We start from the raw sequence: 62,888 nt of genomic DNA on the forward strand, positions 1-62,888 counted from the left end.
TTGAGTAGGTATGTGGCCTACTCTGCTTCTGAAGGGTTGCTGTTTTGAAATTTTGTTGGTTTGATTGGTTTTGGGTTTTTCTTTTTATAGTTTGTTTTTGTTTTTGTTTTGTTTGTTTGTTTTTGTCGGAGATAACTGAAACAGCTTGGGGTGGAATGAGCTCAGGCAGTGGTGTGTGTGTGTGGGGGGGGGGGGAGATCAACTCTCTTTGTCTGTAAAGTTCCTGCAACAAAATACCACAGGAGGCTTACAAACAGTAGAACAGTAGAACCTCACTTTTCGATGCTCTGGAGACGAGGAAGTCCAAAATCAAGGCACTGTCAGATTTTATGTCTGCATCATTTGACTCTGTGTGAAGCTCTTCACGTAGCAGAAGGGGAGAGGCAGCTTCTGGGATCTCTTTTTTTAAACTTTCATTTTAAAGACATAGCCTCACTATGGGGCTCTGGCTGGCCTTGAACTCACTGTATAGACCAGGTTGGCTTTGAACTCACAGAGATTCACCTGCCTCAGTCTCCTGAGCGCTGGGATTAAAGGCAGAGATCCTTGGGATCTCTTTTATGTGGATAGCACTCCTTTATAATCTGCCCCCTTACCTGGCCATGAAGCTTCCTGTCACCATTGGCTATACCAGGAGGATGCAGACACTCAGATTAGAGCAGCGGCCCCTGGTCTTGGCCACGGGTTGATGGGAACTACACACTTTGGGTGTACCAGCTACTCTCCCACCACCTGTTTCACAGAACTGTTTCGTTCAGCATCAGATTTCCACTCTGTCAGCGCCAGGCATAGCAAGACCAGCTCTGGGAGCATTAGAAGCATGTGGGGTGCCTCAGTGTTCCTGTGCTAGACCCTAGCTCTGCAGCACGACTGAAGTCCCTTGAGTCAGACTGTATTGTTTAAATAGTGCCTCAAGGGTGCAAAAATTGACAAAAGTGAACCCTTTGAAAAAAAATTCTGTATCCCAAGCTGAGGAGATGGTTCAGTCTCTGAAGTGTTTGTTGTACAAACATGAGGATCTGTGTTCAGGCCACCAGTATGCACTCAGGTTAAAAAGCCTGACGTGGGGCTGGGGATTTAGTTCAGTGGTAGAACTAAGTTCCTGGGTTCGGTCTTCAGCTCAGCAGGGGCGGGGGGGAGCCTGACGTGACTGGATGGTGTTGGCACACACCTTTAATCCTAGCACTCAGGAGGCAGAGGCAGTGGATCTCTGAGTTCAAGGCTAGCCTGATCTACAGAGTGAGTTGCGGTGCAGCCAAAGCTATACAGAGAAACCTGTCTTGAAAAACAACAAACAAGCAAGCAAAACCTGATGTAGCAGAACACGCCTGTGATCCCAGCACTGGGAAGACGGCAGGAGGATCCCTGGGGACTTGCTGGTCTATCAAACTAGTTGCATTGCTGAGCTCCAGACTCAACAGGAAACCTTGTATCTGAGTTTGCTTCTCTGTTGCTGCAATAAAACATTGACTGAAAGCGAAAGCAATCCAATCCGGGAGGAAAGGGTTTATTCATTTCATTTTATAGCTTACAGTCAATCACTGAGGGAAGCCAGGGCAAGAACTTAAGGCAAGAGCTAAAGCAGAGCCCACAGAGAAATGTTGCTTCCTGGCTTGCTCAGCTTGCTTTCTTATGTTGACCAGGACTACATACCCGGGGATGGAACGACCCATAGTTGGTTGGGCTTTCCCACATAAATGAGTAATCAAGAAAATCAAGATATGCTCACAGGCTAATCTGATAGAGGCGGTTTCTAAGTTGAGATTCCCTCGACCTATGTTTGTCTAGATTTAAGTCAAAGTGACAAAACTTTGATGCCTTGTCTCAGAAAAGAAAAAAGAAAAAAAAAAGAGAGTTGGAAAGTACTTAGGAAGACAATCTGTCTATCCCTGACCTCCACGTGTCTTCTTTCCCACAAACCCTTGCCTTTTTCCCCCTTTCTTTCAAGACATTTTTGTTGTGTCTGGTGGTGGTGCACGCCTTTAGTCCCATGACTGGAGAGGCAGAGACTGGTGGATCTCTATGAGTTCAGGGCCAGCCTGATCTACAAAATGAGCTCTAGGACATCTAGCTAGAACTAGGAAAACCCTGTCTCAAAAAAATGTTTAGCTCTTTGTTCTTCTCTGCTCTGCTCTTCCCTGTCCCTTCTCTCCTCATCCCCCGGCCCCTTCCCTCCACATGCCCATGGCCGCCTTTCCTCTCCTCTTCTACTCTTCTTCTCTCATTAAACCTCTCCATGTGGAAAAAAAAGTGTTTAAAAAATTTTTATTTGGGGGCTGGAGGGATGGCTCAGCGGTTATGAGCATTGACTGCTCTCCCAGAGGTCCTGAGTTCAATTCCCAGCAACCACATGGTGGCTCACAACCATCTGTCATGGGATTCAATGCTGTCTTCTGGTGTGTCTGAAGACAGCTACAGTGTACTCACATACATGAAGTAAATAAATAAATCTTTAAAAAAATTTTTTATTTGTATAAATGTTTTGCCGTACATGTAGGCATTGCCGGTAGAGGTCGGAAGAGGATGTAGGAGTCCCTGGAACAGGAGTAAAGATGTTGTACAACCAGCATGTGATTGCTAGGAATCAAATCCGGAACCTCTAGAACAGTGGTTCTCAACCTGTGGGCCTCAACCCTTTGGTGGTTGACTGACCCTTTCACAGGGGTCACCTAAGACCATTGGAAAATGCAGACATGCACACAATGATTCATAACAGCAGCAAACTCAGAGTAGCAACCAAAATAACTTTATGGTTGGAGGGTCACCACAGCATATGAGGAACTATGTTAAAGGATTGCAGCATCCGGAAGGCTGAGAACCACTGTTCTGAAAGAACAGTCATTGCTCAGCCGCTGTTTCAGCCCCAAGGTACTTATACTTAAGAATTCTGGCCACCATTTCCTGCCAAGTTTCTTAATTGTGATTTTTTTTTCTGCCCTATTCACCCCGTGTCAACCTGTGCTGATAAAATACTTGATAGACAGCTTAAGGGAGGAAAGACTTATTTTAGCCTACAGTTCTAGAAGTCTCAGTTCATCGTAGCAGGGACATTGGGGAAGAACAGAGAAGCTCAGAGCATGGTTGCCAGGAAGCAGGGCAGAAAGGGGAGGGACCAGGAATCACCTTCAAGGGCATGCCTCCGGTGACCTGTTTCCTCTATCTAGGACCAACATCCCAAAGGTTCCAGAATGTTCCAAATGGTGCCACCATCTGTGGGCAAGATATTCAATACTTAAGCCAATGAGGAAATTTCACATTCAAAATACAGCATCCCACACCCTTAGCCTCCAAAAACTCATTACCATTTCATGGTGTAAAATGCGTGTAGCATATTCTGAAGAGTCTTCATAACTAAACAGTCTTATCAGACTCATCAGCGACTTTTCTACTGCTGTGTTAAAAACACTATAACCAAGGAAAGTTACTTATGAAAGAAAATCTTTGGAAGAGTTCACTGCTTAGAGAGTCAGAGTCCTTGATGGCAGAGGAAAGGATTCGGGCCTGTATTGAATAGCAGAGAGCTCACACCTCAAAATCCAAGCATAAAATAGGGAGCCCACTGAGGTCAGAGGGAGGCTTTTGAAACCTCAAAGCTGGCCCCAGTGATACACTTCCTCCCACAAGACCCCAGCTCCTAATCCTTTCCAAAAGATTCTACCACCTGGGGACTCAGTGTTCAAATATATGAGTCAATGAGGGCCATTCTCGTTCAAATCACCATAACAGAGTTCTAATATTTTTCTAGTGTTAGGGACTCAAGTCTTCTCTGAGACTTGAGGAAAACCCTTAGTTGTGAACCCCTACAAAATAAGAAAAGTTATGTTTATTCTGTGCCCTCATGTCTTGGCTGGATATTTCTACTACTGGAGAAAGAAACAGAACAGCCAGGAAAACAGACGAGCCTAGCAGGGTGAATAATAGACTCTATAGACCATGTCTGGCATTTAGCAGAGTATGTGATATTATGAGATGGGCTCCAATGGGTGAGGTAGTCCTGTGCATTACCATTTTTTTATCCACATAGTCTCTCTCTTGGCCCCATAGTTTCCTCAGCTTACCTCTGCAGATAGATATTCCGTACACCTGACATCTCCTCCTTCCTGGAGTCTTTGTGGAAGCTTAGGTTTCACCTTCAAAGCTTTATGCACTGTCTTCTCAAAGAGTACCTGCAGGCACCTTGACCCTGCCACACATTTCCTGTCCTCTTGAGCTTTCTTTGAAATTTGTGCGGAAGCCTCTGTGATCTGATCACTCTTGGTTTCTAAACACCTATAAAACCAGGGTCAGCCATTAGCTTGAATAAAACGTTTTGGACCATGATTACCACAGCCTTTGAATGCCCAGGTACATGCACACAGTGAAATGAAGCCCAGAGGAACAATGTGAGCAGCTCTGTGTGAGCTGAGAATCCCAAGGCCCTCTCTGCTCAAGGGAAAGACTTCCAATGAACCTGCACTAAATGAGGTCTGGCCGATTCCTGAGACAGACACTCTCTTGGCAGTCTTCTGTTGTCCCAGTGCAATTGTCCAAATTGGCTTTTCTTAGTTAATCTTTTCAGAAATTATGTCTTGCCAGGTCCCAACTTGATGCTGCTGTTCTGACTGAGCTGCAAGTTTTCTTGGCTTGTTGGTTTGCTTGCTTTCAGCTCTCTGCTCTGCACTTTGCTTCTAATGCACACTGTAAACCTGTCTGCAAGCAGCTAGCAATAGCCATGCTACACGTTGAGTGCTAGACCGCCATGAAATTTTACAGCTGATTAGCCTTTAAACTCACCTTCCCACAGTCTCAGGACGTGGATGAGTGGCCTCTCATCCAGTGTCCAGTAGAGTCCTCACTTCCACCCGAAGCCTCATGAGTACTGTCTTCTCTGTCCGTATTACTGTTACTCTGGTATTCTGAGCACCTATCAGAATATCCCGTCAAGCTCCTCTTTCAGTAGCCTAGGGCTTCCCTGAACTTTTTTGACTCTCCCTGAAAACCAGTTCTAAAAGCTTCTGAACTCAGTGGTAATGCCACAGCTAACAGCTCTACCTCCGGGATACCAGTTCTCTGTATAGATGAGACTTCCTATTGCTGTAACATACTGGCTGAGTGAACCAACATTAGAGAAGACATTTTAATTTCAATTCATAGTTTCAATTCACAGTGGGAAAGGTGTGGTGGAGCAAAGCAGCTTGCATTTTAGAAGCCAAAAAGCAGAATAGAAAGAAGACAAGGTCCCACTTCTAAAGTTTTAGAACCTCCCCAAACAGTACTGATAGCCAGAGACCAAGCATTAAACACATGGGCCTGTAGGGAAATCTCCTATTTAAACCATTATACAGTCCTGCAGGTGGAGAGGTTTTATGACAGGCCTCCTGTGCTATACCCAAAGTTTCTACTCCTTGATGCTTCCCCCTCGTATCTAGCTAAGGGCTAGGTAGATGGCCTGAGGTGGAGAACTTCATCTAAATCTCCACACATGGGATATCTGGACTATACATCTAGGAGCCCACCTGTTACCTGCCCTGAGCCCTACTCACAGGTCTCCTTTGAATCTCTCTATACACACCCCATCCCTCTTGATCTAACAAGAGATTTCCAGCTGCAAACCTCAGTACCCCTCACCCGGAACTCCCTGAGGAGTTATGCTAAAATCCAGGAAGCCCCGTGCCAGGCTGGTGTCTAGACAAGCAGATCTTCGTGGTGTTTCTGTATTGGGAGGATTAAAAGGATATTAGGGAGAGGACATATCTCAGATTGTCCTATTGATAGTCCAGCTCACAGAACTGAGGCCAATAGAAACTTGGCCTTCATGTGAAGTCCTTCATGACAACATGCTACATGATGAAAATCCAGGGGCCCAAAAGAGTCACTAGGCCATGGACAGAAGTGGTTACTCCATGGTCAGACTCCAGCAATAGCATCCCAGTGAAGTCAGCTGAACAGAGTCTGTACCTGGGAGGTGGCAGGCTCATACCATGTCAGTAGGACAGCTGTGGGACTTCGATGGGCTATTCAGTTAGAACGGGCATGGACCAGGGAGGAGCAGAGAGTAAATCTCGCAACTACAGAGAGCTTTGAGGCACATGTATAGATGATGATGCCAATACATGCCTCACCTTCTCGGCCAGTGGGGTCAAAGTGTCCCTGAAAAGTGGGACTAGAATCACGCATAGATAACGTATTAATACTGGGTATCTGCCGGGTGCAGCAGCCTGCTCTGAACAGACAGACAGAATTCTGGCTAGAGGTGTACAGGCTCACTCTCCTCTAAAGACAGGTATGGCCGTGCTGAAAGAGGCTCTGGTGCTCCATCCTGCTGCTTCTGTCCTCCCAAAGGGTCCATATCTGAACTCCCGCATCTACATCTCTGGCTGGGCTCTTTAGGGATTCCTAGACTGCATTAGAGCAGGTCCTTGACTAGGATGAGGACAAGAAAGAAAGCTGCCTCTAACCAGAACCTAATGGACTGGGGCCACCAGCTCCCTACCTGAGCATTCCACTGAACCGCTCTCAGGTCAGAGTACTTGAAGGTTAAAGGTGTCAGGGCTGTACTTGGTCATAAGTAACAGAAGTGACTTCAACGGGCATCAAGTAAAATAGGAATTTATTAAGCTTGCTATCAAAGAACGCCATAGGCTGGTTTCTCAACAATAAATCTTTATAGGCTTGTTGTTTCTAGAGACTAGGAAGTCCGTTAACTGAGGGGTGGTGTCTGGCATGGATCTTCCTGTTGTATGATCCTACGGGAAGGCACCCTCCACCAAGAGGATGTGAGAGGCTATACTCAAAGTTTCGTGAGCCCTTTTAATTAGCATCTATTCATTGGTGGGGGTGCATCCCTCATGGCCTAACCGATTTTCGGAGGTCCCACCTGGTGACTTTAAATCGTTGACAATTGTGTTACAGCACTTGCTTTGGGGACATGTTTAAACCACAGAACTGCAGACTGAAAAAATGTCCATGAACAGTCTGGGGCTCTGGAAATGTGTAGCTTTGCTCACCTAAGGATCCAGTTTGCTCTGGATCACTTCACTCCTGGACACCCTCTCTCTCATCCCAAAGGTGATCACAAACTCCCCAGCAGCCCCAAACTATCCTTCTTAGAGCTGTACCAAGAGGATCTGTCCTCTTGTCTGTCTCCACCCTCAGCATGGGGCACTGTAACCCCTGAACCAATCCTAGAGCTAGGTGAGTGCGGTGGCTACACATCTGACAGGCCATGACTCTCGCAAAGGGCTCCCAGGCCTAGCGGTCCCAAAAGCAGAGGATGCCTCCACAGGGTCATGGCAGTCACCCCTGCCATTTTTCACATGGAGACACAAACTTACAAGAGCAATGGAGGACAGATCTGCACTGTGCTAGGACACAGAGATCCTGGTATCTTGGTGCCAGTAGAAGGCCTGCTTCTTGCCCCTTTCTGTGTAGTTTTGCCTGGCCCAGGCCCTTCTCTACAAAGATGTCCAATTTCCTATGTGACCACTAGCTTAGTGTCTGCCCTGTCCATTGCTTTGTAAGAGCCAGGAAACTGGCCGTGTCTGTCCTCATTCATTAAGTCCCTATCACCCAGAGTGCGGGCTTGGGAATGAATGATGAGCCAGTGAATTAATGAATGAGTGTCTGCCTGCATAGCTGAGGGTAAGGAACAATGTTGCTCTTGAGTCAGCTTTGGGTATCCGGTGGTTCAGCCAAACCTTCTCTGTCACTACCATCGAACTTCAGACTCCTCGCTGGGAACAACACCTCCATCCCTAGGGGGCTGCAAAGCTAAGAAAAAAAAAAACCCTCCAGACACAAGATTTAAGCTAGTTTTTCTTTTTAAAAATTACAATTGGGGAATACCATAGATTTAGATTTCAAGGTTTTATTTTATTTTTTAAGTTAAACCATACACGCACAGATGGCTTCAAAGTGAGCAAATATTGGGCCAGATCTCGTGACCTTCCTCAAGAGATGCGGGGCCTGGAGAGCAGTGGGGAGGAGGAGGAGACAGTCGGGAACTAGGGCGGGGGAAAGCCAGGCTCGTGACTCATCGCAGGGTCGAACCGAGGCTCCAGGTCACAGTGGGGCGGTGGAGCCCCTGGCTTGGATGCAGGCTCACTGCTTGCCAGACGGGTCTGCCAGCGCATCTCCATTATGGGGCGGTTTCCGGGGCTGTCCAGCTTGCCTTCTGACCTGGGGAATCCCGACCCCCATGAGCTATCAGGTTCAGGCTCAGGCACATCTTGGTCAATATCTTATATCTTTCCAAGGAGCTTCAATTTTCTCCTTTTTCAGCCAAGCTCAGTTCGCTCCTGGCAGGGTTGGAACAAGTTCACAAGCCTAGTGTGCGCGACTTTTTTCTTACTCTGAAAGGAGGTTTGGAATAGAGGGGCGTGTGTGCGTGCGTGTGTGTGTGTGTGTGTGTGTGTGTGTGTGTGTGTGTGTGTGTGTGTGAGAGAGAGAGAGAGAGAGAGAGAGAGAGAGACAGAGAAAGAGACAGAGACAGAGACAGAGACAGAGAAGAGATTGTGTTCTGTGCCTACACAATCTGTCTGGCCTTAACATCAGGAGGATCTAAGACGTACATTTTATTATTATCACATTTTACAAATGAAGAAACTGAGGCACAGAGCGATCCATCCTCCTGGCTAAAGTTTCACGTCTAATAGACTGACTCAAAAGTCCGAACTCAAGGTGTTTGCCTCCGATTGGGCCTCCTCCCTCCTCTTACTGTAGAGCCTGGAGCTTGGGAGCCGCCCCTCACCCCTTTCTTTGAGTCTTGGGGGCCCCCGCCGTTGTTACGACAACCAGGGACCAATAAGGAGCAAGCAGGCGGCAGGAGTCCCCGCCCCAGCCCCACCCCTCTCAGAGGGCTACTGGCTGGCTATAAGGGCAGGAGGCCGAGCGGCGGGAGCCTGAGCCAGGGAGCGCGAGGCGCAGCGAGTCGTCCGGGCGTCTGGAGCTATCGGAGCCACCATGTGCGGTGAGTGCACGGCGGCCTCCTCCCTCAGAGCCTTTCAGAGCCCAGACCAGAGAGCCAGGCGCTGGGGACCTGCTAGGGGCGGCGATCGTGGGGCTTTCCTTAGCCAGGCCTTCCTTCCCCGCTCGCGGACCAGGAGTAACGACTCGGGGACATGGGGGCGTGGGGATGGGGGCGTCTAAACTCCGAGTAAGAAGAACCAAGCCGGGACCGCACAGAGCAGGGGCAGCAAGGCGGGTCCCAGGAAAGGAGCCCCGCAACACAGAGGTGTTTCCACTCCATATACCGGGAGGGCGCTTCCTCTACTTGGCCCACAAAGGCCGCCACTAGCAAGCTCAATCATCCTGGGCGCGGAGTGGTGGTCCTATGTCCCAGTCTGCCGCGCCCACCAAGGACAGGCGACCTCACCTGTGCGGTGTCAGTAGCCCGCCCCGGGGCGTCCCAAACAGTTCCTGGTGCGCTCGGAAGGGTTTGCCCGTCTTGCTTGCGACGCAAAACGAATCTCCTGTCCCTAGAAGGGTGGGAAGTGTGGTAAAGCTTTGCTGGAACGAGCTCTTGGCGACACGATAGATAGTGACTTACCCCGAAGCCTTAGCCCAAAGCTAGGAGCGGGAGCCCTGGACCGGATAGCGGCGCAGCCCCGGGCGACGCCGAGGTGTCCAGCCGGGCTTTGGGAGCATAAGGGAGGCGGCCGCCCTGGGCGCACATCTGCAATTCCTTACGCTCCTGGCTGGCTGGGCCGCCTCCGCTGGCTGGCTGGCCGGGGAAAGCCGGGAACTTTTGGGACAAAAGGTCACTGTGCGCTTTTTTTCTGCCTTGAGTAGGATTCAGTTACCCACTCCAGCCCCCTGCGGCTGGAGAACCTGGTGGAACTTTTGAAGCCATGAAAGGCGCCTCTCTGACTTTGCTGAAGGCTTGTGGGGTGGGGTGTGCCAGTTGGTGAGTCCAAAGCCAAGGTCTGTGCAGGCCTTGTTTCATGAGCCAGGAGACCAGGGGAAAAGAACCACAGAGCAAGGATTAGGCAGGAACCTTGGGGACACAGCCTCATCCAGAGAGAGCCAGGGTCAGTTTAAATTCCTGAATCCGCAGACAGAATCTTAGGACTCCTAGGCATCCTTTGGCAACATGTATATAAGGTTGCCTCTGGGGTTTCTGGACACAGAAATGAAACAATGCACAAGTTTTGTCAGATTCAAAAGCCTCCCAGGTTTAAGTTCTCGCAGACCTTTAGCCACAGGTGGCTTTAGAACCAGACTTACGCAAGAGACCTCAACTACTTGATCTAGAACCAGACTTAGGCAAGAGACCTCAAACTACTTGATCTATTCCGCTTTCCTTGCTGTGCCTCTCAGATGGTCCTGCGTCCCCACCATCAACCACCTCAGTCTTCCACCCTGCTTCCTCCTGGCGTCTGCCTTCTTTTGTGTCTTTCCAAGCTACGGAGAACTGTCTCCTCCAACCCTTTGGAAGAGATGGGGTTTGGGTTATAACCAACCCGTCTCCTTTCTAGACTTTTGGTATTTGTGACTGAGTATGAGAAGTGCTTTGAGGTCACCAAAGAATATCTAGGATGTAGTAGAAGTCTTGGTTCAGCTGTGCTCCTATTCAGAACCAAACTCAAAGGAGCCAGGCGAGCTGGGCTAGGAGGCCTCCTCAAACTTAGGTTTCTTTGAGGCCGTCCTTGGTGATGTCTGACCCAGCCCCCTGTCTTCATCCAGGAGTCCTGTAACATCCTAACTAAAGCAAAGCACACTGTGTTTTTAGTTCTCTCTGTCTTTGCCCATGGGCATCTGTCCCTGGTTCAGAGCTCACAGCCCAGCTGCCTAGAATTGGACATACTTGTCTGATGCCCTTCGTGGTCCGTATGTGTTCCGCTCCAGATACTGGCTTTCCTTTTATGGTTGTTTTCACTTGCAATTTAGTGAATTTTACAGAAAAAAATGATAACAATCGTGTTTTGGGCACAAGAATACAACAGATATTGAGTCAGTTTCTCACTCTATATCTGGGGAAACTGAGGACCAGGTGAGGCCTGTCTGAACAGGAACTTTAAGATCATTTCAGTTTCTTGGGCCATGTCTGCTGCTTTCATTCAAAGCAGCCTCAGGTTTCAGGGGTCAAGACCAAAGGCCTTATTGGATGGTCAGATGATTAAAAGATGACCATGTTCTAATGATGTTTCAATCCACAGAAAGCTGGGCCCAACAGGAACCAACCCTCAAACAAAAACCTTTAGTGTGCAGAGAAGCTGACCCTTAAATGCTGTCTTAGTTAACTCCTTTCCTATTTCCTAGAGAAAATATCCTAACAGAAGCAACTTGTGAGAGAACACGTTTATTCCAAGTTGCAGCCCATCATTGTGGGGGAATCCAGGTTGCAGGAATGTGAGGCACCCAGATAGGTTAAATCCACAGTCGTGAGCAGAGAACAGGAATGAATGAAAGCGTGCAGTGCCTAGCGATCTGTCTTCCCTATCAACCAACATGCCTTCTTTCATCCAGCCTAGCACCCAGCCCACGAAATGGTCCCACCTAGACTAATATACATCAAAATATCTACTACAAGCATGCCCACAGGCCAACTTAAATCCACCTTTATTGAGACTCCCTTCCCAGGTGATTCTAGAAAGATTCACTCTTAAGCCAACCCTCACAGGTCCCCACGTGCAGTTTTATTGACATCAGAGTTCCCTGCCTTCTGTTGACTTCCTGCCAATGGAAAGGTTTTGTTCTTTCTCCCCGCCGCCTTTGCGGTCTTCCTTTCCTTCCTTCTTTTCCTTTTCATGCAATCACCACAAGTGATTGCGTAAGAAGAGGAAGGCTCTATGTCTTCTGCACTCTGAGGTTCTAAAGGTCATGAGGCTGAGCCACCCATTACCTCTAAGAAGGGACAGGTGAAGAAAATGGCCATTCTGTGAGCCAGTCATTCTCCAGCAACAAGAAAACCCCAGCCTGAGAATGCTGCCACGCAAAAGATACCTCAGACATAGGCTACACCCTGGCACTACCAGGCAGACAGACAGCTTTTTGTTCAGTGCACGGGGTTTAGTTACCAGATCACAAAAGTAAGAGAGCTCATATGAAGTTTTTTTTATAAAGATATATTTATTTATTTTATGTATTTGAGTTCACTGCAGCTGTCTTCAGACACAAGAAGAGGACATCGGATTACATTACAGCTGGTTGTGAGCCACCATGTGGTTGCTGGGAATTGAACTCAGGACCTCTGGTAGAGCAGTCAGTGCTCTTAACCGCTGAGCCATCTCTCCAGCCCCTGAGGTTTTTTTTTTTTTTTTTTAATCTTAAAAAGTATTCAAAGATGAGCCACCTCCAGTCCATGTTTCTGAGGAGCATTCTCTTCGAATGGGCACCAGCTGTCTCCTGACTCACTGGTTGAAACATCGCAGAGCTAGCTAGCTACCTGTTGACTCTCAGAAGTTTGGGACAGAATAGAGCACAGCATAGAGTACCAGAGAACTAACTAGCAAGAGGACTGAGAGAAGCCTGTGGTAGGATCTCCAGGCTCAAGTGTGAGCTCTGCAGAGATAGGAGTTCACAGGCATGCCAGGCTAGGGGCATAGCATCACTCCATTCTTGTCACATGACCTCCTCCTCTTCCATGGACAGTCTCCCTCTACCTCCTTCTTAAAAGGACACATGTGATGATTCTTCAGGGGCTCCCGGATTATCTGGGACAGTTTGAAACCCCTTTGTTCACATCTGTACAGACTTTCCTCATATATAAAGCAATTCTGACAGATTCTGTTCAAATGTTTAGAATCCTGAATTCTCAAGTCCTGCCCTTGAGGGCCTAATTCAGAGATTTCATAAACAGGCTTCCTGGACTCCCATACACCCAAGCACCCTTGTCCTAACACTCTCAGACTGGACCCATCACTCTCAGAAGGCGAGTGAAAAGATCATTTGAATACCTCCAGTTTCATGGGCATGGTGCCACATACCTAGTTGGACCAAACAGACTTGCTCATTTATTTAAAGGTTAGTTGCTGGGTCATATAATAAGGCATTCACAGCATCTCTTGACTTACACATGGTACACACTCTGCCTGTTTATCATGTCTCCGGGAGAAGCAGCCATGGGTTTTATTTCTCTAGATTTGTCCAGAATTGACACATATGCATGTGTGCATGCACGTACCAGAATCTGCTTGTGTATTGCTGTTTTTGGGGAGAATTGCCTTCCATTTAAGCTGGAGGGTGAGTCTTCTCTGTCAGTTGCTTAGTGTCCATCCAGGGGGATTAGAAGACTTCTGACAAAATCAAATCATCTGTAACACTCATTTCATCTGTGACACTTCAGTTCATAGCTTCGTAAGGAAGCGATGTCTTTTGAGAAGTGGAGTTGGTGAGGACATAGACAGACTCGGGGGGGGGGGGGCTCAGTTGCTTGACTTAATCTCTCCAAGCCTTGTTGGTGAAAATGGGCAAAGCAGAGATCTTCTACCCAGTGATATGCTATAGTATATTGCTTTCTGGATTGCCATTTAAAAAATGAATTACATTTATGTGTGTTGGGGATTATGTTCATGTGAGTGCAGATACTCATAGAGACCAAAAGAGGTGTGTCCACATCTCAAGCTGGAGTTTCAGGCAGTTGTGAACAATCTGACGTGGGTGTTGGGAATGGAACTTGGTCCTCTGCGAGAGCAGCACTCACTTTTGCCCACCGAGCCATCTCTTGAGCCCCTACTTTGTTAATTTCTATGATATACATACTCTCACCAGAGACAGTTTCGGGAGAGGGTCATGGGAAGTCCCTGAATGAGTAATTGGGAAAAGAAGCACCCAGCTGGTTCCTGGAAGCCATCAGGGGCACTCACAGCACACCTACACACACCTCTTGGTCTGATGTTGGCACTCCTGGGAACTGAGCTTGAGTCATTTGGAAGAACAGTATGCACCCTTATCTACCGAGCCATTTCTCCAGTCCTGTGGTTGAACATTTGGATTCAGCAAGTTTTCACAGAGCAGGATTCCCTCCATGCTGTCTGTCCCCTTCTCTGTGCCTTCCTACCTTGCGCTCCTTCATGTATTAGTCTTCCTTACCTAATTCCTGGATCCAGAAAATTTGATGAAATGTATGTATAGGCATTAGGGCATTAGAAAACAGCCCTTAAAAAAAAAGTCTCATGTAGCCCAGGCTAACCTCAATTTGCTCTATGATTAAAGAAGACCTTGAGCTTCCAGTCCTCTGACCTCCATACCTCCTGAGAGCTATGATTACAAGTGTCTGTGGTCTGTTAGAATTCATCAAGGGGACCACATATTACACGGTGTGTTTTCTTCTACTCTCCCCTTAAAGGAGGCCACAGGAATTGTCATTCGCACGTCAATAATTTGGTCTGTCCCAGTCTACACGAGTGACAGCCAGTCAGAGAAAGCACAGCCTCATCTCCTTGGCTCAGTGTGGCTTACCACACCTGTGAGCCTTGCTCAAAAAAGTAGACCTGCCTCATCTTCCTGCACACAAACGCACGTAAACATAGGAAAATGTGATGAGCATTTCCTTGAGAGCGAGAAACAAGCAAACAAACAAAATAAGACAACCAATTTCATTTAAATTAGACTCCCAGTCCCTTTGACTCTGATGAAGAATGGTGGTCAGTAGGAGGACCCCAGCCTGCGTGGGTGGTGATATGGCTTCTGTAGTGCAAAGCCCTTCTCTGTGTGGGTTCGGGCTGGGTCTCTCTGGATGGAGTTGATCAGGCTGAGCGTTGTTTTCATTAGGAAACAGACTATCAGCAGGACCAAAGGAGTCCAGGCTGCCCTTTTTGAAACTGACTGTTTCCACTTACCCTGTAGATCCCTCTTCAGTAGTCCCGCCCCCACCCCAACTACTCTAGGGACTTCAGGTAAATTCTAAGTGTTCAGTGCTGGCCAGGTATTCAGAGGAAGTCAAGCCCCTGACATGACCACTGTCGTTATCTGTCCCTTGGAGGCTGAACTCATGAGCTCTGAACTTGTCTCTGTGACTTCTGTGGAGCCTGAGTCCCTGAGCGATCTCTTAAGGCTATGCAGATGGGAGATGAGTTCTAATAAACAGACCTACCTCTGCCTAGCTGAGTGTGACGAGTGGCTGTGTCAGGCTCAGTTCTGAGGCCGCTCACCTCTGGTTATCTCTGTTTGCTTCTTTATTCATGCGTGCGTTCATCCAACAGCTGTTTATTGTGTACCTACCATGCACCTTATGTGGTCAGGATGCTCTGACAGATAAGACGACGTAGAGGTGGTTCCTAGTCTTATGAAGACTATATATAGTAGGGAGTCAAACAAAAGGTCGAGGAAGCAGATATAGGAAACGAATAGTTCTGTGGCCTCTAAAGTGGGAGTTAGAGAACTCAGTAGATCTCATGAGGACCCTGCCAGCCGATACAGAATGAAAAGATGACAGTCTTATAAAGAGCCAGCCCTGGGAGATAAGGAATGCTCCCCCACCCCCAGGCTATGTCCTCACTCTCAGCCCTTAGTCCCTCTGCCTGCAAATCCCACCTATGGGGACCCCTGTGCCTCTGTGACCTCCTTTGCCTCACGCTCATCCGTACATCTCACTGATTCGTAACAGTGACAAGGCCCCACAGAGTAGGGATATGTTTATGGGCTGAATTAAACTTTGTCCAAATCACAACCAGACTAGCTTTGGCTTAACCATCATTTTCCCAGGCAGAGGGTGAAGAAAAAGAAATAATGAGATGGTAGTATTCCCCTGTACCCTGACTTTGACAGTCACTTCTTAAGGACTTAGTCATTGTGGCAGGAGAGCACGCATTTGCATCAGTGGCATCCTTGAAGTGAGAGCACCTCGGCTATGCGACAGGCAGTGCAGTGCCGGCTTTCTGAAGGAAGACGTTCTGAACCGTTAGAACCACTCTGTTAAGTGGATGCTGCCATCGCCGATGTTTTCACAGAGAAAATCAAGTTTCCAAGGTCCATTGACTTGTCGAGGCCACACAGAAAGCACAGGACCGGGATGGAATCTGGGATTGGGCATCTGGCCCTGGCTGTGGGCTTCAGGCCTCACCTTCTGGGTTCCTTGCTGTCACAGAGCCAGAAGTAAATGGCAGGGAGGGGATAGCTCCACGCCTGCTCTTTTATGGATCTGGGGGAGAGATAGATGTGAGATAGATGTGTTTCTTTCTTTCTTTTTTTTTCTTTTCTTTTTTTCAGAGCTGGGGACCGAACCCATGTTCGGGTCTTTCTTATCCCTCTTGTGGCTACTGTTCTTCCAGGTAATCATGGCCTGGGAGCCACAGTGAAGTCAGACTGGCTCAGCTCAGAAGGAGGTAGAGAGGCAGGAAGGGGGCGAGGCACTGGCAACTGAGACATCAAGGCAAGGGCATATGACATGGCTGACCCAAGGGGAGGCTTGGAACAAACCAAAGTAGCATCTGAGAGCTGAGCAGGGCTTTGGTCAGGTGTCTCTGTCACTGGATCTGCCCTTGAGAATCTCAGCCCTCCTTACTGGCATGACTGTGCCACAGGAAATCAGGATTAACCAGGTCTGTGACTTCCCAAACAGTTCAAACTTGTCAGCTTTTGTTCCTTGGCTAGGATGTCCCCCCTTAGGATGACACGGGAGATTTGCCTCTCTCTTTTATTTTTACTTTTAACTTTAAGTTTGCATTTATTTTATTTATTTCATGTGCATCGTATGTGGATGTGTGTGCACATGCTTACGCCGTGGCATTCATGTGGAGGTCAGTTTTCTTCTTTCACCACATGACCTCCAAGGAGCAGACTCAGGTCATCAGGCTTGGTGGCCAGCAGCTTTACCAGCTGAGCCATCTTGTCGACCTTTGACATTGTCTTATTACATATTTTCTAGGGTTGGGACTGTACTATAGCTTAGTCGTGGAGTGCTTACCCAGCCTGCACGTGGCTCTGGGAGAGGGATGGGAGAGAGGAAAGCAAGGGACAGTAGAGAGACGTGTAGACAGGTTATGAATGATTCCACCCTTGTATCGAACACCAGGCTGTCTCTAGTCTGTGGAGGTCACAAACCAGCCTGAGCTGCTAGCCTTTTAAGAGCAAGCGTGCACTTCTGCGAAGATGTCTGTTGGGCGTGCTTCTAGAACTGCCATAGCTCTCAACCACAGTGTCTGCCCGCTTTTCTTTTCAGATAACCAGCAAAATGCCTTGCAGAGAGGTTGCATGAATTTAGATGCTCCTGCCAAACCGATCTGTGTTTGAAGACTGCATCTCACTGCCGCTTTCTTTTGCAGATAGGATGGCGGATTCCAAGAGGGCAGTTTTGACTTGAGAAATTCCTGGGAAAGCAGCCTGCCCCCTACTTTATGATCTTTTATAAAATTAATGTGATTGACGGTTAGCAGCATGCACACTATTTTATGCGTTTCAGTTCACTTTTGTGCGAGCCCAAGTGGCCGGGAAGGTTAGCTGTACAGGGAGAGGGGTGGCGCTTCGTTAATAAAAGAAGTCACTCAGTTAGACGTTTCATGACGAAAATGAGAAGATTTATGTTTCTTGTGCGGAGACCTCTCAAAAACCCTCCTTGGCAGCTTGCGACACGGCAGTCAACTCGCAAACTGTTTCAACTGCCTGCCAAGCTCCTGGCTGGGTGTCAACACAGCTGGTGGTCCTGAGAAAAAGGACATTTTAATATCCAACGGGATGGGGGGGTGTGTATTTCTAACGTGCCCCTTCTCCCAAGCTGTTGTGGATCTTCAGTGCCACGCAAAAACATGTGTGCTGGATGCACGTTCAGAAGTAGAGTGTGGCTGGAAGAAGCAAATTTTCAGGCAAGGATGGGAGAGCTGAGTCAGAGGCTCCTGGTCCTAAAGAATATGTATAGATATAAAAAAAATACCCAGGACCTAATAACCCAATATATCAAAATTCATAGTATCATGGATGCCACCAAGTATTAGCTAAGTATCATGTGGAAAAATAGGACCCGTGACAGGAAGAAAAATCAACCAATCAAAACTGATCTAGACAAACACGTGATGGACTGCGTTTCATATGATCTGAGCCTTTTTACTGCTGCACGTTCGTTGTTCATGAAGACAATTTCCTCAGAATATATCAATTACTTAAGACTGCGTTAGCTATAACCCGTGCAACACACCCTTCTGTTTAAAATATTTTCCGAGCTGGGCGTGGTGACACAGGCCTGAATCTCATCACTCCAAGGGCTGAGAAGATGGCTTAGTAGGCGTGAGGACCTGAGTTTGAATCTTTGGATGGGTATTCCTGTGTGTGCCTATGACCCCAGCGTTGAGAAGTGGAGACCGATAGATCCTGAGAGCTCTCTGGCTAGCCAGCCTAGCTGTATGGTGAGCTTCCAGAATTCCTGTCTCAATGCAATTAAAGTAGAGGGCAATTGAGGAAGATATCCAGTTCCGGCTCTAGCCTCTGCATGCTCCCCCGTCCCCACCCCACCCCTCTCTCTCTCTCTCTCTCTCTCTCTCTCTCTCTCTCTCTCTCTCACACACACACACACACACACACACACACACACACACGCACAGGAGCTCGCACACACCCCTGAAGTTGTGTCTTACCTATCGGCTAAGCCCTTACCAGCCCCACGGCTGTAAATGTGCAGTCTGAGGTGACAACAGAAGAGGCACACATTTCTTTTTCCTTCTTCACAGTTTCCCAGATAGAAGATTCCTTTTTATTATCTCAGCAACCACAGCCTATGGTTTTTCTCCTCTTATTCGCTGAAGAATGTTCACGGTTTCACTTAAAAGGAAGTGTGTAAGGGCACCTCTCTGAACTATCATTTGCTGTTATTGCTACTCTTGTACCTGGGGCCATTTTTAAATAAAGACAGACATTACTTAAACCCAGTTGTGACACTGGAACGCCAGTCATCACCTGGGCCTGTGGTGCTCTGATAGCTGATCTGGTACTGAGATCCTCTGACCTCATTTTGGTAATGGACACAGTTTCTAGATGGGTGGGTAGTTCTACAGCATGGATCCCTGAGCAGGGGGATGCCGCACAGCCTAGCTGTGAGCATATTTCCTTATGTCAGAGCAGTGTGCAATTTTAAACTCATGAATTATTTATTTATCAAAAATTTCTAGTTATTACTTTTAGGTCAAGGCTGGAAGATGGTAGCTGAAACCTCAGAATTCAAATTTTCAGTTATGGAAGACATATCGAGTGGCTTCACCTTATATGACTGTCCCAGATAGTTACGTGGTCTTTCATTGACTGGAATTTTAGCCATACAACCAGGGAGCTTTCTCGTTGTCCACTGAAAAGTTAGTGTGAACAAAGGCTCACCAAAACGTAGACTGAGGTAGTGATGGTACAATCAACCTACGACTAAAAACCTTGGAAATGTACTTTTTAAGTGAGATAATTTAGTACATTAAGATCTTAAGAAAGCTATTAAAATTTTCATTTTGATGTTGAAATAAAACTATCTTTTAAAAAATTAGTGTAACAAAAATACACCCAAGAGCCAGATGTGTTTTTTTTGTTTGAAGCCTGGGGCAGAAAGTATCAGCTGCTAGGGAAGGACCCAGACTACATGCACAGCCCTTATCCTCTGCCTCTCTCGCTCCCCCAACCTGAAGTCAGCAAGGAAAACAAAAATAGCTGAGTGTCAAAATTGTCCTTGGCCACTTTAAAAAGAAATTCATATGAAACTGCTCAGAAAGCACACTGCACGGGTTTGTTTTTTTTTTTAATTATGTGTATGTGTGTGTGCCTGTGCCTCTGTGTGCCTGTGCCTCTGCGTGTATATGCACATGAGTGTAGTTGCCCATGGAGACCAGAAGAGGGCATCAGATCCCCTCGGAGCTGGAGTTTGCAGTAGTTGCCAATTGTGTAGCCGCCTGATGTGACTGCTGGGAACCACTCTGATCCCTAGAAAAGACCGAAAGCAGGGACTTTCATCTTTCCACCAAGGAGAAAGGGTACAAATAAATAAAATACATTAGATAAAATAAAGCCAAACTTAGTCACCTTGGTTTGCTAGCCTACTTTTTAACAAGGCTTTCCCAAGAGATGGATCTATTCTGGCTGTTGTGAAAGACTACTTTTACATTAACTCCTAGGAGCGGGAGCTCAGCAGGATGCTTGCCTTGGATGCATGATGCCCTTGTTATTTTTGTTTTTTTGTTGTTGTTTTGTTTTTTGTTGGTGTGTTTGTTTTGTTAACTTGACATACAATGAATCATTTGGGAAGAGAGGATACTAGTCAAAATGCTTCCATCAGATTGAATAGAGAGATAAATCCATGCCTCATCTTTTCCATGAAGCAGGCAGACATGAATGACAGATGACAAGCAAAACTGAATCCTCCTGAGGGTACGATCCTCAGCCAATGAGGAAAGAGGAGGAAGGACCTGCAACCAGGACAATAAAGATTGTTCTTGTACTGCCAAGCACACCCTTCGTTTTGTCTTCCTAGTCTCTGTTGGTGGCACCCAGCTTTGCAAATACATTGCTCTGGTTTATTGGTTCCTCGCATCTGCCAGTGAATGGCAGCGAAATCCTCTGCTGTGAAACTGTACAGTCAAGGTCATGACACAGGATTCGTGTGAGCTTTTGCCACAGAGAGTAGGGCTGACAGAATACAGCTCTCCCAGAGGACTAGAGGGATAGCTAGCTTTTCCTCTGCAAGCAGGAGCTAAGATGCCTCCTTTGTCTGGTGTTGGTTTTTGTTGTTGTTTTTGTTTTGTTTCTTTTCTATACGGAATACCGATATGTCCTTAAGATGACATTATTGTTTTCTCTTTGGGCAGGAATCTTTGCCTATATGAATTACAGAGTTCCCAAGACGAGGAAGGAGATTTTTGAAACCCTCATCAGGGGCCTGCAGCGGCTGGAGTACCGGGGTTATGACTCGGCAGGTGGGTCTCCGAGACACCTCAGGATGGCTGCTTCTCTCACTTACATTCTTTGTAAGAGGGGCCTTTTACAGCCTGGGTCCTTCCCTGACACTTTTTAACATTCCTTTATTAATGTAACTGATCCTTTCCTGCTGAAGGACTACACTTCCCAGCTTCCCCTTGTGGACTATGGAAGTCATTTCTGCCCCTTTAAAGAGCCACATCCCATCTTCTGTAGGCATTTTGGCCATCTGTACACTAACAAAAGTGCCTCCTTGCCATGAACAAACATGGTCCTGTCTAAGGTCAGACCAGACCTCTTTCTTTCCCCTCTGGGCTCTTTACGGCTGCCTTTAATCATCTAACAATAACCTCTCTTGTTCATCAAAGAAGTTTCAAAACTGTAGAAAAATGGAGAAAACTTTTTTTTTAACTGTAGAAAACACAAGGGTTAAAGAGAAAACTCTCTAACAAAATCTATATCAGATACAGCTTCATCAACATTGATCAAAGGCACAAAGTTTCAATTGTACAAGATGAAGGAGCCCTAAAGATTCCCGGGCAGCTTAGGGTGGACGGTTAACAATACAGTAAGAGAGGAAGCCTCGTTTTAATGTGTATACTCGATAACATTGATGGAGGGAAGGGGTCCCCAGGAACTTCAGCGAAGGAGAAGTTGAGGGCTTGGATTTTTGGGTATTTCCACTGGTAGTTCCCCATCTCAAAGACCACTAAGTTGGATACATTAAATATATATATGTAGCATCCTGCCTGCCCATCTTTCTAACTCACTTCTCAATCCTCATGGGAGTGGCTGTGTCAGGTTTCTCTAGAAGCTTGCAGAGCCAAGGAGCTAGGTGACCTGTCCTAGTAAATTCTTAACGGAAGGCAGATCCGGAAAGGGTTTACAGGCATGCAAATGGAGGGAGAAGGCAGCTAGGAGGTTACAAGACAAAGGGCACAGCAGGCTAAGTGCCTTTGAATAGCCTCTTGCCTTTAATGGCAGGTGTGGCAGCCCATCCCTGAGGTCCCTGCACACACAACTCTGTTACTTTGAAATTGACACTTTAGGGGTTTGTCTTTCAAAATAAATATCCTGAAAACTAGATTGTTCTTTTTGATCTTGTTGAAGAAACATGGTAGTGGCTAGTGGTGTGTGTGTGTGTGTGTGTGTGTGTGTGTGTGTGTGTGTGTGTTAGTATGTATGAAGTCCTAGGTTAGATTTCCAGAATGCACTTGCTGTAACAAACCATACCTGTGGCTATAATCCTCCATGGTGTATTTACTGGTAAGGGTGAGGGAGACCCAGAGATAACCTCCCCCACTTCCCCCCATGCGCTAGTTCCTTCTATAAAATAGCACAACATTTGCATACGATCTATTTGTATCTCCTCACAGATACATTTATCATCCTTAGATTGATTATTTATACCTAATTCAATGTAAATGTGGTGTGAATTTCCTTACAATGCCTTGAGATAATGGCAAGGAAAGCATCCGCCCATGTTCAGTACAGAGGGAATTTATCTGTTGGCGAGTATACATGTGTTTGAGTACACTTGTGTATATGTGATTACACATGGACATGTGCCTGGAGGCTAGAGTTCCATTTAATTTTTGAGACAGTATTTTTCATTGACTTGGAACTTGTAGATTGGTTAGGTGAATGTCCCGCGGGTTCCCGGGATCCACCTGTCTCTACCTCCCAGCCTTGGGATTACAAGCTTGTGACACTGTGTCTGTTTCGGTTTTTTTTAATGTGTGTATTCTGGAGACTGAACATCCATCACCTTAGCTCCCTAGGATTATTTTCAAGACTTCTGATCATCTCTTGGTTGGTCATGGACGTGAAACCTCAGACAAAGATAGCAAACTGTACCTTTTGGTGACAAAACTTAAACACGGAAAAAAATCACGTTTATGTTCTCAATTTTATAAAAGTTCGAAAATAAGAAAACTTCTCTCCAGTGACAGAGGTGTGAACAGTGCTTGCCTCTTTGTAGCAATGAAATTGAAGGGAAAGACAAGGGGCTTTTTTTTTTTTAAATATTTCTGTGGGTCATGCTGGTACAGGCATCAGAACTCGGTGTTCTCTGTAAACTGTAGGTGTGGCCATTGACGGGAATAACCATGAAGTCAAAGAAAGACACATCCATCTTGTGAAGAAGAAGGGAAAAGTGAAGGCTCTGGATGAAGAACTTTACAGTAAGTAGAAAGCGGAAGACTTCACAGTAAGTAGGAAATGTCCTGTATCCGAGTGATGGGTGGGCATAGGCCCTTGAAAATGCCAACAGCACTGGAGACGGAAAATGTGTCAATGTGTCAATGCGTCAATGCGTCTACACTTGGATGATTACTAGGAGCGTTAAGGCTGAGTTGTAGTTGTCACAAAATGTAGGAGTCTTTATTTTAAGCAGTCACACGTGGCGATGAGAAACTTTTAATAGTTACGTTTATTTTAGTCATTCTAGCATACAATACTGCTTTTCCATTTATATTGTTGATACATCATTTTCTTTCTTAAGTTGCCGTATTTTAATTAGGCAATAAGGGAGAGGAATAGTGGTTCAGCCTGGAATCCCAGCATGTGGGAGCCTGAGGCAGGAATATTGTAGCCAGTCTGAGGCCAGTTTGGTTTATGTAGTGAGTTCCAGGGCCACAGAGCAATAATCTGTCTTCAAAGGGGGTTAAGTTACTGATACACTAAGTAAATAGATAGTCCCCCGACGCATCGGATCCCTGGAGTGCCATGTGTGTGACTGACATTAAAGATGGGCCATTCGGGAGCACGGTGTCTAGTAGAATGGAACCACCTTGCCACAGTAGTGGCCTGCCAATGCTTTCTTTTTCCCTCTTGAGACAAAGTTTCTCTGTGTAAAACTCACCAGATACCAGGCCAGCCTCAAGCTCAGAGATCCACCCGCCCCTGGTTTCCCAGCACTAGAATTGCAGACATGTATGTGCCACTTCCTCCTGGCTGTCAACGTGGATGAGTTCTGAGTTTAACATGAGACCATGCCTCGATGAATAAAGTGGCCAATGATCAGAGCAAACACCCAGCACTAACCTTGGGCCTCCACACACATGCACATATATGAAACCATGCATGTACAGCCCACACAGACACATGTATGTAAGCACACATGCACACAAACACGCATGCACAACATGCACCAACATAGCAACTGGTTTTCTTTTGTTTTAGAGCAAGATAGCATGGACTTGAAGGTAGAGTTTGAGACACACTTCGGCATAGCCCACACACGTTGGGCCACCCATGGGGTCCCCAATGTGGTCAACAGTCACCCACAGCGTTCAGACAAAGACAATGGTAAGTAGAGCCTGTTCAGGATGTTTCTGTTCCTCCCTGAATGACCTGTCAGAGATGATCCCGGCCAGAGTGCCTTCCATGCCTACCTCACACTGGCTTTCCCCTCTGCCCAGTCCTCCTGAGATCACCTTCAGCATCTCCGGTAGGACCCACCCATAGCCACATTTGTTAGAAACTGCAGCTTCGATTCAGGATAACCAGTCGAAAACTACCATTAGCAATCTGTGAAGGCTCATCCAATGTCTGACCAACTCACCAGGGACAATCAATGTGCTTTCAAGAGTGTCTTTACTCATGGCTACTAAACAGCATGAGGGGATGACACAGTCTTGCTTGGGATGCCTCCGTTACAGCCCGTTAGAGCTTAGCAGGCCATAGGTTCAACTGCTGGCCCCGCAAAAGGCAAGCGTAAGTGTTTTCACAAAGAAGACATGGACTGTAAGAAACAGATGAGACCACTGATGAAGACAAAAGAAAATGTGGTAGACTTAAGAAAATAGCAGAAAGAAACAATGTCACGATAGATGTGAAACAAAAAGAAGGGAAGAAAGGAGGGTAATAGAGTTGATTAATAATAGAGAATCAATATACGGATGATGTCTGATGCTCCCAAGAAGGCATCAGAGCAAAGGAGACTGGGGGGATTTTCACATAGGCCGCAGAGTTGGCTCGGTTGTCAAAGTGCCTGGCGTACAAGCACAAGGACCTGAGCTGGACCCCAGCACCTATGTTGGGTGCCGTCACACATGTTTGTAATCCCAGGGCTGGGAGACAGAGGCTCCAGGATCCCTCAAGCTCACTGGCCAGCCAGGCTAGCCAAGTCAGTGAACTCTAGGTTCTATGAGACTCCCTGCCTCAAAAGACTAAGGTAGAGGGGCCTGCCAGATGGGTCAGCTTGTAAAAGCACCCACCGTGGAATTCTGGTGAGCTGAGTTCAATCCCTGGAATTTATATAAGGGTTCAAGGGAGAACCACCTCCAGCAGGTTGTCCCCTGCTTTTCACACACGAGCCATGGCACGCGCACGTCACACACACACACACACACACACACACACACACACACACACACCATCTATACACTGCTAGTTTGCGACTCTCCTTTAAAAACTAAAGCTTAGTGCAAGAGAGCTTAGTGCAGTTAAGAGCACCGGCTGCTCTTCCAGGGGACCCAGGTTCAATTCCCAGCACCCACAGAACTCAGAACTGTCTGCTCTTCTAGCCCAGGGCATCTGATGCTCTCTTCTGGCTTCCGCAGCCCCCAGGCGTGCATGTAATGCAGAGACATGCATGTAGGGGAAATACCATATGCACAAAGTAAAATGATTTATTTTAAAGAGGAGAAAGAGCTAAAGACAGTTGGGAATGTCTAGAAATATTTCTGGATAGTGAAAGGTTAATCCTTTTTGACATAAATAGTTGTTAAGGCTGGAAGCCTTTTTAATACCCAGTGATAGAATTCTACTCACGGTCGGGCGCTGGGTGCCTACCACTGACAGGTCACTCCTTCCGTAGGCTGCAGTTTTGGTAAACATCAGTCTTAGGCGTTGCAAATGAAACCTGATTACTACACATCTCAGGGAAGAGTTTCCAGTTTTCATTCCTCTAGCATCTAGCTTGAACTTCCTTCCAGTTCATTTTGAGAGCTTGTTTCTCTCTAACACAAACTCTTCTTTCAGAATTTGTCGTCATCCACAACGGAATCATCACTAATTACAAGGATCTAAGGAAATTTCTGGTAAGGGGCTTCCCCTGGGCAAATCACTCTGATTCAGCATTGTTCGCTGACACTTTCACCTAGCCTGTTTCCACCCAGAAACAAACACAGGAACTGAGTGAGATGCACTCCAGGCCATGTCACAACCCTGAGCATGAGCCTTAGTCACAGCTGAGCCACTGTGTTCAGACCTTGTCTGGGGAGATAGCAGGGCGTGAGTGTTTATCTTGAGGGCTCCTGAGGCTTTACAGAATCAAAATCACATGAGCTGGGTTTCATAGAGTAGCTTGTGCTATGTAACACACCAATTCTGACACTGTGTGGACCGTGGGGTGGGGAGGCAGACGGTGAGTGTCCGCAGCGTGGTGTGAGTTGGGATGTGAGTGGGTTTGAGTCAACATATTTTATCATCATTGCTGCTGGTTTGCAATGTCCAGATTAACAGTGAAGACAGACTCCTGAGGAGGGATGAGGGGCCGTCTCTGGGAATAAGAGGGTGACTCAGAGGTGTTTGGCTGCTGGGTTCTGGCAGAGATTTCTTGTCCCTTCCCAGTTTTGCTTATTCTTGCCTTAAGTCATATCTTGAGGGACTAGACTAGAGGGAGTTGGCCCCACCAGCATTGCATAATGACCAAAATCTGTCACCCTGGGTACAACCCCATATTCCAGGAAAGCAAGGGCTACGAGTTTGAGTCAGAAACAGACACGGAGACCATCGCCAAGCTGATTAAATACGTATTCGACAACAGAGAGACTGAGGACATTACGTTTTCCACATTGGTCGAAAGAGTCATTCAGCAGTTGGTGAGTGTGAATTCCGTCTGCCTAAACACACTTTATTTTTCATAAGCACTTGTACAAATTTGCACAAGGTACTGAGAGCAGAAGATAGTCTATAGCATGTGTACTTACAATGTTACATTCCTGTAACATCTGGAGAAAGTCCAGCTTGGGGACTGAAAATCAAACAAAACATTTGCTTCATTTTAGCCCAGCTGGGATGGTGGCTGGCCTTCTAAGCTATGGTTTTACAACCGTGGATTGTGTGCTCATGCCAATGTATCTGTCCCGGTTCATGTTGTCCTCTCTAAAATCGAATCATATGCACTGTTGTATGCTAATTGGATGAGTTTGACTGATATTGGATACTTAGAATTGTAGTCTTTCTTCCTTGTCAGTAAAGCAGTCAGGGAAAGGAATGTCCATGATTGATTACAGAGTAGAAATGGTAAAGGGAGAGGAGGGAGGGAGGGAGGGAGGGAGGGAGAGAGAGAGAGAGAGAGAGAGAGAGAGAGAGAGAGAGAGAGAGAGGTATTCATTCATGGAGTACACAGGAATAGATTTCTGAGTTATGCTAAGGATGCATAGAGACAGCTGTGGGACAAGAGACGTTCTTAGTTCCCAGACGTTCTTAGTTCCCAAAGAAGACTGTGGTTTCATGACAGAGGAGATCAGAGTGCAGGGAAATGTTTAAGGGAGTGACCCAGGACAGTCAGCAAGAGACACTAGTGACACATTGAACAACTCTAGATCCGGGCTGGAGAGATGGCTCAGTGGTTAAGAGCACTGACTGCTCTTCCAGAGGTCCTGAGTTCAAATCCCAGCAACCACATGGTGGCTCACAACCATCTGTAATGGGATCTGATGCCCTCCTCTGGTGTGTCTGAAGACAGCGACAGTGTACTTATATATAATAAGTAAATAAATAAATCCTTTAAAAAAAAAAAAAAAAACAACTCTAGATCCAAGAACAGCTACTCTCAAAGAGGAAAAGACACAGGGGCTGGGATAATCCAAGGGAACAGACGTCGGGGCTAGAGGACATCTGAGGAGGAGAATTTTCTTAGAGGAAGCAGAGCAGGTGGGGCCTGCCTGAGATGGGAGGCAGGAAAGAGACATCCAGACATCTCAGAGCCTATCCCCAAGAAACCATGATGACATCCAAGGCCACGGTAGCCTAGAGATAGTGTTCAAGGCCCAGAATCCGGTCAGAATTGGGTCAGAGACTGCTGTGGGTTATCATGCTATGGTTTTAGATATCCCATCCTTCAGTGAACGTTTTTGGAGTGAATCTACTGCCAAAACCCTTTGACCTATGCCATCCTCTTTTGGTGGGTGGGTGTTCCATAATTTAGAGGAACTATTTCGAAATCATAGCATCTTCTACAGTGTCATACCGTGGTGTGGAATACCAAGCACCAATTCCAGAATGGAATTGGCTCTGAGATCCTCACTCGATATCCGAGTCAAGTTTCATACAAACTGTCATGGTCCTTTGTATGTAACGTGTGCCTATCCCCATGTGACTTCTGAATTGTCATTAGGTTGTTTATAATGCCTACTGCAGTGGAACCATATAGATGGCTGTTACAGTCATTGAATACTCTAGGGACCAGTGACAAGGACAAGTTTGTGCATGCTCACTATCTTAGTTAGGGTTTTACCGCTGTGAGCAGACACCATGACCAAGGCAACTCCCACCCCCCACACCCCTCCCCCCCCCGGAGCCGAGGACCGAACCCAGGGCCTTGCGCTTGCTAGGTAAGCGCTCTACCACTGAGCTAAATCCCCAACCCCACCCCCCCAATGCAACTCTTATTATCTCAGTACCTTGTGCAAGGATATTTATTGAGGCTGGCTTACAGGTTCAGCCCATTATCATCAAGAGGGGAACCTGGCAGCCTCCAAGCAGGCGTGGTATGGGAGGAGCTGAGAGCTCTACATCTTCACCTGAAGGCTGCTAGCAGAATATTGGCTTGCAGGCAGCTAGGATGAGGGTCTTAAAGCCACAGTGACACACTTCCTCCAACAGGGTCACACCCTCTAATAGTGCCACTCCCTGGGCTGAGCATATGCAAACATTCAACCTCATTCTGGATGCTCCACTAGGCTAGATGTGCAGCCCACACCAGTAACAATGGAAATATATTTCCGTTCTATCCTTCACTGCTATTATAAATTCAACTAAGCAGGGATAACGTCATGGCACTTAAGATCTGCCTAAAGCCCCTTCTTCCTAGGCAGCTTGAATACCCACTGAGACCCTGGAACATTAGCCCTATAACCCACTAGTTTTGAGACTTAGTCTATGGATTGAGTGTACAACTCTGGCAGCACAGACCCTGAATTTCAAAGTCTGAGCACTTCACATGGAAATTCATATTCATAACTTGTACACAATTGGGACCTTCTGAGGCCATGGCAAATTAGTTAGGTTGGTCAGATTCAAGGGATAATTTTGTATGAAGAATTTAAAGGCATTTGGGGAGCTGCAGAACAGAGTGGTTAAAAGTACTTCCTGATCTTATAGAGGACCCAGGTTCAATTTCCAGGACCCATGTCGGAGCTGACAATTGCCTGTTTCTCCAGTTCCAAAGGATTTGTCGCCCTCTTCAGGCCTCTATGGACACTGCACACATAGTACACACAAAGTCCTGTAGGCAAATGCATACATGCACATCTCAGAAAAGGAATTTTCAGTCCTGACTGAGGAAAGCTATAGGCTAGTTCTAAGTTTTCACAAATAGCAAGGTGAGGCACAGGCACAGGGGGCACATAGCAGTCACAGCCATAGAAACGATAAAAGAATTAATACGATAAGAGGGTTTTTTTCTCATTGTATATGTCGATTTTCTCTTTTTCTATTGGATATTTTATGTATTTACATTTCAAATGTTATCCCCTTTCCCAGTTCCCCCTCCCATCCCCGTTCCCCTGCCTCTATGAGGGTGCTCCCCCTCTCACCCACCCATTCCCACCTCACCACCCTGGCATTCCCCTACACTGGGGAAATGAGCCTTCACAAAACCAAGGGCTTCTCCTATTGATGCCAGACAATGCCATCCTCTGCTACATATGTGGCTGGAACCATGGGTCCTCCCTGTGTATTCTTTGGATGGTGGTTTATGATAAGAGAATTAACAATTTAGATAATCTGGTTCTCCTGGATGATCTAAAGGCCGGGCACCATTCTAAGCACTCACAGTGCTTTGGACTTGAACCTTGAAGTCATACAGATAGAACTGCTGTCCCCTCAGTCACAGATAAGGAAAACAAGGCTGGAGTGGTGGGGGATCACTGAAATGATTGCCCAACTAAAGGAAGGGCTAGAACCAGGACTGGACCCCAGTTTGAGCTGTGCTGATCAACCTCCTGGCCCTCCCAGCTGCTCCCTGCACAGGCTCAGCCCAGGCTGTCTCTGGCCCTGGTTCTCACGCTCTGCGGTTCTAGCTGTACCACTCCATCCTGGGAATCTCTAACAAGAGTTCCTTGGGAACCAGGACAAACCACTGTGGCTTTCTCAGTGAAATTCATAAGGACTGGACCTCGGCACTTCAGCAGGACGCCATCTGTTTGGCTTCCCCTCTGATCATCTTCCGTAAGCTGCCACTGCACTCAGCTGCTTGGGCAACCCATATCTGCCCTGCCTGGGCCAAGGGTCTACAGTGGCTCGGATAATCAGTGTAAGTCGAGACGATCCTTCAAGACCTTGGTTGCTGTGTTTTCAGGAAGGCGCCTTTGCCCTGGTCTTCAAGAGCATCCACTACCCGGGAGAAGCTGTTGCCACAAGGTAAGGCTCTGGTAGAAGCCCAGCTCTGAGGGGCCTTGGTGCCCTGTGGCTACTTGATTTCATGCTAAAGGCACAAAGGAACCATCAGAATGCATCCGTGGCCCCGAGAGACTTAGGCTGGGTGAGTGAGACTGTCCCTTGACTACTGTCACTATTATCTACCCAAAGTCAGAGGAATTGATCATAATCCCTCCATCCCCGAGACTGGGTCTAACTCGACATTTGAAATGTAATTTCAGAAAGTCATAAAATAGAATTGTAAAACACCATTCGGTCTCTATGAAATCTAGAAGCTCCCTTTAAAGTCTCATAATGTGATATTACTGTTTAAAATGAATGTGCTGTGAGGGCGCAATAAAGTTTGATTATCCTAAATGGGCTGTAACGGATGGTTGAAGCACCGAGGCCAACCCTTGGGACATCTCAGGAGGCTTCTGTGTCTTAAAGGAGAGCATGATCTGAACACTAAGATCTGGGAGCCACTTACCCAGAAACCCAGATAGCTTTAGGCTCTATTATGAATGCTCAAACTGCTATTATTCAGGAGCAATTTGAGTTAGCTCCTCCTCACTGGGCCCAGGACAAGGTCTCTGATTAGTTTTAGACAAAACAAAGTATTATACAAAATAGCCAAGACACTTCAAAGCAACTTTTTCTCAATCCTTCTGAACTCTGTGCCCTATCTCGAGAATGAGAAGAGGGGTGTAAGTCAGTCAGCGCTACGAGGAAGCAGACCTGTCATTCCTTAAAAAAAAAAAATAGCAGAGGCTTGCTGGGTCCAGCACACACCAAATGCCTGTGTGGGGGCTGGATCCAGACTGATAAATAGGTGGCTCGTAAACACATAGGTCTATCTTAGAAAGAAATTGGTTATGGCAAAATACTAGCCCACTAGGTTGAAGACAGATGCTTGAGGGCACATGTGTTCAGGCAGCAGGTATGTTCACCTTTATGTGTATGAGTGTTTTGCTTGCATGTATGTATGTGCACCGTGTGTGGGTACATAGGTCAGAAGAGGGAATCAGATCTCTTAGAACTGGAGTTACTGGTAGTCACAGGGGTTCTACCCAAGATCGGTAGGTGCTGTTAACCACACAGCCATCACACCAGCACTTTCACCTTAGTTTTTGAGACAAGTTGTCATCGAATCTGGAGCTCCCCCATTCAGCTAGGCCGTAGGCTGGCCGGCCAGTGAATTCTGAGGAACCACCTGTCTTCCTGTCTCTCCTCCCCACCCCGTGCTGGGGCGTACACACTACCTGTTGTGTATAGCTTTTAAAATTGGTTTTGGGGGATCCTGTCTCAGGCTTTCATGGCACTTGGACAGTTGAGCCATCTCCCTAGCACTCAGTCAGAGGTGGTTAAGGCCGTATCCTGCATGGACAAAGGGCAGTGAGGTACCGCTGTCCTGCCTGGAATGTTGCATGCCTGGCTTCTGAGATACAGAGATCGAAATAGCGTGAATTATAAAAGTGATCTGCTTGTTGTTTGATGTAAGTGCTGTGTAGTCTATAAGATGGAGCAAAGAGTTGCATTTTGAAGGTAAGACGCCATTAAAGTCGTGACGTAATCCCTCCAACGAGATTGTCAAAGGCAACAGTAACCAGGGAAGTGCTTCCCTGAGGATTCTATCCCAAGATCCTCATAGAGCTCGGTGCTGGCGAGAGAGGGGCACAAAGGAAGGAGGCCTTTGTCACTTCTATCATCCCCTGAAGACTGTTCTTTGTAAAATCACTCTTCCCTTCATGATGATGGAACCCACTTTTGTACAGGTCAAATATTCTAAGTTTCCCTTAGTGGAGTATCACTCAGGCCAAGGTAAGACCCTGTGTTTTGTAAAAAAAAAGAGTGCAGTCTTCCCTTGGCACCTCTGGAGTTCTCAAACTAAACCCTGCCCAGATACCGAAACCCTCGGACGTTCAGACCGCTTGTGTAAAACAGCATAGTGTAGCACTTGAGTTGACGTCCGTCAGCTCTAGGTTGATTTTGATACCTAATACAGTGGAAAGACCTTGTAAGTAAATAGTTGTCATGTGCATTCTTGGGGGATGACAGGCAAACGACTGTACAGGTTGAGTACAAATGCAATTTCTTACCTGTGTGTGTGGGCATGTGGAGGTGCACGCGCACGTGTGTGTATGTGTGTGTGTGTGTGTGTGTGTGCATGTGTGCGCGCACTTAGGCATTGAACCTCACATCTTGCATGCACAAGGCAAACACTGTGCAACTGAGCAGTGTCCCAAGCCCTGCTTTATTTTGTTTTACCTATTTTTCTTTTTAAGACACGAGCCTGCTGAGTTGCCCAGGTTGACCCTGAACTTCCTCTGTAGCCCAAATAGGAACGTAATCCCGAGGTTATAGGCCTGTGGGTTATAGGCCTGTGGGTTATAGGCCTGTGGGTTATAGGCCTGTGGGTTATAGGCCTGTGGGTTATAGGCCTGTGCCACCCAGCTTGGCTCTTCGGAGTGTTTTCTATGTGCAATTTCAATTGTGGGTTGAATCTATAAATGACAACTGTATACACAAGACTCAGCTAGTCTGCCTTATGGAAGCAAAGAATTGAGCTGTGCAAAAGAGGCACAAAGCCTGGTTCCCCAGGCAAATTCATGGTAGCAAACACTCCTCCCTAATCTGGGAGTTCACGGTGAGTGAAGGCTATGGAATGGAATCCTAGAGTGTCCCCTCCTACACTAGGTCCTTCCCTGACGGTAAAGTCCCAGCTCCTGAGACTTACCCATGTGGGTTCGCTACTAGTGGGGATTTAGAGAACCAGGAGCCCAGAGTCTCATAACAGTGGGGAAAGGCATGTTACCATGTAACTGGATGATGACAGGGAAGTGAGCTGACATCTGCATGCCAGCCTATTGGTCCCTGCTCCAAACCCAGAGGATGTGGTCTCAAGGTCAAGATGTCCCTTCTGTGTGACCTAAACGCAGTCTTCTGCTCCAGGGAAGAGACTGGATTTGAAGGGTGCATCTGGCCTGGGGTCTCAAAGGAGAGGGGTCCCTTGATATCTTCTTTTTCCTGCAGGAGAGGCAGCCCCCTGCTCATCGGGGTACGAAGCAAATACAAACTCTCCACAGAGCAGATCCCCGTCTTATATCGGACATGTGAGTTTCCTGAGGACACCATCAGTCGGCTACAGGGTAGCTATCCCCCTGCAGCCGGCTCTGCTTGGGGGCAGACATAACCATCACCACCCACAACACTCTGTCTTGAACCCAGCTGCCTCGTGGCTCCAAGCTTCAGTATCCATGCTCCATCTTTTAAAAGAGCATCTCGCGGTGAATATTCTGAAACCTGCTCAGAAATAGAGAGTAGCAGGCAGCTGGAGAGCGGGGCATCCGTGCCCTGATTTGAGTTCCTTTGGTTTGTTTTCGTTTGCACTGCTTGCCGGCTGTAGCCATTTAAATGCTCTCTCAGCTCAGCTGAGCTATTGGGGGAGCTTTTGCGTGATTTGGCTGGCACAGCCACAGCTAAAAATTGCAGATTGCTCCCACACAATATTCAAAAGAGGGAAGCGGGTTCCTTTGCCACGTGTTATGCAAATAGGGCAGCCTACCCGTTCTTTTGTTTACTAGGCACTATTGAGAATGTGAAGAATATCTGTAAGACCAGGCTGAAGAGACTGGACAGCTCCACCTGCCTGCATGCAGTGGGGGATAAAGCCGTGGAGTTCTTCTTTGCTTCTGATGCAAGGTAGCTAAACATTTTCCTTGTTTTCCTGGGGTTAGGTAATTAAAGAGTAACTGTCTGAACACTGTGTGTGTGTGTGTGTGTGTGTGTGTGTGTGTCTGTGTGTGTCTGTGTGTGTCTGTGTGTGTCTGTGTGTCTGTGTGGTGTGTGTCTGCACCCAGAGCATGAATGTAGAACTCAGTACGACTTGGTTCTCTCCTTCTACTGTGTGGGTCCCAGGGATTGAACTTAGGTTGTCAGGTTTGTTGGCAAGCACCACTGAGCCATCTTGCCAGCCTAAGTACATACATTCTAGAGACATACAGGCGCAGGAAGAAAATAGTTAGGGTAGGGGAGGAAAGCAGAACAGAGAAGGGGGAGCGAGGGAAAACTAGAAAGCTACTGTTGGAAACAGATTTTGTAACCTGTGAGTGGTGTCTGGGCATTATAATTTGCTGGAGATTTTATTGCAAAGAAATGCTGGAAACCACGTAGTCAGTGACACATGAAAGGTGTTTCTGAAATTAGAAAAGGCAGGAAAGCCTGAAGGAAGATGGAATAGTGTTCGCAGGCAATATAATTATACACTTTTAAAGCCAACTGACACGCTGTGAGAGCAGACATCACCACACTGTCAGCTGTCCAGGCAGAGACCACGCCTATCTTATTCCTTCTAGAAGCTTCTCAGATGACTAAGCACTGTAGACCCTTAGCTAACAGTTGATGAACAAAACAAGAAACAAGACTATTCACTCCAGTGATAGCAACCACAGTTTAATAAAAATGTCGCAGAATAAATTCGGTACAAACAGACCCAAATCAGAAAACTACACATGATTATAACAAGGTACGAGAATAGATTTGAATAGAGATTCCAAACTTTGGTAGAAAAACTTAATATTGCTTTAAAAAACTATTGGAATAAACTGATTTCATTTTGAGACAGTCTCCCCAATCTGTAGCTCAAGCTGGTCTCAAACTCACGGCAATCCTCTGCCTCAGCCCCTCAAATGATTACAGACATGCGCTACTATGCCCAGCTTTGGAATTAAGTTTTCAAATTAGCAGTTAAGAATTGTTTTTAAGGCGAAGGAGAGATGGCTCAGTGGTAAAGAGCACTGACTGCTCTTCCAGAGGTCCTGAGTTCAAATCCCAGCAACCACACGGTGGCTCACAACCATCTGTAATGGGATCCAGTGCCCTCTTCTGGTGTATCTGAAGACAGCGATGGTTTACTCACATACATAAAATAAATAAATCCAAGAAGAAGAGGAGGTGGAGAAAGAGGGGGAAGAAGAGGAGAAGGAAGAGGAGGAGAAGAATCCCATCACAGGCAGGCAGTTCTCTGACTTCGAATCCAGCCTAGTCTACAGAGCAGGTTCCAGGACAGTCAGGGCTAACCTGTCTCAGAAAACAAAACAGCAAAACAAAATCTTGATTCTCTCCCAATTAATCTATTACATAATGTTGTGGTTGAAATCTTTTTGTTTTTTTTTCTTTCTTTTTTCTCTTTTTTTTTTTTTCAGAGCTGGGGACCGAACCCAGGGCTTTGCGCTTGCTAGGCAAGCGCTCTACCACTGAGCTAAATCCCCAACCCCATCTTTTTGTTTTTATAGATTTTTGAAACTTAAAATAATGAGTCTAGGGCTGGGCTGATGGTTCGGTGACCTCTTAGAACCTCCAGAGGAAAAGGTGACCTTGGTTGCATGCTCCTGGTACTGGGGAGGCTGATACATCCCCAGGGCTCACTAGCCAAACCAGCTTACTTGCAGAGTCCCATACCAATTAGAGACCCTATCTCAAAAAACAAACAAAACAAAATCAACAACAGAGCAAAAAAACCAAGGTGGGGGCTGGGAAGATGGCTGGTGAGAGCGAGCCCTTGCTGGGAGAACCTGTACTCAATGTAAATAAAGCCAGGTGTGGCTGTTTGTGTGCAGGAGGCTCGCTGGGTCTTGCTGGCTACCAGCCTAGCTCCAGGTTCTGTGAGAGACCCAGTCCCCAGGAGATAAGGTGCATACCAATAGAGCAGGTCACCCAGACTTTATACATGCATGGGAATGTACACTTGAACACACAAGTCAACTTACACAGCACATACAACTTACACATATATACAAAAGGTAGGTGGGACCTGATGTCCTCTGATTTCTATACAATGTCTCTGTCTCTCTGTCTGTCTGTCTCTGTCTCTCTCTCTGTCTCTCTCTGTCTCTCTGTCTCTGTCTCTGTCTCTCTCTCTGTCTCTCTCTCTCTCTCTCTCTCTGCCAGAAGTTCTACCCTCCACTTCCTGCCCAAGCCATTGGCCATCAGCTCGTTATTGCAACCAACCAGCAGCAAGACAATCTCTGATACAGTTCTAGACTGTCTTTAGGTGGGTGAGGAAGGACGAATATTTACAATGTAGAAAATCCAATCCAATGATGATCATAGAAACGACCAAAAAAAAAAATAATCCTGCCAGCTCTTATCACTCTACCGATACAAAATTAACAATTCAAAGTACAGAGAAATAGGCTGGAGAGATGGCTCCTCGGTTAAAAACACTGACTGTTCTTCCAAAGGTCCTGAGTTCAATTCCCAGCAACCACATGGTGGTTCACAACCATCTGTAATGGGATCTGATGTCCTTTTCTGGTGTGTCTGAAGACAGTGACAGTGTACTCATATACATAAAATAAATAAATTATTTATTAAAAAGAAAAGAAGAAAAGAAAATACAGATATTCACATAATATAAAAAGGTTACCCAGTGAAAATGCCCCAGGACTAAACAATGTGTCAAGAACAGAAGTTTGTTTAGCTATGGAGATGGAGAAGCCCAAGGGTGGTGTCTGGTGAAGGTGTCACAGGACTGAGTTCATTTTTATAACAACACTTCTTCCGTGATAACCCCTGAATCCATGAATGGTCCCATCATGTACTCAACCCCGCCTCCCAATAATGTCACCATGTGAATTTGGGTATATAACACAGAAAACAAAAACCCCCACAGACCTGAAGACAAATGTAGGTCCCTTGGTGCAAGAGTGGAATGTTCTATTACAGACCCAGTGCCCTGTTCCAGCCTGGGTAAAGGTACCATGGCCAGCTCCTGTTTTACAGAGGGGACATGGGGCAGAGTTCAGAGAGGCTATTTAAGTATTCTTGGGGCCCAGGACTAATAGAAGACAAAGGTGAGGTGGATCCTGAACTGATGGCTGTTAATAGATTTCTATTTGTTTTCTAGGGTAGAATAATGATTGCATTTAAACACATAAATAAGCACACTCGTGTCTAGCATTGCTGGAGGGCAGTGCCACGAGGCCAGCAGTCTTCATGACTTGATTGCAAGATGCTCTTACCTTTTCCTCTTTATTTCCCACTAAGCAAGGGTGCATATTCTTATCGTCCTTTCGAGTGACTGGCTTTCCATCCCTTTAAATTTTTTCTCTAGGATCTGAACAGACTCCTGTCTTTTCAGAGCCATAGAACCGAAGTCTCTCTTTAACTTTGCAGTATAAGTAGCATAAGTCTGTGTTTTTCTCCAAAGGGGTGTGTGTGTGTGTGTGTGTGTGTGTGTGTGTGAGAGAGAGAGAGAGAGAGAGAGAGAGAGAGAGAGAGAGAGGTGGGGGAGGGGGCTGGGGGAAGCTGGGTTATTTGTCTGATGAGTTCCCCACCATTTTGGATTTCGCTTGCACTTCCCGGCTTCCTAGGCGTTGTTTAGCATAATGTACACCAGCATTGGCAACTGCTCTAGCTTCATTTTGTGTCTGCAACAAATCTGGTGACTAAAAGCAACTTAGGGGAAGAAAAAGTTTATTTCGTTTTATACTCCCAGGCCACCCACCACCCATCAGTGAACGAAGTCAGGGCAGGAACTCAAGCAGGAACTTCAAGCATAAACCATGGAGAAATGCTGCTCACTTCCCGATTCATGATTAGCTAACTTAGACAGCCCAGGACTACCTGCCCAGGGTTTGGCACTGCTCACATTGGGATGAGCCGCCTCCATCCATTAACACCCCTGATGACACCGATAGACACACCCACAGCCAATCTGATCTGGGCAATCCCTCCCTCAGTTAGGTCTCCCTCCCTTCTCAGGTGGCTCTAGGCTATGTCAAGTTGAGAGTTAAAGCCCACGGGACAGCAAGTATCTAGAAGCTAGATTTTTACCCAGATTTGATTGGAAGGAGAGAACTGACTCCTGTAGGTTACCCTCTGATTGCTAAACACATGCCATAGCGTGCGTGCACGCGTGTGCGCGCATGTGCACATGCACACACACACACACACCACAGGCACATGAATAAATATAAATCTTAAAAGGTTTTAAAGGAAGTACTTATTTCCCTTTATAATCAGAATAGTTTGTTTTTCCAACCCTATCCAAAGGTGACATGGATTTTGTGACTTATTTGAAGAAACCAATTATAAAAGAGTCATCCGTGAGATTGCCTTAGGGAAATTTGAGCACAGTGGCTATTTGATGATTTAAAGATGAATTGTTGAGTTTGAAGGGAATGTTGGTATTCCAATAGGTTAAAATTTAGTCCTTAAATATTAAATAAAAATGTTTACTGAAGAAATGGTGTGTTTTTATACGTTCTATAAGATCAAGATTAGGTTTTAAAATAACTGTGGGAGGAAAAAGGTATAGAGGACACCATCAGGACTCACCTGTCAATCTTTTTACTGTAATGTCATTGTATGCTTAAAATGATAAGGACCCCATGGCTGAGAAAGAGCAAGTCACTGCTGCCTTGTAACTTTTCAGAGTGGAACATGACCTTTGATGTCTTTTATTTTTTTTTCTTCTTTCCAGTGCCATCATAGAACACACCAACCGGGTCATCTTCTTAGAAGATGATGATATTGCTGCAGTGGCTGATGGGAAACTCTCCATTCACCGAGTCAAACGCTCAGCTAGTGATGACCCCTCCCGAGCCATCCAGACCTTGCAGATGGAACTACAGCAAATAATGAAAGGTAGGTGTCCTCCAAGAGTCCCTGTGCAGTTGTCTTGAAGAGTAGGTGATCTCGGGGGCCAGAGATGAAGGCTCCCTGACTCCCAAAAGCTGCAGGGTCTAATGTGTAAATTGGAGATTGTCACTGTGTCTGACCCACTTTCATCTGACTTGTTTCCATAGCACCAGACAGGAAAACACCTGCAGACACTCTTTAAAACCCTTGGGGGATCTTTATGGGTACTGTTAGCACTGTGGCTTTGTGACATCTTGGCAAAAAGTTACAAAGTTTCACCAGGCTTTTCCTGGTTCAGTGAAGCTCTGAAACCGAATCTAAATTAAAGGTACTTACCTTGTTGGTGTTTCCCTGGTCAGGTAACTTCAGTGCATTTATGCAGAAGGAGATCTTCGAGCAGCCAGAATCTGTTTTTAATACCATGAGAGGTCGGGTAAATTTTGAGACCAACACAGGTAATCACCATACCCAGTAAGAAGCCCTTGTCTGTGCCCTGACTCCACTGAATGCAGTCAAATATCGTATGTATTGACATTAATACCCTGCCTCGCGTCCTGCAGTGCTCCTGGGTGGCTTGAAGGACCATTTGAAGGAGATTCGTCGATGCCGAAGGCTCATTGTGATAGGCTGTGGAACCAGCTACCATGCCGCTGTGGCTGTAAGTGCAATACACCAGACCTCGGGTAGTCCTGGGAAATTAACAGCAGACAAAAATGCTGGTCGTGATGCTGTCATGCACTGGCTTCTGAACTTGAACACAACTTGTTCTCATTCCCATGAGCCAGCTTGAGAAGTGTACTGATCCCTTTCTTCTAGCAAGGTGGCCTACTGAAGTTCCCACATTATGGGGACAGCAAGGCACTGTGTCACAAACTGTCCTTAGTGGTTTAGGTGCCTATCACTGACTTCAGTCTCCATTCTATTTGACTTCAGACACGGCAAGTGTTAGAGGAACTGACCGAGCTCCCTGTGATGGTTGAACTTGCCAGTGACTTTCTGGACAGGAACACACCTGTGTTCAGGGATGATGTTTGCTTTTTCATAAGCCAGTCAGGTAAGGGAGATGGGCAGCATGGCCAGGTTTTCATTGGTTCATCTCCAAAACCTCTTTCCTGTACACCACCGTCTCTCTTCTTCCAATGAATCCTCTGTGCATAGGCTATGTGCCACACACGGTCTCATGCACTGGGTCATTTAAACCTCCCAAAGCATCGGTTACTGGCAACACTGTATGATGTAGTGTGACTTTCTCTGGGGAAATGTGACCAAACATGTTTTCACTCCACATAGCTACCAATGACAGACCAGAGAAAAGATTCCACCCAAGGCTAGCTTAATGAGCTCTTGAGGTTCCTGAGGTTACTCACAGAAGCATGGATGACTTAAAGGAGCTACCTAGCTCTCATCAGCATGGCTAATGACTCACAAATGCTGTATACATGGAGCTCCCTCCAGGCCTTAGGAGAAGCTGGCGTGGTCTAAGAGTCTCTGCCCTTTGGCCTCTCCTGCCATTCTAAGCCTCCTAGCACTTCCAAGAACACTCCCCTCCCTGGTCCTAAATGTGTTCTGTACTTAATTTAAAGGGGGAAAAAGTCTCAATTGTACTGCTGGGTTGAGAGTCACATCTTTAGAGTGAGCGGGTGGCGGGCTGTGTCCAAGCCCTAGAGGCCAGCTATATGTAATGCCCACACTGTCCAGCAGGGGGAAGGATGGAGGGACGTGGTTATGGTCGAGGGAGGAGCTGAGTGAGCCTTCCTCACACCAGGTAAAGGTGTGTCCTCCAACCCTCCCATATCCTTGGAGTCACCCCTGGAGATTTAAGAAGGATTTTGAAATGTTTCCATTTTGGTGAATTCCAAAGCTTTATAAAAGTGGGAACACGGGGTTGGGGATTTAGCTCAGTGGTAGAGCGCTTGCAAGGCCCTGGGTTCGGTCCCCAGCTCCGAAAAAAAGAACCAAAAAAATAAAAAAAATAAAAAATAAAAAAAAATAAAAGTGGGAACACCCATGTAATGAATCATCTACCCTGAGAAATTACCAAGTCAACCGTGGGTCATCCTCGTGCGCAAATTCACTTGTCTCTGCCTCTGGATCTCATGGAAGCTGATGTCAACATCTTGTCATCTATCTCCACAGATAATTCAGAGTGTGAGACAAGGATGATAAAGCACAAACACCTGATGCCATTCTCACAGCTCAAAATTGACAAGACAATTCTGATATCACAGGGAGGGGATTTTAATGTCCCTTCCATTTTGAATTTTTAGTACCATTTCCACTTGATGACAAGCTGAGGAAAAACTAGTACAGACATACTCACCATCCCGCTGAATAAACTGCCTTTGGGTTGACTTTCTCCTCAGAGCCTCAGTACAGTTCATGATAGGGAAAGTAAAAATAAAAGAAAGAAAAATAGGTAGGTTTCATATGAAAACAGTGGCAGTCTGATGGTCTCTGTACAAACATAATCCAGTTTTGTTTTAAGATTTATTTATTTTATATGTGAATACATTGTTGCTATCATCAGACACTCGAGGAGAGGGCATCAGATCCCATTACAGATGGTTGTGAGCCACCATGTGGCTGCTGGGAATTGAACTCAGGTCCTCAGGAAGATCAGCCAGTGCTCTTAACCACTGAGCCATCTCTTCATCTGGGATTTACGTAAACAAGCTACCAAAGTCAGAGATAGAGTCTGACACAGGTAGCACCATTTTTCTCCTTTTCTGCCTGCCTCTCTAACGGATGCTGACCTAGAGTCATCCAGAAGTCTAAAGAGAAAAAGGCAGAGGGGCATTAGCCCACCTGAAAGCACTTGGTGACACCAGTTTTGGGGACAGGTCAGGAACTCATTGAACACATGGAGGGAACAGTCAGGTTTGGAAACTCACCAGGTTTCATACTATGGCTGGCCTCCTATTGCTCTGAGTTTCTTTAAAATTGACAAGTAGGGAGTTGGTGCTGGCTTGTGCATACACAGCTGTTGCGGTGTAAATTTGAGTCCACACTGGGAGGTTGCAAGAAATATTTCCTTCAGAAAGGTTCTATTTGAGAAGCACCATGTGGGTAGTCTTGCTTTTCAGTGATTGAACCTCAGCAAATTGTACCCAGGCACAGCTGGGATGGGACTATGTTTGCCTTTCTCTGAACTCCTCAGCCTAAAGGGAAATGAGGACGGAGCCCCACGCCCACACCCACGCCCACTCCCATGGAGTTGACCTGAGGATTCAAGGAAACAGGGAATAAGATCAACGTGGAGGGATGGCCGTTGGTCTGGGGAGGCTTGATACCCCAGCATAGGGGGATGCTGGAGCGGTGCTGCAGAGTGTGGGTGGGTGGGGGAGCACTCTCATACAGCCAAAGGGTAGGGGGGAGGGCGGATGTGGGGTAACCGAGAAGTAGGATATCATGGAATGGGGTGTTGGTGGAGGGGGCAAGTGGGATATCATTTGAGATGCAAACGAATGGAATAATTAATAAGAAGGAGAAGAAGAAGAAGAAATAATGCTATATAAATAGTAATGAAATTCAGTCTAAGAAACAACAGGAGAGATGCTGAGCCTGGGCTTTCTTTTTCAAAGGTTGGCCAGGCTTTGAATTTCCAAGTGGGATGAGTAGGGCAGAATGAAGGAGGAAGGGGAGTGGGGGAGAAGAGGATGCTCGATAGCCTAACACCAGCACTTACAGCGTCCCACAGTTCACTCACAGCATCTCCCTTGTTGCAGGAGAGACTGCAGACACGCTCCTGGCGCTGCGATACTGTAAGGATCGCGGTGCGCTGACCGTGGGCATCACCAACACCGTGGGCAGCTCCATCTCCCGAGAGACCGACTGTGGCGTCCACATCAACGCAGGGCCCGAGATTGGGGTGGCTAGCACCAAGGTAGTTGCATTCTCCAGGGAGAACCTGGGGCGGGGGAGGGGGGAATGGGGTAGCATGAAGATATGGGTACCCTTGCTATTGCACCTGGTTCTTCACCTCCCCCCCCCATCCCCCGGCCTCTCTTCCCTTCCTCTCCTCTCCTCTTCATTTTGTCATTATTTTGTCTTTTCCTCTCCTTCCTCTCCTCTCCTCTTCATTTTGTCTTCTCCTGCCATTGTTCCTGTTGTTGTTTAGCTCCCCTATCTCTTTAAACACCTGAGACAGCTGTCTAAAGTCCCCGCCTCCCTTTGTCCTCAGGCCTACACCAGCCAGTTCATCTCTCTGGTGATGTTTGGTTTGATGATGTCTGAAGATCGAATTTCTCTACAGACCAGGAGACAAGAGATCATCCGTGGCCTCAGATCTTTACCTGGTGAGTCCCAGAATGTGGTTTTCTTTAGTTCCAAATCCATTGAGCTCCCCTGGGTCATTCTCTTCCTTTACTCTTATGTAAAGAATGCTGTTAATTCCTCTCTCCTGCCAGACCTTTCTACTCAATGATAAATCCTACTACCCCACCCCAACTCCACAAACCCCCACCAAACCAGCCTAACAAATCTTTCTAGGCCAAGATTTAAAGCCTCAGTTGTCAGCAGAGTAAGGACCTTTGCATCTGACCTCATCCTGCTAGCCCTCCGTGCCAGTGTAGCAAGCTGACCTGACTTCAGTGGCGGATGTTTACCTTAAAATGAACAAAGTTAGCCAGGCTCTTCAAAGAAAATAAACAACTAGGCTTGTTGCCAATAATAAAGGTCAACTTTCCAGTCATCATTTAGAATTTGGAAAGCTTGTCACTAACTTAACCAATTTCCTTTTTTTTTTTTTTAAACTAAGAAGTCGGCGATTTTAAAGAGGTGATTTTTGGTAACTAAATGTGTCCATTTTTAGATTCGTCTAGCTCTGGGCCTTTGCAAGATGTCATCAAATTGAGTGAAAGAGCCATTTAGGTGCAAATCAGGTCAAATGTAACAAAGTAGGGAAATGTCATCTATGTTTCAAATTCCATACTTGCAACTCCCGGTTTCAAGAAACTATCAGGGCTGGAGAGATGGCTCAGTGGTTAAGAGCATTGACTGCTCTCCCAGAGATCCTGAGTTCAATTCCCAGCAACCACATGGTGGCTCACAAACATCTGTAATGAGATTAGATGCCCTCTTCTGGTGTGTCTGAAGACAGCTACAGTGTACTCATATATATAAAATAAAACTTAAAAAAAAAAAAAAGAAAAGAAACTATCCGCTTCTCGTCTGATGCAGAATCCAAGAACACTCCCAACTATTTGAAGACATTTTAAACCTTTCCCTTTCCCAAATATAAATCTTCATAAGGTTTGGGAACATATTAAAATAATAATGACAAAAATCACAATAGGTTAAATGCAAAAACAGATATGTTGTCACCTCTTTTACTAAAATGTCAGATGCTAAAACATTCATAAAGATTTTAGGCTGACAAGACCACTCAAATAGGTAAAGACTCTTCTTGCCCAGTCTGAAGCCCCAGTTTGATCCCCATGATTTAAGAACTGACTCCTGCGAGTTGTTCTCCAGTCTGCACACACATACAAATAATAAAATATTTTTTATTTTTTATTTTTCCCTTTCCCCCTTCCTCCCAACCGCCACTGCAGTCCCCCCCCTCCTCCCAGAAAGGATTTCTTTGTGTAACAGCCCTGGCTGTCCTGGAACTCACTCTGTAGACTGTAGACCAGGCTAGTCTCAGACTTACAGATATCCACCTGCCTTTGTCTCCCGAGTGCTGGGATGTAATAAAAAAAGAAAAGAAAAGAAAAGAAAAAAATCAACAATACTGAAAGGACTAAAATCAGCATAAAACATTCCAAGATCAAGTTCTCAGCACAAAAAAAGATTTATTTGCCCCAGAAGGACAAAGGGCAGGGAATGAGGGACAAAGACAGGAGATACAGGATGAGGGAGAAGGGAAAGGAACAAGGAAGAAGGGGGAAGGGATATTTGCCCTGAGGGACAAAGGACTGCCTCTGGAGGGAAAGGAGACAGGCTTGGCCTATAGGCAAAAGGCAGTTTATAAATGGAGGAGGTGGTTCCTTCTGACTGGCATGTGAATTAAGGTCGCCAAAGGGAACTCTTGATTGCTGGACTCCATTCTTGGTAGCTGGACCTTGGTGGTCAGCCTCAGGGGGAGGAATTGGCCACATAAGGGAATGAGAAGAAGGGTAAGGACTGCCAGAACCATGTTTAGGCCCACAAGAGTCCTTTGAATACCAATCTTCTCAAACTTTTAATTTTTTTCAGAAACATATCAGTATAAGTTTTTTATTATTTTTGCAATTAATGAATCAGCACTTAGAAACGTTTTTAATATGTCATTCTTTCTTTTGTTGTTGTTGTTGTTGTTGTTGTTGTTGTTGTTATTGTTGTTGTTGTTGAGACAGGGTCTCACTATGTAGCTGTCCTGGAACTCACTAGGTAGACCAGGCTGGCCTTGAACTCAGAGATCCACATGTCTCTACCTCTCTTGTGTGCCAGGATTAAAGGCATACGCTGCCATGCCGGGCTGATTAGCGTTGTTTTCAAATCCAATTAAATATTGGGAGCTATAACTCACGAGAACATAGGCTCTTGGGGGATGACAAGAATTTGTAAGCGTATAAGGGAGTCCTGGGACCAGGAAGTTTGATCACAACGGGTCTGACTTGTACTGACTTCGCCTTGGGACCCAGCCCAGGGCAAGGAACTGAGGAGTTCATTTAGAATTTCAGTGCTGTGTCTTCCCAGGGAGTAATTTCATCTCTCTGGCTCTTGGTTTATTTCCTGTAATGTGAATCTGGGATGAGAGCTTATAGCCTATCTTCTAGATATCTACACACATGCTTGCGCAAACAGGAACTGCTAAGCTGACAAGTTCCTGGACGGTATCCCAAACTACGGCAGACCTAACTCTAAAGCCTGTCTAAATATGTATGGAAGCGGTCTCGTGAGCAGCCTAAGTCTCTAAACCTTGTCATAGCCGATGATTTGCCTGGTGGATATTTGGAAGCCAGAGTGACTGGGTTCTGTCCCTTATCTCTTTGCATGGCTTAGAGCTGATCAAAGAAGTATTATCCCTGGATGAGAAGATCCACGACTTGGCCCTGGAGCTCTACACACAGAGGTCACTCCTAGTGATGGGACGAGGATATAACTATGCCACATGCCTGGAAGGTGCCTTGGTGAGTCCCTCTCTGCCCAGCCTCCACCTCCAGTAGCTGACCTCACAGTCTCCCAAGGCAACACAAGGGTGGGCCTAGGAGATACTGAAAGAAGCCAGTGGGAAGGAGGACAGGGCATAGAGCGTTGGAAGGTAGGGGTTGGAAGGTTACAAACCCACTAGGCTCCTTCGTGAGCCTGCGTTGGGTATCGGCTCTCACCCTGGGGTCACAAAAATGGGTGAAGGAGGGATCTGTCCCCAGGGAGTTCTTAGCCTACTGGGGAGAAAGCAACAAGGCATTATTGGGTGAAGCTCCTTGAAGTGCCTGGCGTATGGCAATTTATTTGTTAAAAAACAAAAAACAAGAACCTGGTAAATGCTTTAGAACCCTAGCATGGGAGGGAGAGAGAGGAGAATCTCTGGGGCTCACCGGTCAGCCAATTTGGTTTATTTGGGGAGCATCAGGTTCCAGTGAAAGACCATGTGTAAAAACTGGATGACTCTTGAGGAATGACACTCAGGTGTACACACACACACACACACACACACACACACACACACACTCTTGAGGAATGACACCACCCACATACACTCTAACACACACTTGCGCACACACCACACCAGACAGGGGCATATGCAGACACCTATACACACAGATTGCATAGAGGAACTGAGCCACAAGCAACCCACAGGGAAAGAATTTTGGTAGTTGAAAATTGCAAGGTCTCCACAGATCTTTCTTGTGACCCTCAAACTCCCAAAGGGGACAGAGCTTGTATTCCCACAGCGGTGAGCGAGTTTTTGTTTTTTTTGTTTTTTGTTTTTTTTTTTTTTAATCTATGACTAGTCATTTTGTGCCCTGACAATAAATTCCCAGTGTGAGAGAAAACGGATGGGGCTGAGGCACGGTGCTGGAAGAGCAAAAATGGCACGGCTGAGTCTAGGCTCACACACTTCTCACCATTAGTTCGATGTTTATAGACCAGAATGCTCATGTGGGGCAAAAGGGATCCCATATTCCAGCTGAGACAGCGCTGGCAACCATAACAGGGGTACCAAGCATCTTGGCTCCTCTCCTTATCATACCCAGTCAAGAAATGAGCCAAAGACATTCAGGGAGTATTCCCGGTGGTTGCAGCTGGGAGTAAACTGACCACCGAGTGCCAACTTTCAACATAGGCATCTTATAGATGGTAATTCTTCCCTCGTGTCGCTGGCCTGTTGTAAACACTGTGAACCAAGGATACTGGTGGAGCCCAGATACAGCACAGATAACACCGATCAAGGTGTCTGGGGATAGATCAGGTGTTTCCCTGTTGGCTCTGACCCTGCCACTCTTCCAGAACCTTTTGTGCAGAGATCTAGATGCTTTCCCAGACATCCTTTTCGTGTTTCTATGGCGGCTTCCTTACACAGGTTTAAATGACTTAGTCATTGGCCTCTGAGGATGAACCCAGCCTTGAGCCACAGTCTGCTGTGCTATGCAAGGATGTGTAAAGTGGAAAATCCCAGCTCTCTATGCCTGCTTGGCTCTAGATAGTACAGACCCATCCTGTAGCTGTCCTTAGCAAGGAAACACCTCTCGCTTTGAACATTGTAAGATTAGGGGACTATATGCTTCACAATGAAAGGGACAGAGACTAAATCTATGAGTCAGTTACTTCCCTCCTTGCCAAGACAGACCTGATAAAAGCAACTTGAGGAAGAGAAGCGGTTGTTTTGCTCACAAGACGAGGGTACAGCCCATCGCGGTCGAGAAGGCACGAGGTAGCCGGCCACACTGTCCACCATCAGAGAGTACCAAGAGACGGATGCGGCCTTCAGCTTACTTCCTGCGTTTTATTCTGTTCAGGAACCCCAGCCCATGGAACAACCTCACCCATACTTAGGGCAGGTCTTCGTTGTGAACCCAATCTAAAAACCGTCTCACGCACATGCCCAAGGGGTTTTGGGGGATTTTTTTTTTTTGTGGAATTTTAAATTCCCACCACGTTAAGTATAAAGATCAGCCAATGTACATCTTACATCAGTCGGTCCCTGCACTGTGAACTGGGCTTACTTACAAGAGTCTGACTCCTGCCTACGGAACAGAGCACCAGGCATACAGGGACACAGAAGAGGCAAAGACTGGGCAGGGTGAACTTTGAGCCTCTCGATGGTTCTGCTCTCTGGCTGTGGGGGTCAGCGGCGGCGGCAGAGCATCGCTGATGAAAGATACACATTCAGCTGTGTCCCCAAGTTGGTCTTTGAGGAAAGAAAGGAGTGTTTAGGGCTGCTGCTGGCACAAGTCAATGGTCCCTGTGTGGTCACTTGGAGGCCAGCACTCCAGCTGTCTGTGGTCTCCAAGAAGGAACCTCATTCCTCTCGGGGTTTGCCTGACCCAAAATAACTAACTAGTTCTAGACACGTAAGTGGAGGCATATTTTCTTTAACATTCTCATCAGTGCAATGATGAAGACTTAGGGGGTGAGTGAAAGTGTATGTACCTGCACGAGGGGGAAAAATTCAATTAATAACCCACAATGTGGGAATTTACTAGATAGGTCAATCTAAGCAACTGTCTTAGATGTGATTAAGGATCTAAAAATGGGAGAATGGTTAACCAGCTAATTGAATAAAGGCATATCTAAGCAGAACACAATGCCACCATTATCTGTGGTGACCGGGAAGGCCACGTGGCTCGCCAAGGGGGTGGAGGTGGGGGTGAAGGCAAACCAGACTGGGTGGATGGCTGTGCATGGGACTGAAGAGAGGTGTCGCTGTTGTGCCTGGGGACTGCAAAGTTACTATCTGGGCTTTGTTCGGCAGCCCATCCTCTCTCCTGACCCGGAGCATCCCTCGATGCTGTTGACCCATCTATATATACGCCTGTCTGCCTTGAGACCTTCAGTTCTTATCCTCTAGATGACCTCGCTCTTCCAGCTTCCCTCTGTCCCACTGCCTTCTGTATGGCAGCCCCTGCCTCCCCAGTGTGAACTGATCCCAACTTGTGTCTCCCTAGAAAATTAAAGAGATAACCTACATGCATTCAGAAGGTATCCTGGCCGGAGAGCTGAAGCACGGGCCCCTTGCTCTCGTCGACAAGCAGATGCCAGTCATCATGGTGATCATGAAGGATCCTTGCTTTGCCAAGTGCCAGAATGCCCTGCAGCAGGTCACTGCCCGCCAGGTGAGGGCTCTCTAAGGGCACTGGCATCTGTACCACACATGCCCATCTCAGGCAATGCCATCATCACTGGCTGCTGTTTGGGGATGTGACCATGCCCTGTTCTGACCACTTCTGTTTACATTTATTTTTTAATGTGGAGGAGGGGCGGGTCTATGCCAGGTGGATGTGTGGAGGTCAGAGGTCAGCTTGCGTGAATGACTTCTCTCCTCTTACCGTGTGGGTCCTGAGGCTGGAATTCAGGTCTTCAGGCTCATTGGCTGAGATATATCTGCTGGGTCATCTTACTGGCCTATTGGGCCCTTTTGAATACCATGCAAGTCTGGCAGGGAACTAGTGAGCCTGAGGTCATATCCTCCAGGTCCTTAGTGAGGGCCAGTGACCAGTCTCTCTCTGAGCTACCCTGGATCCTAGGACTGGAGACAGAGGAGTTGCTTCTAAGGCAGCATCTTAGGGGAGGAGTTTCCTCCCAAGGTTGCTGTAATGTAAATTTAAGGCTAACTTTGCAGAGTTCAGTCAGTCTTCAGAGAGTAAGTACATAGTTCTTCATAAGACTGGCCTCCCATCGGAACCCACACATTAGGAACTTATGGGCACCCAAACCTGGTTGCAAATTTGGAGGTTCCCCAAACCCCTCATGTTCAGTAACTCTCTGGAGCAACTCACAGGACCTGGGAAAGTGTAGTGCTTACCATTAAAGTGTTATTAGGGCCCGCCCCAGAGGAGCGAGCCGTGGTGTGAAGGTCCAAGATGTCCTTTTAGTGAGTGCCCTTCCAGGTACGTTGATGCCTGTCACCAGGGAGCTCCCTTGAGCTCCTTCCAGACTTTCCTTGTGGTTTCCTTACGAAGATGCGATGACTGGATCATTGACCATGTGCTAGGACTTGCTCTGCAGCCCTGCTTCTGTTTTTGGTGACTCAAAGCTCCAACTTTCTAATCACGGTTTATCTTTCGAGTATAGTCAAGTCCCCGTCCTGAAACTGAATTATCTTGATAGCAATAAACTCAAATATAGTCCAAGGGGCCCAGTGTGAGTAGTGACACTTCTGTTTGCTCATCTGTCCGAAGGTAGATTGGCTCCCTCCCAGGAACTAACCAGCCAGATTGATTATTTCTCTGGCCTCGTGGAGATAGGAGGGCAGAGACCACTTAGGTTCACGAAGTCACAGGTAGGCAAATTCCAGTAAAGTGCTTAAGCCAGCCACTGCCACATAGATCTCAGCGCAGTGGTTAGAGAGCTAGTATAAAGACGCAATTGGGTCATTTCCTACTGAGATCCCTCTCAGTGCTTCCCATCAGACTACAGTGACCTCTCCCATTCCACAGAATGGAACCGCTTGCCACACCCCACTGAGTTCCAGGAGTTCTACCTGCCCTGATTCTCACTCATGCCAAGCTCACTCTTTCCTCTGAGCCTTTCTTTGCACTGGTTGCTTGGGGGGGGGGGGGGGAGAGAAGCTTTTAACGAAAGTAGCTTCATAATCCAATGTGAAGAGCTACCTAGCTCTTTCTATGAGGCCAAGGCCGGCTTGAACTTGCTGTGTAGACCTGGTTTGCTTGGCTCTGCCCTCCCAAGCTTCCTTAGTTACTTCTCAGTTGTTGTGATAAAACACCTTGATAAAACCCAATTTATTTGGGTTCATGGCTCAAGGATATAGTCCATCATGGTAACAGGAGTTTGAGGAAGTGGCTAGTCAAACTGCATTTTCTGGTCCTCAGTTTAATTTCTCCTTTCTATGCAGTCCAGGACCCAAGCCAAGGGAATGGCGCCACCCACTCTCAGAAGGCATTATCGCATCTCAATTGACATAATCTAGATAATCCCATGCAAATGTGCTTGGAGACCTGTCTCCTAGGTGATTCTAGATCTGGTCAAGTTGACAGTCAATATTAACATCATATAAAACTTATCACTTCCCCACACTCATGTTTTATTGCCCCTGTGGCATATACCCAAGATTCATCTTTGCTCGTGGTTCTGTTTTCATCGCTCGATTATGAAGAGTTAGGGGTAGATCAGGACAAGGCATCTGTGACTGACCCCAGTCAACAAATGGATGCTGAATGACGGTGCAGGGTGCTGTCACCTGACCAGGAAAGGGGAAGAAAGACATCAAGAAGCACAGCTGTCCTTTATACGTGGCAATCACATGACCTGACTGGTAACGTCACCACTCTAGCAGCACTGACTCCAGAAAATTCCAGGAACTGTACTTGGCTCAAGAGAGGGTTTGCTTCTCTCAGAAACGAGGTATTTTATGATCCCCTCTCTCTGCTTTAGGGTCGCCCAATCATTCTGTGCTCCAAGGATGACACGGAGAGTTCCAAGTTTGCATATAAAACCATTGAACTTCCCCACACGGTGGACTGTCTCCAGGGTATCCTGAGCGTGATTCCACTCCAGCTTCTGTCCTTCCACCTGGCTGTCCTCCGAGGTTATGATGTAAGTCTAAAGTTCGCATAAGCACGGCGAAGGGTTGAAACAGAGAGCTAAAGGTTCTTTCCTATCAATGCCTTTTTTTGTTTTTTGTTAAATTTGTACATATTTATGGGCACAGGGTACCGTTTCGATGCACAGATATGTCACTGTGCCGTTTGTAATGGACAAGTTGCCTTTAATATCATTTAAAGTAACTTTCATTTTAAGGTTGTTTAGATTCCCTAAGAACTGCCAAACTAAATATAAATAAAAATAAATAATAAACATTTTTTCAAGGCAGGTCTGGTGAAACACACTTAGAAGCCAGCATTCAGGAGGCGGAAGCAGGCAAATTACAAATGTGAGGCAGCCCGTGCTTCAAAGAGAAACAAGAAATTACTACTGTATCAAAGTTCTGTTTCTTCCTTGTATTATAATTTTTTTCATCTTTATGAATGTGTTAGGTGCAACATTCAACTGTTGTACAGTATTCCTCTGAAATCTTTTTTACTTTTATGTTTTTATTTATGTGCCTCTATGTGTGTCTATGCAACAATATGCTCCACGTACACCATTCCCCCAGAAGCCCAAAGAGGCCATCAGATGCCCCTGGAACTAACGTCCTAGGTGGTTATGAGCCACTGATGTGGCTGCTGGGAACCTAACTATGATTTCTCTGGTAGAGCAAAGCACCCTTAACCCCTGAGACATCTCTGTGACCGCCATTACAGGCTTTTAGCATGGTTTTCTGAATAATGGCTGAAGAGGCTGCTGTCTCCAGTTTTCCATTTTTATGAATAATACCACAGTGATCATGTTTGTGTGCACATCTCTGTCCCACATTTAAGATCTAGCATTGTGGAGAAAATGAGTTGACCTTCTGAGACTGCTAACATGCAGATTATACCTCAGAAAAGAAATGATTTATCTCACCAGCAAAGGTTTAAGAACTAACTCACTGTGTAAAAAAATGAAAATAGATGCTGTTACAATTTTATTTTGAGAAGCCTGTAAAACTATAATAAACTAAAGAACAATATCCCAGACACACCTAAATGTATATCATCAAATTGATACTTGATAACTTTTTGTTGTATTTGTTTCATTTTTTCTTAACATATAAATAAAACATCTTTTTGCAGACCAGTGGAAGCCCACTCTATTACCCATCTCCAATCATATTTCCTTCTCAGTCTCTAAGTAACAGTCTTGCAAAATCATGTGGACTCTTCCAAAAACACGATTTTTTTTTTTTCGGAGCTGGGGACCGAACCCAGGGCCTTGTGCTTGCTAGGCAAGCGCTCTACCACTGAGCTAAATCCCCAACCCCACGATTTTTTTTTATTAATTAATTTTTCTGGGGTTGGTGGCAAACCAAGGTCTTACATATGATATGCAGACACTCTCTCTGAGTTACATCCCTATCCTAAAAGGTAGATTTTGTTTGTTTCTTTGTTCTTTTTATTTTCTTTTTACTGAAGCTTTGTTCTTTGGTTTGGTTTGGTTTGGTTTGGTTTGGTTTGGTTTGGTTTGGTTTGGTTTGGTTTGGTTTGGTTTTACAAGCCAGAGTTTCTCTGTATACCCTGGACTGTCTTGGCTCTCTAGACCATCTGGCCTCAAACCTCACAGAGATCCACCTGCCTCTGCCTCCCGAGTGCTGGGATTAAAGGTGTGCACCACCACTCGTTGAAGCTTTCTTCTTAATTGTATATATGCCTGTGTGGTTTGAGGTTCGTGAGTACTTGAGTGCAGAAACAGCATGTTACCAGCACCCGTGAGATACTGAACAAATCTCTATGTGGTAGAGGCTGGCCTTGAACTTCTGATCCTTCTACCTTCTAGGTTTCCTTGCAGAGGCTAGAAGAGTGCCTCAGTTCTGCTGGAGATGGAGTCACAGGCAGTTGTGACCCATCTGATAGAGGGGCTAGGAACTGGGGCCCTCTGGAAGACCAATAAGATATCTGTTAGGCTGTCTCTCCAGCCCCTGCTTCTTCATTTTGATAGGCTCTTGCTTTGTAGCTCAAACCTAGCCTGGGATTTGTTATATAGACCTTGATTGCCTGCAGTCAAGTCTGTCGGCCTCCGCCTCCCGAGTGCTGGGATTACAAGAGAGCACCATCCTATGTGTACCTGAAAAGTGACCTTTTAGCAGCACCCACCAAGCTACCTGTTTTTAAATATATTGAATAACACAACATGCCAAGTCATGATAAATGTTTATTGAGTGAAGTAAATGCTGGACAGTTGAAGGAAGCTTCTTGTAATAAGGAATCCATGTTCAAAATGGAGGTGTTTAGGTACATTATGGTTGGAGATGATCGGGAAGAAACAGCTTGTTACTGACACTGTGAGATACTGAACAAATGTGGTAGAGGCTGGCCTTGAACTTCCGATCTTCCTGCTATCCAAGTGTGTGTACATCTGTGCCTGCCTTAGGAGGTGCAGGAACCCATGGCTTTTCATGCTAAGCAAGGACCTTATCAAGTGAGCTTCACCTTTTGCCCTCCTATCTTTCTTTTTAGGTTGACTTCCCGAGAAACCTAGCCAAGTCTGTCACTGTGGAATGAGAACAGGACTTCCACGACAAGACCATCATCACCCGCAGTCTGATTTAAGACCTGGAGGAACTGCAAAGATGCCACGTGGGAGAGGAAGTGGGCCTCCATGGGCCCCTCATGCTTCCAGTAGGGCTTGACAGCTTTGATGTGCCTTGTACCCAAGTGCTTTGCTTACAGCAAATGCTGTTTCTCTGTGTCCTGACGTCACTGAGGAGAAGGGATTGTTTACACACGGGGATGGGAGCAGACTTTCCACTACTGTGCAATAGAGATACCGCTCTCTTCAGAGTAACTGTGAACCTTTTTTTAACCAACACTAGCTAGTTTTAAAAGTCGAAATATTTATGATGACGATTGTATAGCTTTTAAGTTATTTTTCTAACGTGTGGCTTTTCTGTAGCCATGGTAGCGCCCTAGATGTGCATCTGGGCTACCCAGAGTGCTGTCTCTGGGCACAATTGTGGCAGGTGTCATTCATCTCGGTTTTGGACACTAGGCATGAGTCCTGTCTCCTTTCTCCTTATTCTCCCTCCACAAGCTGCTCCTGATTCCTGTTTCCTGACACCGAGTCCCCTCTACCCTTTTGCTATGCTTCCTTTGAACCCAGTTAAAGTCTCTCCTGTCAGTATTCTCAGATGGACTCAGATCCCTCAGCTCCCTGACTTCTGCGTAATCAGATAACGGTTCTTTTTAATTCCCAGGCAGCACTTTGGTCCCGGCTCCCTACTCATAGTAAACCAGCCTTAAATGCCCCACACAAGAGGGTGGTTCCATAGGGGCTACCCTGCTCTATTTAAAAGCGTACACAATCAATGTACTATGCAAGTTTACAATAAAGACAGTGCAACTTTTTTTTTTTGTCTTGTTTGTTTGAATTTGGTTAACCTCCTTTTCCTTAACATCTGAGGATCTGACCAGTGCCCTGTGGGGACATTCTCATCATTAGTGGCACAGTTTAGAAAGGAGTAGAATGTGACCCCACCCCCACCCCCAGTGCATGTGTTGAATTTAATCCTTGTTGAGAGGTATTTTCGATTGCTCTAGAGACCGAGAAATCCAAGCTCACAGGACTAGCTGTTTTGGTATGTGGGAGAGACTGCTTCTTCATCCCTACCTGAACGCCTCTTTGTATTCTCTCACTGTGGAAGAGGCAAATGAGCTCCCAAGGCTTCTTTTAAAAAGCACTGATTCCACCAGGTGTGATAGCACAGCCTTTAATCCCAGAACTCGGGAGGCAAAGGCAAGTAGATCTCTGAGTTTGAGGCCAGCCTGGCCTACATGAGTTCCAGAACAGCCAGGGCTACACAGAGAAACCCTGTCTTGAGAAACCCTGTCTTGAAAAACCAAGGGGTTGGGGATTTAGCTCAGTGGTAGAGCACTTGCCTAGCAAGCGCAAGGCCCTGGGTTCAGTCCCCAGCTCCGGAAAAAAAAAAAGAAAAAAAAAGAAAAAAAAACAAAACAAAACCAAAACCCAACAACCCCACCCCAACCCCACCACAAGGCACTGATTCCCATTCGTGAGGACTTGACCTTCATGCCCCAATCACTCTACAAAGGCCTGACTTTTGTGTATGTGCATGCTTGTACATGCGTGTATGTCTGTGTGGGGGAGCATAGGTATGTACAGAGGCTGACACTGAGTATCTTTCTGGATTGCTCTTCACTTTACTGAGGCATGATTTCTCTTTGAGCCCACAGTTTGCTGTTTTGACTAGTGTAGCTGGCCAGTATGTCCTGGAGATTTCCATTCTCCTTCCTTAGTGCTGGGATCACAGACAGATAGATCACCACCCCATCCTGGCTTTTACGTGGGTGCTGGGTTTCCAAACTTTGGCTCTTTGTGCTCCGCAAAAGCTGGATGCACTGAGCTACCACTCTCCACGGCGCAGACCCCACTTTCATCGCCATTACATGGGGGTCAGGGATATAAACATATTGAGGAATAAATACAAATCCAATAGACCATGCATGGCAAGAGGTAATATTTGGGAACTTAATAATCAAGAAACTATTACTCATTCTTTGATGAAGGCTTGCCTAATAAGGAATTTTAAGTCAGGGAAAAAAAATTTAGAACTTTCCATTCTCTTGTTCCTTGTGTTGTTATTAAGTCCAGAATCTCCCTGATATGTCTTGGTTGGTGACTTTTTTATTCTCTTTCCGCTTCTGGTGTCCTCAAATACTTCAGTGTTATAGCCTTGAATCTCTTTGATAGACGTTAACCTCAGTCAAGATGTGCATACCCTTTAGGTCCTGGAGATTATTTTAGGCGCATGCCCACATGTATAAGTGCAGCTCTTGCACATCTGATGCCTGTGATGGTCAGAAGAGGGTGTCAGATCCCCTGTAACTGGAATTAAAGACGGTTATGTGTGTGGGTACAGGGAGTGGAACCCAAGTCCTCCTGAAGAGCATCCAGCCCTCTTAACCACTGAGCCATCTCTGCAGCCTCAGATTTCTAAGAAAACTTGAATTACTTTGTGACAGAGTTTGTTTCCCCCTCCTCTGGCCTCTCTGAACTAAAACGCCTGTGTCAGAGCTTGAAGTTATTGGATGGGATGGGTCTTAGCAGTCTTTCCTATCACAATCTTGCTTTCAGTTCAACTAGTTAGGAAATTTGTCCCATCTTCTCTCCCTAACTCTCTCTACTACCCTATCTGCAACCAACCTATCCACTAGGAATTTATGTCTAAGTATTAAGGAGCACTGGTGGGGATTTTGTAGAACGCCTACCAGTTAGTTTTCTCTGGTGTTTTCTTCATGGTTAGGATGGGTTTATGACCCTGGGGGAGGAAGAGAAACATTCTCATCACCTTGCTTCAAGGATACAAACCACTAACACCATGTGTCGTGTCATCGTTAACAGTTGGTGCTAATCTTTGTCTGAGATTAACCCACCTGAGGCAGCCAGTGCCAGATTTGCCCTCTGCCAAGCTGCTGTGTCAGATGCTATTTGATGAAAGTCTAGCTGAGGCTGCTGGGAACTGTTTGAGTTGACCTCTGTACTTCTGACACACCCCCATCATTCTGGGTCTGTCTGTGTATCTTGTAAGTACTTCCTGATTCATACCACAGTAAACTCCAGATCCACCTTGAACATTTGCTGACCAGCCCTGATCTACCGGATCTCTAGTAACTCCTGGTTCCTTCTGTCAGAGGACACAAAGACTAGTCTTAGAAACAAAAATCTGAACTCTGTCTTTCTGTTCCTGGGACGTGATGACCTGTAGGCCACCTCACCTGAGACCAAGGTGATGAATGAATATTCAGAAAAGCTTCCGAATGGCTGGCTCTTTGTCTCAAGGGTGTGATATATTTTCAGTCCCTCTAAAGCCAAAAATACTATTTTTTCCCTTTTGGAATTTATCTTCTGCTTAATCTCTGTGTGTGGTAAGACTCAGTTTTCTGTTTGACTGTATTACTCTTTCTTCCATATGACCTTGGACTGTCTTTCCCAGGTTCAAGGCAGGTCAATCACAAGTTCTGTGTATATATCTGTTAATGTGGACATTCACTGCTAGAAAAACCCGTGGTGACGTGGAGTGTCATAATGTCAATGTCCTTGAAGAGCTTGACAGACTTTGAAGAGAACCCTCTGACCTTTAGTCTGGTTATCAAGGCCCAGCAGCTGGCACTCTAGAAGATGCCTAGAGAAAGAGCCCCGAGGGCCACAACATTTAGTTTCCAGTTATATGGTCCCAATTATCTGCCTCCACTCAGCACAAGTCCCCTCAACTGTGCCTCCATGTCACCTCTACACCCTCCAGATATCAGAGAATATGTCCCTTGACCACCTCTGCTTCCATCCAGTTCAGTGTACTCTCTTACGGTGTTGTCATGTAAACCTGGGTCTAATGCAGTTAGTTGACTAGCATGTGTGTAGAAGCTGTAAGAACAGCTCGTCCCTGAGTCTTTTGCTTGGAGTTTTCAAGACAGAGCGTCCTGCCTTTTGAATACTGGAGCAGCAGCACATGACACAGGTGGTAGGCATCCGAAGGCCAGAGAGAGAGATGCTGACCCAGAGAAGAGCAGGAAGAGATGACGAGTGAACCCTGACTCCTTCACCCTGGCTCCTGAGCGGCTGGTCCCTAAGACTGGCTCCATCCTTCCTGATCCCACAGTGCACAGCACCAGAACTTCCCAGAGCATGTCCTGCTATGTGGTGTGAGTGGCCCCAAATGTATATCAGTTGTGGTGTTTAGAGGTGAGGCTTAGGAAAGTGATTAGGACTGGATAAGGTCATTAGGATTAAGGTCGGTGGGCTGAAGAGATGGCTCAGTGATTAAGAGCACTGACTGCTCTTCCAGAGGTCCTGAGTTCAAATCCCAGCAACCACATGGTGGCTCACAACCATCTGTAATGGGATCTGATGCCCTCTTCTGGTGTGTCTGAAGACAGCTCCAGTGAACTTATAATAATAAATAAATCTTTTTTAAAAAAGGATGAGGATAGGCTTCTGGTGGTTTTATGAAGAAAAAGGCCAGACATATGCACATACACACAGTTCACAGACTCTGTCTCATACAATACGGTACTCTCAACTGTCCAGAACCTGCCAGCAAGAAAGCCATAACTAGATAAGGCCTCTCAACCCTGTACTCAAACCACACACCAAAACAAATCTTCTTGTGTGGTGTGCATGTGCGGTGTGTGTGCGTATCTTGTGTGTATCTTGTGGTGTGTTTGTGTATCTTGTGTGTGTGTGTGGTGTGTGTGCGTATCTTGTGTGTATCTTGACTGTGTGTGTGTCACAGGTCAACATTGGGTGCCATTCCATCTCAGATGCCATGCTTCTTGCATTTTTGAGATAAGATCTTTTGTTGGGACCTCAGGATCACAATTAAGGTAGACTGGCTGGCCACTGAACCCCAGGAATGAGCCCCTCTCTGCCTCCTTAGGTCTAGGATTATAAGTAGAAGCACATGTCTAGCTTTTAAAATGAGGGTCTGGGGGACTGAACTCTGGTCTTTGAATTATCACTCACCCTTCTCCCCTTTTTTTCTCTTTAATTGCTCTTGCTAGGTTTCTAGTTCAGTTTTCTCTTATGGTCCTGGGGGCTGCACAGAGCCTCTCACCTGCATGTGTTGCTCATTCTTATCACTGTGGTAAAGAAGTTGTCGGGTACAGATGAGGAGAGAGCTTCCTTTGCACATGGTTTCAGAGACTCAGGTCATCCCGATAGGGAGTACGGACAGGGAGGAGCAGGGCAGTGCGCATCATACCATGCACACCCAGGATGGGTGTTCTTCCCTTAGCTAACCTTTGGCAATAGCCCCACAGACACATCTGGACGTGCACTTTACCAATTTCCCACTCAGTTCTCAATTTAATGACATCCATGATAAAAATTAACCATTACTGTAGGCAAGTTCTCTACCACTGAGCTAAAGTTCCTGATCTTAGCTCTCTTTATAAAGTGGCCTGCCACATGCGTACGCGCGCGCGCGCACACACACACACACACACACAGAGAGAGACAGAGAGACAGAGAGACAGAGACAAGGAGACAGAGACAGAGACAGACAACACTTGTCCCCATTGGTTTATGTGCAGCTTCTTCCTCTACAAAACACAGCTGAAACTGTCTTCAGTTAGATTCCTCAGCAGTTGTAATGGCTGGGGAGAGAAGAGGGGAGTAGGAACGGAGGCCAGGGAGACAGAGGGAGCCAGCATGGCACGCACTCTCAGGGCCTCTATGCTACCAAAGCATCCCCAACAGGCTGTTGTAACTACTTCCGAGTATTGCTGATAAGTAGAATTAGATTGGACAGGCCAAGGAACTCTCTCAGCCCAGAGCTTGCACGGAAGCAGGCCTCTGACAAACCCTTGTTATCCCAGCACCCCAAGCCCAGTACTCATGCCTTCTGATGCTTGGGTGGTACATGCAATGGAGTTTCAGCTCTATCCAAAACTGCTGTACTGTGCTGCAAACATATTATATCATCTTGCCTTCCCACCAGCAGGGCGTGAGGGTTCCAACTGCTTCGTGTTACCATCAACACTTGATATCAAATTTTAGTGCACGACTATTAGTGGCTGTGTAGTGATAGCTCATTGCAGATTGATTTATATACCCTAAAGTCTTGAAGCAATTTTAAAAATCGTCCTTCCTCTGGGCACCTGCTACCATAGCCCCCAACCCAGGCTTTAGGTGTTCAAAATGACCTTTGCTGTAGCTCTCAACTGGTCTCGAGGCCTTAAGCCTGCTGTTCTTCGAACCTTAGGAGCCTTAGGGAGCTTTCTAAAATGCACATTGAATCATATCACTTAACATCTCGCTTACCCCCTCAACGGCTGCCCTTTACCGCCATAGCCAGATTTCCAACCTACCACGCTGCAAAGACAGGCAGGTAAGGGTGAAACTGCTGCTAGGTGTGGGCCACAGGAAGAATAGGGTAAAGAAAACCTGGGGCCTCACCTGAAGGGGTATCTTCCACCCAGTTGCTCATGACCACTGTCCTTTAGGCAGAGAACCCAACAATGGAGTTTTGCCAGTTTTGCTTTTGCTTTGGAACTCCTCTCCATTTTAAATGATGAAGAGGTGGCAATAGAAAAAGGAAAGGCAACCATTTATCCATTTGGCTAAATGAGGCATAGGAGTGATCATGTGTCCATGGTCACCAAAGCCACTCCATCCCCAAGGGCCACATCACTCCAGTCTCCTCGCCTACCTCTCCAGTCAGTACAGGTGGCTGTGGTTCCGTGGACACAGCACAGGTGCCCCTCTTCCTTCTGAGCACTTGGCCCCAATGTCTTTCAAAGTCTCCGACCCAGCACTTTCCTTTGCTCTCCAGCCTCAGTAAGAGCTTCCATCTGCCGAGAGTTCTCCCTCCTTCTCCCTCCACTGTTTCTCCCTGCCTGGACAGGATAACCGGGTGTCAGTGTCCATGCACACTTTTGGCAGGATCTTTGAACTTAGAGGCCTCGACCGGGATTCTTTGTACTCATTCAGAGCATGGCTCCCCACCATTCCACCCACTCCCTCTCATGTCGCCTCGGCTCTGCCCCTGTGTGTCCACCATTATCTCATGAAGAAAATCAGAACGAAAAGCATCATCTGTAGAATGAACAGAATCCAAAAGGTTAACTAACTTACTGGGTAAACATATGCATGATGATGTGTGCTTGCTTACTTTGTATTGGATTGGCTATGAAACCAGTCTTGGATGTCTAGGAATTGGAGACTCATTCTACTCTGAGAGGGAACACTCATTAGTGTTCTTCAGGGAAAATGCAACAATGACAGCCGGTCTGTACTCGTTTTTTTTTTTTTTTTTTTTTTTTTTCCGGAGCTGGGGACCGAACCCACGGCCTTGTGCTTCCTAGGTAAGCGCTCTACCACTGAGCTAAATCCCCAGCCCCTGTACTCGTTTTTTAATAACACCAATCTCTGGTTCTGTTTTCTTTGGTGGTTCTAAAGCGGGTGGCAGGAAAGAGCTGAGGTGAGGACCGGTGTGGACAGACGCTCACAAAATGAACCTGTCTCAATGCAGCACACTCAGGAACTATGGAGAATTTTAAGCAGGATCAAACCATACGCCCTCTGGTGGCCAACATGGGGGTGGCCAAAGGAAGACTTTGGCGGTTGGGCATTGTTAACTTGACCTAGTCATATGTGAGAAGAGAGACTCTTAACCCAGACAATGCTTCTGTAAGATTGAACTGTAGAAAAGTTTGTAAGGGCATTTTCTTCACTAATGACTGATGTGGGAGGGCCTAGCACACTGAAGGCAGTTCCATCCCTAACTTAATAAGCTGTGTTCTTCCCTTGCTTCTGCTTTGGTTCCTGCCTGCTGGTTCCTGCCTTGAGTGTCCTACTTCCTTCAATGAGGAGTGGCCTGAGAGTTGTAAGCCAAAATAAACCCTTTCATCCCCGAAGTGCTTTCTGGTCATCTTGCTTTGTCACAATATGAAAACAGAATAAAACAGAGATACTGTCTATCCCTTTCTCTATCCCACTTCTCTGTGCCTCCACCCCCCTGGCTCAGTGCTTGAAACCGGAGTCACAGATCTCTTCAAATTCTGCCGAGATTCATGGGGCCTTCTATTCTCCTGATCTTCCTATATGCAGAGCCCGATTCCCTGGCTATTCCTTGGCATCCTACTACAGCTGTACCACTTGTCAACTACTGTCAGCATTTTTCCAATCCCTTATAGGCCAGTCCTCAGCCTAACCTGTTTAGAGCTTTTCCTCAGTGCGTTCAACCTCTCTTGTCTCACTTGCAGTCTTTCGATCAAAGCTCAGAGTAGTCAGAACCCTAAATTCTGTGCTTTCCAAACGTCTTATTCACCTCAGACCTTCTGGAACCTATTTGAGAGACAGAGGGCTGTAGGAGCGTCAACAAAAGCAGCAGTGTCAAAGACCGCTGTATAGAAGCCCTTCAGCATTGGAATGACGCCCTCCTCATCCCTCTACACCAAAGCAGAAACTTGTTCCTTACAACAGTCCTCTTTAGGTCACACCCCGCCAATCCCCTCACTGACTCACCAGCGTCATGGTCACCGTTTCTCCAGCCCCCACCCTCTGGACATCTGGCTGCATCCTTGTTATGAGCCCACTCAGTGTGGCTTACGCAGCGCATCCGCCTTAGTGAACAACAAACCCCAAGGCTCTGTGGCTTGTCC

The 62,888-nt window shown here is 46.4% G+C and overlaps 1 protein-coding gene and 1 long non-coding RNA gene across 3 annotated transcripts; one reads left to right on the plus strand and one right to left on the minus strand.

The window, feature by feature from the left end:
* Positions 1–7,830: 7,830 nt before the first annotated feature.
* Positions 7,831–10,114, minus strand: LOC120095088 (uncharacterized). Of its 2 annotated transcripts, none has more exons than XR_010055598.1 (3): positions 9,527–10,114; positions 9,353–9,455; positions 7,831–8,152 (listed from the first exon to the last, which is right to left on the minus strand). It is a non-coding gene; the product is annotated as an uncharacterized LOC120095088 (long non-coding RNA). The 2 variants fall into 2 exon arrangements; XR_005490186.2 differs by having other exon boundaries at positions 7,831–8,157; positions 9,527–10,094.
* On the plus strand, positions 8,841–55,115 carry Gfpt2 (glutamine-fructose-6-phosphate transaminase 2). Its single transcript, NM_001002819.2, has 19 exons — positions 8,841–8,947; positions 20,688–20,795; positions 22,881–22,979; positions 23,980–24,105; positions 25,783–25,841; positions 26,490–26,624; positions 30,329–30,390; positions 33,421–33,500; positions 33,972–34,089; positions 38,873–39,036; positions 39,390–39,485; positions 39,591–39,688; positions 39,964–40,084; positions 42,756–42,913; positions 43,211–43,325; positions 46,015–46,142; positions 49,122–49,289; positions 51,568–51,729; positions 54,228–55,115. Exons 1-19 carry the CDS (start codon positions 8,941–8,943, stop codon positions 54,270–54,272), a joined length of 2,049 nt encoding a protein of 682 aa, NP_001002819.2. The 5' UTR covers positions 8,841–8,940; the 3' UTR covers positions 54,273–55,115.
* The last annotated feature ends 7,773 nt before the right edge of the window (positions 55,116–62,888 follow it).

This window comes from Rattus norvegicus, chromosome 10 (genome assembly GCF_036323735.1).
Source record: "Rattus norvegicus strain BN/NHsdMcwi chromosome 10, GRCr8, whole genome shotgun sequence".
NCBI lineage: Eukaryota > Metazoa > Chordata > Mammalia > Rodentia > Muridae > Rattus > Rattus norvegicus.

Coding starts and splice junctions, on each gene's coding strand:
- Gfpt2 (NM_001002819.2), top strand. Junction 39,486..39,590: donor AAATTTTGAGACCAACACAG/GTAATCACCATA, acceptor CGCGTCCTGCAG/TGCTCCTGGGTGGCTTGAAG. Junction 46,143..49,121: donor CATGCCTGGAAGGTGCCTTG/GTGAGTCCCTCT, acceptor GTGTCTCCCTAG/AAAATTAAAGAGATAACCTA.